Genomic DNA, 72,089 nt, shown 5'->3' on the forward strand with positions numbered 1-72,089 from the left:
TGTCCATTTGACCAATACATGGTTCGTAAGAGATTCAATGCAACCAAGAAAACCATCTTGATTTTCCACATTGTTGTCCCTTTGCAACAACCGCTTTTGTGTGACTGGCTTATATCCACATAGTGTGTAAACTCTATTTATAACTCACTGGAGTATTTTAAACGAGTTACCACGACTAAGAGGTGTCTAAAAGAATACATGTTCTCAACTTTCCATGAAAGTGACATGCTGACCTAACTCATCAACAAAGATTGAGTCCTTGACTTGCTATCATTTCTCATCAGTAAACAACTCCACCATAACTAGTTATCGAGATTGAGAACTTGACTTAAACATGAAGGGACTAAAGCTAGTCACAACATGCTTTGCCTCATGGTAAGTAACCTCCAACTAGAGAGATAACCTTTCCAATTGGATTGCTTTGTGCTAACATACATGCTTAATATATCCTTTAGCACAAGAGTAGCACTTGTAAACTACTTATCCGTCTCTAGATGACTAACAGAACTGAGTTGTGTTTTTCAATCTTTACAAACAGTCTTCCAAAGTGACAAGTAAACTTGGGGCACAATTACTTGCAACATTGTTGCATGCATTTAGCAAAAAATGATACGAACCTGCATTTTCATGACTATAATTGCCAATGCAGGTGGAAAATTTTATGCGCATAGCATACATGGAAAGAACTAAATACTTTTCACTACAATCACGTGAAAGTTGTGCTAGCATATTTGGACCATAATAGAATATGAAAATCAGTCACATCTACGTACCAAATGAAATATGTTCATTGATAGAACATAGCTTTGCTACATGTATAAACAACTATCCATTAAAATTCTTTAACAATACTTGTAACCCTAACAAGTTTTACTAGGTATCCAACAATTTTTGGCCACTAAAATTGGTCCTGACATGACGTGCTCAAAATGGTCTAACATATGGATCTGACCAACACCTAAGGACTCTATCGTAATACATAATTGGAATAACAGGCACCATTGTCAATCCCAAAGACTCATATTCTCCACGTGTGGAATATGTCTCATAATGATGTCAAACTAAATGACACCCATCAAGTATGGGATGTACTTGTGTGTGGAGATAATTGTAAATACTTCGCAACATGAGTGAGAAGGACCCTCATAAACCTTGCTCCACACTGGCTAAACCGAATTCCATGAGTTCCTAGACCATGTTGTACCCTTGTGACTAACAACATGTTCCAAACAAATCCCTACCATGCAGGTCTATAACTGCATGGTGCAAAAATGTATCAACACTATTGTCCCAAAATTCTTTGCTCCTACATGACCTTGTCATGTGTCTGAAGAGAAAAATGGCTAAAAGCATTCTAGCTTATACATCCTACTTGGAAAACTCGATCAAAGCATATTCATAAATGAAATGAAACCAAATCATATGCTTAGTTGGAGGTTAAAAGTAGTATCCACTTACCCAGGGTCAAGTGTGCTATCCAAACCTACAAAGGTACAACCTAAAAGGTACATTACCAAAAATTTCAGCCTAAAAAGACCTAGTACATCTTTAACCTTGTAAACACTAAATGAAAGATAAGTGAAAATAAATGAATATTTAACTGGTAACCTTGGGTGTTGCCTTAGCAATCCAAACCCCTTGGTTAACTTCTGCATGGAAATTGCTTAAACTAGCAGTTAGTAGTGACCAACATTATCGTATTATTCAATAGTAATTCTAAGCAACTTGTGAAGTTGAACTTATCCACTACCCCTTGAAAGATTGAGTACTTGAAAGTGCAACTGTGAAGAGATCTATCTATGACCATTAACACTTGTGCGATAACTTTGTATTAGCTAGGTCATACCCCTAAAAATACCACTCCTTCTTTTCTTGAAAGTACAACTGTGAAGAGATCTATCAATGACCATTAACACTTGTGCAATGACTTTGTATTAGCTAGGTCATACCCCTAAAAATACCACTCCTATAGGCACAATCAATGCTCTAACTTCAATAGAAAATCCTCTCAATTGAAATTTTATTCACAATTGGATCTTGAAATAATCATATCTCTCCATAAACAGAAGACAAAGACTTCCCACCCCAAAGAAGGGAGTCATACTAGATTTTCTTTGATGTTTGACATAAGGTATTACCTGCTCAGAGGCTCTCTTAGTCTATTCCCGTCGTTCCATGAATTAAGTGCTTGATAGCGAGGCCATGCCTACTTGCTACCCACAGAAAGCATCATCTATATTGGTTGCACCTTGTGCATAGAGCCCAAAGTTTCCACCGATGTAGTCATATACAATGATTGCAGGCAAATATACCAGTCTCAAAACTGGATAACCCTTGCAAAAACATCAACAAAGAGAAGTTTTGAGAAAATCATCGAAACAAATAAGATCTTACCTTGTCTTAAAAATTCACAAGTCTCGTACATGTGGACATCATAGTCAATGGAATCCACCGTGATTATGAGGCGGATAAGGATGTCCTTGATAGAGTAGCTGGCGTCATAACGAAAGCGTAAACATCCCACCGTACTGCACGCTATGCATGTATCAAAAAAATACAGTGATAAGCCCTTGGATTCAATGACGGTCTCAACAATGTGAGCCTATGCCATATGTGTCTTGCACAATTTTTATCGGCATGGATACATCACAGTTCGACACTGCCAAACGTAAAATGTGAGCTTATATTCCCATTTTGCCAATTTGCCAGACTTGTGTGTCATTATCCTTCATCCTGAGTCAATGGATAGTAATTTGGCAGGGAGTAGAAGCCTTGCATCTCCTTAAGTCTGTCAAAGCACTTTGCATTGCACAACAGGGAAATCTTTTCCAATTGAAAGATTAAAACACAAAAAAACAAGCATAATTTGAAATTGTCTAACCTTGTCATCCCTCTGTGGCCAGGTGTCCTAAAATTCAAAATAAAATTGTCACTTGAGAAGGAAGTGCATTTTAGTTATGTCATCTAGGCTTGTATCTAGCTCATAGCCATGTACACTGAAAAATACAAAGCTGTTGTACGAACCATGCATGCCCTCTTGGCTTGGTTCATTTTAACCTCTAGTGAAAAGCATTAGATATGTTGCCAAGTTTCCTTGTGTTTGGAAAACTCTGTAAAACTTAAAGAGGACAGAAGTTAAACAAAATTCCACCTTTACCTTTCTTAGCGGCTTTGCATCGAAGTCGAAGCCGTGGCCTCAGCTTGTAGCCAATCCCGCTCGTAGAACTTGTGACTTTTTATTGGGCCTCTCTTTGCCAGAACATGCCTTGATGGGTTGCTATAAAGAGCTCTGCCTTACCAGCAACAGGCCTTGTCTGTTGGTAGCCTATGAGATTGAGGTTCCATGATTCGCAAACCGATAGGCCTTGCCTTATTAAGTTCCTATATTGAATTACCTTGTCAAGGGCAAATCCACAAGGGAAAATCTGATGCCGAACTACCTTGTCGAGGTCAATACGATACTGAACCACCTTGCCGGCTGCGTAGGTGAAGCCTCAAGAACTTTGATGCAGTGAATGTGCTTTGAGAGATGGCCAAAGTACAATCTTGACAGGTTGCCAAAATTTACACTTTGATAGCAAAAAAATTCTGCGCTTCAAAAAATTTATGTATCTCCCAACGAGCGTTGCAGACCATTTTGATCCTTCCCTCGATTGTTGGCACCTGCGTGTTTGTTTTCTTTTGCCCCCGTTGCCCAAAAAAGCTTAATAAAAATCTCAAGCTTCCATGGCGCTCAGGCTGTAACGAATAGTGAACCAGGCAAAGGTAGAAGGAGACTATAGCCTTTCGGCCCCACACTCCAGTAACGTTTTCTTCCCCACATGCCCTCGCAAACCCCTCTGTTTTTGCGTTTTGCACTGCTCCACCATGCCCATGGCCCTCCTTAGGGACGGTTCTCAAGGTTCTTGCCTCACATCCAAGGTTCAATTCTCGCACTTGCTTTCGAAGACTCCATGGTAGCTTGAAAACGAGAGAGAGAGAGAGAGAGAGAGAGAGAGAGAGATCATGCCTCCACGATTCTTCAAGAAGGAGAGAGATATAAAGAGAGAGGCTTCTTCCTCTTCCTCCATGGCTCACTCTGATACCATTATGAGAGCTTGGGGATTAGCACATGCGCATCTCCACCCAACCATACCTAATATAGGTCCTTGGATTGCTAAATATAGCCCCCTTGTACAACATGTGTGTGTCTTGGCCTAGACTGTCTTACCTTGGGCCTAACACGAGGTGTATACAATGGAGTGTACAATTATTGGGGTGTCCATGGTAGCTTCATCATCAACTTGGTCTTCCTACATATATACACTACGAGTTGTAGAGAGGGTGTTAAAGCTATAGCATCTCAAGTGAATAGCCCAACGTGATCCCAATATTTATTTTGGTTTTAGGTATTTATTTTACTTATTTGTCAATTTTTTGGGTAGAAAATTTGCTAAAGGTTACTATATAAACACCACTCAACCCCCATTGTATAATCATCAATTCATTGCCCAATTGTTTGGTTCAACAAAGTCCCTCTCTCTTTATCTCTATATTCTTTCCCTCATTATACGCTTTTTCCACATCGTCGACTTTGACACTTAGGACATTGCTTTATCGAGTGATCATAAGCCTTGCAATAATGACAACGCATCTTCTTCATGCCTTTTTCTCTAGAATTCTCAGACAAGATGTTTCCAACAAAAACATTAGACATAGGTGATTTACTACTCTTAGAAGAACGAGGAGTGGTTTCATACCACCTCCTCTTTGAGCAACAACATAAGCTTGTTCAATTCTCACTCAATTGCATGTTGTTTAGTTTTGTAATTTCTTAAAAGTGATTCCTATAATAGCAATGTGCTTAATGCATCAAACTTGATAGCTTGAGGGTTCCTTGGGTCATAAGTCTCCAAGTCCTAGCAAAATTTTGGTAAGAGTCTGGAAATGCATCTAGGACAGTTTGTACATGTCATAATAACTAATATCTAATTCTCCTAAATGATTTTCTCATGTTAAACTGATCATTTAATATGGGGAAGCACCAGGGGAGAAAAAGCTAGATTATTAGTAAAGCTAGCAGACTGGTCACAGTAGGGGACCCACAGTAGGGATCCAAAGGGGTACCATCTGCACAAGAGCAATGTGCAATGTGCAATGAATGGGCTCCAAAGACCTTAGGGTTCAACCCATTAAGACTTCCAAAAGGTTAAGTTTCAAAATTTCAAAGTGTAAAGTCTAATGGTCAATTGTAAATGGGATTGGATGCTTTGTGTGTGTGCAAAAGGCCAATAAGCTAGAGGACAAAAGCAAAAATATTTTGGGAAGATGACAAAGCTTAATAAGGACTAGACACACACACACACACACACACACACACACACACACACACACACACACAAACACACACACACTATACACCTAAGCTTACCCTTTCCACAAAGTAAAGAGGACACATGTCAGGCATGCAAAGAAACCCCCAATTCTTGCCTGAATCCTATTGGATGGGCACAGAGGTGGACCAATGAGAAGTTAGCTAGTGTAAACTAAAATTTTATTTTTATAAATGCTCAAAAAATAACCAATAAGAAATAGTCTCCCTAAAAGACTATTGGATAGTCAAAAGGTCCAATGATAATTAAGCAGTTCCTAAAATTGCTTAATTCCTATTGGCCAAAGGACTAAAAGGTCCAATAGCAAAGCAGATAATTAAATCAATTATTTGGTATTTACAAAATGAAAAAAAGGATGGACACTTGTCACAAGGCTCTTGACTGGGCCTCTCAAAGGCTATTGGTCAAATTATTTACGGGCCAATAGGAAGCCAGCAAGAGTAAAACTCATACTCAAGTACTATTGGCTAGGCTTTTCAAGGGCCAATAGGAATGCAGCATGAGTAATTGGCAAGGGGGGTCAACCAAGAGGAGAGAGGGGGCTGTTTTGGAAGGGCATTATTCTACACACACTCACACAACTCATGTGTAGAGCAAAAGATCGTCTCCTTCTGTAAGATTTAATGGAAAGCTCATCTTCTTCTCCAAGTTTGAGAATGGAGGCCTACACCAACAACTCTTGGATATGGAATGCAAATCCAACCAAGAGCTAAGCTTCAATGCCATGCTTCTCTCCTCTATTATCTAATTACTAAGCTAAGCAAAGCTACAAGAGTAATTAAGTGAGGAAATACTTCTTTCTCGTAAAAATACTCCTTCTTCCTCTAGATCTACTCTCATACCCCGCTAGCTCTCACCATCTTCGAAGGTATGTGAGGTCTTGGGTTTGAGACCAATGAGTAATTGATGTTATGTGTTATCACATGTAAGTTTGGTGCATGAAGCTTCCATCTTCATAGCACCGACGAGTTTTTACCAAGGAACACAAAGAATTGTATTGTACAAAGTCTCTCTTAATGGGAGAAGTTATAATACAAATGCCTAATGGAGGGGGGACCGGTCCATGTAAATCCGGTCCTCAATAGTTGTCAATTGTTCTATTTCCCTCTCTCTTTCAAGTATTGTTATGCCAAACTAATTAGGTGTTATGCTAATGTTGTTATCTCCAACCAAGCACTCTTGTATGCTCATTAGGAATTTGCTCTTAATGAAATGCTCACTATGTTAAGTTATTTTCCGCTATTTACAAGCTTTATAGACCAGTAATTGTTACAGTACAAGTGAACTATCAGAAATGACTTCACCTATAGAAATGAGTTGCTCATTGATATCCTTGATACCAGTAAGGAAAATGTCCATATACTCTTCCTCTTGTATAATCTTAAACTCCAACTCTTCATAAAGCAATGCAATTTTGGCCTCATTGCGACTTGCATAAAGACTTGCAGAGAATCTCAAGCCCGTTATGTTGATTTTGCTAAGCCAATGTGAGGAGTAATAGTGTGCTTCATAGATAATGCAATCAATGTATGAGCATGTGCATCTATAACATCCCAACGACACTGCTCAATTGTAGGCACAACAACTCTAGCATCAACAAACCTACTAGAACCTCCAACATCCTCAACCGTGAGCCTAAACCCATAGAAGGCAAACGTACATAAATGCCCTGCACAACATTCTAAACGCCCTTTGAAATACGAACATGCATAATCACGTATCATGTAAGCCCACATTAGGTAATTATCCCCATCCAATTTATCCTTAGCAACATACACTTTGAAAATATGCGTGTTGTTCTCAACCACGGCGAATGACTACAATTGATGTAAAAATTGCTTCAAAAGAGGAAAAACAAAGTACGATTAACACATGCTATATAGCACAACCCATCGAAGACTGTTCTGCACAAAATTTCATCGATAAAAATCTTGCACAAAAGGACAAAATTGTTTGCACAGTACTGCCTGTAGTGAAAACAAAGGCCAAAATGAGTCTGAATGAAAAATCTGAGCACATCAAGCTCCATGAGCTCACCTGAAGTATTAGTCGACTTTTTGGCGCTCACCAAAGCTCGTTGAAATTTGAGAGCATGAGGGAAAGGGTGTTGGCAATAGTACCAAGAGGATGTGACCTACTTTGATTCCACTTGTTGGAATTAAGGTTGCAGGGACTCACACACAACTTGGAGAAGATGAAACAACTCAAGGTACACAACATAGAGTATTTTTCTAAGTGCACAAATAGAAAGATAAGATAGCCCAAGAGTGATGGACGTATCTACAATGCACTAGAGAAAAGACCTCCGAGTGAGGGAAAAAGTGCTTTGGCAATCCTAAGTGTGTTCACACATATCACTACCACATATATGGAAACAATATGGTTGTTAATTTTTTTTAATCATGTTTTACTAATAAGTAGAGCTAATACACCCCAAAATACCCTTCAAAATTTCCAAAATTCCCAAAATACCCCTAGTTGTGAGAAGAAATTTATCCAGAGATAAAAAAACATTTATAGCTTTTCATAAGAAGACCGATTGTCTATCAATACAAGATACTAAAACTAGAATTTGAGTTGGTTATGTACGCTTTGGAGATAAATTGCTTCATTAATTTCAGACGTAATTGTCTTTTTTGGGGAGGTAATTTGTGACAAATTACATGCTAAGCACTAAAAAATGGATCTCCATTGTCAGAAAAGAATAAAGATTAGGAAATCGTAAACATTCCAGCTAAAATAGATACAAGGGTATTTTGGGAATTTTTGAAATTTGAGGGGTATTTTGGGAATTCCCACAAATTAGAGGGGTATTTTGGTAATTTTCCCTTATTTCTTTGTGAAGTACCTCTTCACCTCCTGGGTGAATTCACCCTTCACAAGAATTTGAGCACCTTCTTTGACTTTGCTTCGAAATCTTTGAGTGCCCGTATAGTAGCCTAAAGCTTTAATGAAGAGGACCTTTAGCACTTGATGGGTTGGTTGCCTTTTGAAAACTTTGAAGGTCGATGGCTTGATTTGCTTGGAGCTCGGAGCCTTGGGGATTTGTCGTGGGAAGGTGGGTCTACTAAGGACCCTTCATTAGTGCAATGGAAGAGAAGGGGCTTAGGAAATTTAATGGGGAGGGCTTTCATACTTGGCAAATCAAGTTGAAAGGCTACTTAATGAAAAAGCAGTTGTGGGGAGTAGTCAAGCCAGTGATCACTGATCCGTCATCCATTGATGGAGCACACATATAGACACGAGTTATGAGCGCACAAAATCAAGCCAAGGATGAGCAAGCATTAGGACTCATAATCACTGCAATACATGACAATTATGTACACTTTATTGATGACTGTGAAACCTCATCAGCTGCATGGGAAGCACCAAAAATAAACTTTGGAGCTAGAAAAAAGAAGAGCAAAGTGAGCTTAAAGAAGGATCTATACAAATTAAAAATGGAACATAACGAAGATATTGCAAGCTTACCACACGACTAGCTTATGTAAAAAGTGTAATACTAGAGGAGGACAAAATTGCAGTTCTTCTATCAGCCTTACCACCTAGCTTTGACCAGATCATGACCATCATTGAGGAGAAGGATCCAACACCTAATTTTCAAGATGTAACCAACTCTTTAATGTCAGAGGAGACGAAGAAAGGGAGGAATGCTACTTCGGGGGGAGGAGCTTTTGCAGTTAGCTCTAGTAACAGAACTTGTTTCAAGTGTGGCAAAGAAGGGCACATAGCAAAGGACTGTCTAGCATCGAAGACTTGCAGCATTTGCGGGAAGAAGGATCACCTTCCTTCCAAGTGTTTCAAAAAGGACAGAGACAGCACCATCAGAAATCCAAGGCCCAATGTCTCTTTGGCATAAGAAGACAAAGATGAAGATGAAGAAGAAGGCGGCAGTAGCCTTCTAGTCTACGACGACATTCTCTAGCTTTTGTTTTGCCTTTCTCCTTTTAGTTGTATTTGTTGGGAGATAGCTTGGACTAGCTTGGTCTCAGTTTTATACATTTGTTTGAGGGGAGGTGTTGAGTGTCTCTTGGATTAGAGATAGTTTGTCTCCTGGATTGGGGATGGTCTCCTGGATTGGGGATGTTCTTTTTGCTCCTGGATTGGAGTGTGCGAGAGATGTCAGTTTCTTCAGTTTCTTCTTAATCCAAACCTCGAGGAGAAGATTGTAAGGTGTGAGCTTTGTACTAGAGTACTAGAGTATGAGTCAAGGAGGAAAAAGGTGGAATTATCCCACATGTATTGGTGTAAGCCTATGGAGCTACTTAAAGCTCATTTCATGAATAAACAAATCCATTTCATTTTGCATTATATCTCTCTCTTGTTTATGGTGAGCTTGTGATGTCTTAGCAACTACCCAAGATCGTGTTTATGAGTCCAAGTTAATTGATCTTGGAACCTAATTCGCGTGAGTGATAATCTAGCCAACACACACTTGTGTGCACGATGTTTATCTTTCGTCCACCATAGCTAGCATGATCCCATTCCCATCATGAAATATGTACTCCATCATTCATGAATTTTGTGTTATATCTGATATACCCTCATTCTTGTTCTTACTGTGCAAAAGAGGGCAACGAGAGCCAAGTGTTGTTGCTCAAATAAGACAATCCAACCAATAAGAAACAGCAGGTATTGGATATACTTCTACTCCGCCACATGCCCACAGAACGGACACAAGTATGTAGTTGTCATGAACAACTACAAAAGAAGAAAGGCAGAACACATTCGACATCTGCCTTCTAAGATGCGTGGCAATGTTCTACACTAGCACCCATTTGATGAAAACTTTTTCAAAAGAAAAACTCTTAAATTGTAGAAATTTGATATAGCACGTACACTAGAAAACATATTCATCAGTAGATGCAATGACACAAGCTCCGTTGGATACGACGTTTTGCGAACTCACCAGATCTACGTTTTGTTTACCAATGCTATGTATGCCTCATTTAAAGTTAGCATCTACCCAATACAACATATTTTGTTTCTTTCAATCATACTTCTACATGTAGTATTATTTCAATAAAATATCCTCTTGTACATTGTTGGTGTCATGGTTTGCTTCTAAATTCCATATCACTTTAACTCCACAGCATGCATCTTTTATCTACTATACCTATTATACTACTTCCCATTCGTCCTAACTCTATACCAGATCAAAACTACGCTCTCTTGTATCTATTACTTGTAAATTGTTAATGTCCTTTCATATATGTGATTGTCTATTTCCAAATTGTATATAGTTTTCAAATTGCTCATTGGTTGCTACAATGTCCTCAAATTTCATCTCCATTCAATCCTTCATCATTATAATGTCCTTTTATCTCCTTCTCTAGCTACACCTACCAAGCAAGACTAGTTAGCATTGGTAGATCTTTGCTTGATTTTCATCATAATTAGCATTTTCTAATGAATAGGTGACAGTTGCCATTGTCTACAATAGTGTAATTCTTATGCAATTGGTGTGCACTACATAAAGAGCCATCAATTTTTTCTATAATCACTAAGTACCAAAGAGCAAGATGATGGATTTGAGAAACTAATTTGACCTATCAATGACACATCCAAAATAAGTAAAGAGCACATGCGTATGCATGTGAGTAATATCCATTCCAGCTTCATAACTGGAATTGCTTTTAGTATAGATCGATGGCAATAGAATAGACAGCTCTCTTATTTGCAAGCCGAAAATTGAAGAATCAGCTCCATCCATACAACTACCCTTTTTCTCGAGAGGAAATATGTAATCTGACCAAAAGACGTACTTTTAAATATAACACACCATGGCCACCTGATTGAAGTACTCGGAACAACGGAGAGAACTTGTAGCTACAAGCTAGGAACCTCCTCCTCAGGTGACCCACCCCAGGAGGAGGATGCACTCAGGGTAAGAGCCCTAGCAACCTGAACACCCAGTGAGCACAAGGTGTCCCTCTAAAGGGGACCCAACAGGGATTTTGAACCCCCGACCTGTAGGTTGAGAAGTCAAAGCCTTGAACTTGTAGCTACAAGCTAGGAACCTCCTCCTCAGGTGACCCACCCCAGGAGGAGGATGCACTCGGGGTAAGAGCCCTAGCAACCTGAACACCAGGTGAGCACAAGGTGTCCCTCTAGAGGGGACCCAACAGGGGTTTTAAACCCCCGACCTGTAGGTTGAGAAGCCAAAGCCTTACCGTTAGACAAACTCTTTGGGGACGACCAAAAGACGTATTGCTCAACCTCAAATCAGCTAAAAAACATGCCATCCGAGAAATCGAATCTCAGTCTTTAGCCATTCTAACCAAGTTTCCATACTAAGCATGCTTAATATGGAAATCTAGAAAGTTTGGTAAACAGATCTCACAGCCTCACAGACCTTGAGTTCGTCAGAGATTGTCTAGCTCATCTTGATTTAGAGCACAAGCCATTGTGTTGAAGACCAGCCAGATGGCTGAAATTAGTGTCGTGGAAATTTTTCTACGACATGAAAAGATTCCTTTTTCTCTTCAGTCTCTTGTAAAAAACTCCAAAAAGGAAAAAAAAAGTTCACGAGCAAATAGATTGCATTTATTTAAGCCATACAGGTAACATACACAGACACTTCCGCTGATGAACATCGCAAAGCTTTTAGATTTTTATCCACAATAATTGCCTCAAAAGCTCATAAAAAATTCATCCCTTGAAAGCAAAACTCATGTAGAAATACATTGGTTTCTGACCGTATGTAATTTGTTTTAGATTACAAATATTTCTATGCAAAAAATAAATCTATGCACTTAGTAAATTAATTTGGGAACCAGGTGATGGATGCCTTCAAACAGAGCTAGGCTGCTACCAGCTCTCGTTCTGCGGAATCAAGATGAGCAAATGTTATAAAGCATCAAGACAACTAGCACCTCTATTCTCCGGAAAGCAATGGACTTCACATTACCTGGTTCAGGTTTTGATGCAGCCTCCTCTTGCTCTTCAGTACCATCAGGAACTTTCACGGTAGCTTTAGGAGCTGCTGGGAGATTCAAAATTTCCTCAACTTCAGCTTCTGATTTGTCTGAGTGTCTGGCTATGGCACATTTGCTGGGGACGTCTTCTAGCTCTGCAATGGGTTGCCTTCCTTCCAGCTGATGCTCAGCTTTTTGAACCTCTGGTTCTTCAGAGACAGGAACTGGCTTGGGTGCTTCCAGCATCCCTTCAAGCTCCATCTGAATACAATGTATCAGCATGCATATTAGATCGGAACAGCGTAGACTTGGTTAAGTAAATCAGCCATTGATTCAGATTAATAACCTTGGTTTCAAGCTCCTCAAACTCTGCGAAAACTGCTTCTTCATCCTCAGCTGAAAGTCGATCTCCAAGAGCAGCGTTAATTTCCTGCACCCAGAAGAATTTAGGGTCCCCATATACATGATTAGAAAAAGCGCCGGAGTACAAGCTTTTTGAAAACACTCCTAAGATTGAAATGACAACGATAACCTTGGAAATAAGCGATAGCATTTCTACTTCAAAGAAAAATATATAAAAAAACAGTACACACATTCGTGAACAAATGAATCACAAGACTTTTGTTTGTGGAGAGAATATTATACAAACAGCATTGCTCCCCATGAGAATTTTAAGAAGACCCTGTCATGGATTGAATCTCGAGACCTTCAACAATTTGATCATTGCGTCTTCACACCACCATAAGGCAGGCGGAAGAAAAACTTGTAACTTCTCTAAACAAAGACCACTTCAAGCTGTGTGTGCCTACAGTGCCCCTCTAGGAAATTGACACAAAAGGATGGCACTGTTAAAGTCATACATCTCATGTGAACTTTATTTATTTTATTTATTTGACACAATTTATTTTGGGGCAACTTTCTATGGGAAGTATATAAGGGCCCCTCCAGCAATCACTTTGCACCCATATGGTAAGAGTTAATTGGAACAATCTCAAGCTCTCTCTCTCTCTCTCTCTCTCTCTCTCTCTCTCTCTCTCTCTCACATACGCGTACCTATCTGCTGCCGCTAGGGTCTTGTTAGAGTTATGGCATCTCTCTAGATTCATTCAGTCAGCCCCGGTATCATGTAGTAGGGAGTGTAGGCTGTTGTGTGGCTGTGCCTGGCCAAAGTGAGGTAGTTTTCTCATGTCAGGATTTTCCAGCCATGTTTAGCTTGGGGTTTTGGTTCATTCCATGGGCATATAGCTTCCTGCATGTCAAAATAGGCAGCAAAAGATGCAATGAAGATGAGAACTGGCCTCTGATCTGGTGGACACCTCGAATCCGATTTGGCACAAGAGAACACCTGCAATGCCACATGTATGAACAAGGCCATTGTGGAGAAGAGAGATCTGCAGTAGAAAGAGACAAAACATGAGAGAGAGAGAGAGAGAGAGAGAGAGAGAGAGAGAGAGAGAGAGAGTGTCACGTGACACATCCAACCCTATGTGTCCGTGGACAAGCTTCAGCATGACCAGGGTTCAGTTCAATCAAGTCAGTCTAGGATAGGAAGTGTTCTGGCACTTTTGTGAGTCTGTTCGCATACCGTGCACGACCAGACACTTAGATTAGATGCATATCCTCCGGTTGCACACAGCATGATCATCAGCATTCCTATCAGAATCCATCAGAATCCACCAAGGAAATTTTCTAGTGCATTAAACCTATTTTCCCTATTTTTGACATTTTTCACTTATTTATTAAGTGACTTTTGTTGGGAACTAGGTAGGGCAATTTTGCTAAGATAATATATAAGCAAACCAAAGTTAGCACTTTCTCGCAAAAGAGGCAGCGGGAGCACTCGTTCAACAGGCAACTTCTCAACAAAACCTAAGAGGCCTAGCGTTTTTGCTCCACAGCATAAACCTAGCGTTTTTGGACCAGATCAGCCTGCGTTTTTGGATCAAGACAAGCAGCCTAGCTTTTTGCACAGCAGATCAGCCCCGGCAGCAGCAAGACAGCAGAACCCCTAGCGTTTTTGGTTTGCAGATCAGCCCCGGCGTTTTGCAGATTCACCGCGACGGAACACCAAGAAGCATCAGCGTTTTCAGTTTTCAGCCTTTAGACATTGCAGAACAAGTCCCGAACCTCGCAGATCTCACCTTCCCGCAGCAGATCCTCGCCGCACGGTCAGATCAAGCGTAGTTTGCAGATTCAGCCCGGAAAATGCAAATTTCAGCATCTGCGTTTTCAGCGCGTCGTCGTCGCATCGTCATCATCGACGCTACTTATAAATTGTTACTAGGAAGATTGTACCAAAAGAATGAAGATGGAATTCAACTTTTGTGCATCAAGCTCATACAACAATAGTGGAGACCCAAGCGTTTTCAGATTTCAGCCGTCTCGTCGTCGTCCCCATCGTCGTCGACATCGTCGGCAAGTCCAAGCATTGTAGAGATTGTGCAATCAATAATAGACCACTCTCGCCATCGAGAGTGGGGCCCTTGGAGGAGGGTTTTACAACGTCTCTGGTGTCGTATTCTCTTCTCTATCTCTCAGTCTCATGCACTTCCATTCATTGTGTCCATTCACTTTGTTTGTGTCCATTGCACTCTCTCACTAAAGGAACCGAAGGCTCTCCCTTCCGTGAGTAAAAGGAACCCTTGAGCACAGTTCGGAGCACTCATCTTGAGTAAAGTTCAACATTCACTTCCGCTGCACCTTACATTGGTATCAGAGCTTTGGCAGTGTTCTGTATCACTCAAGGAAAAAACCACAAGAACCACATAATTTTTTTTGCTTGTTGAGGTCGCACGAACCCAAGTTCGCTTGGGCGTGTCGATTCCTAATCATGTTTTTGAAGAGTGACAGGAATCCCACGAAAGAAGGGCTTGTCCAGCCTCCCCTCGTGCCTCTTTTCACTCATTGAGAGCGGACCGTGCACTTAGCGGACGGCCAATCGACGTGAGGTGGGAAAAAGCAACCTTGGTGTGAGCGCAAGGCCGCCAAGGGGTGCGCCCGCGAAAAAGAGCAGAGCTCGGGTAAAGAGAAGATCCTTCTCTAACACAGATTGCAAGCGAAAGAAGAACCTCAAGACCCGCAAGAACCTCAAGAACTCAAGACCCCCAAGAACCCAAGAACCCAAGACCACAAGAACCCACAACTTCAATGTATGGTCATCACTCGAAGCGGAATGGATACTTCGTTTGGAGGTGATGAGCATGAGAGAGGCGAAGAAGAATTTTCCCCACCAGGAGGTTTTTCCGACCCTCCCCCTTCCCCATCTACGCCAAGGATTGCACTAACTCCTATGGAGGAGTTGAAGCAGTTGTTTATGGAAAGAAAGTTAGAACGCGAAGAAAGAAAAGCAGAAAGAGAAGCAGAAAGAAAGGCCTACGAAGAAAGCATGGCAGCCATAGATCGTGACTACAAAGAAAGCGTGGCAGCCATAGAGCGTAAGTACGACTTGGAAGCCAAATAAAGTCAAGCCAAATTGGATCGCGAGAACAACGAAAGACAAGCAACATTTGATCGCGAGAACAAAGCAAGACAAGAACAGAGCGACCAACACATGAAAGAGTTCTTGCGACAATTTTTTATTGTGCAGGCGCAGTTTGCACAGAATCAGGAAAAGGAGACTCTCTCAGTCTCTTCTTCTCCAAAGCATGACACACATGATTTGCATGATGATGATTTGAATGACAATGATAAGCATGATGATTTGGATGATAATGATGAGCATGATGATTTCTATGATCAAGATGTGATTTCTCACAAGCATGATGATTTGCATGGAGAAGATGTGATTGTTCACAAGAAGGATGAGTTAGTCGATACTTTCTCTAATGAAGCTAACCTCATTGCAGATTCGATCTGTCACGAAGAACCGATCTTGGCTCTCGAGCCTAGGTCCAAAGAACCATTACAGGAAATATTATGTGTTCGCATAATTAGTCAGCACGCATTGTACGAGTTATTTTCGTCAGCGTCTTTATGTGATCCCTTGTCCTAGGCATGACATATTGTACGTTGCGCACATTTCACTTATGAATGAGCACGAATGCATGCGGATTGTTCATGAAAAGCTGAACAGTATGTATGTAAGGAAGTCACATTCCATGTCTCTTCCTTGGCATGACACATTTGTAGAAAGAGCACATGAAAGTATGAGCACCAAGCATGGGCATTTCCATTGTGTTTTGCCACAGTTGATTGATTTAGATCAGAACGACAAGATTCGATCTCATTGTTTGCGTGTATGTGGTGAACGGTTTGGCACTCCGTCTCTTTGTTCATCTACATTGCATGCACAACCTTTAGAAAAGACAAGATTTTTTCCAATCACTTTACATGGAATAGGTATGTTCATGGTTTTGTGTGGAAGTGGTTTCAGGAATTTTCAGCCATGGAGATTCTTGAAGGAGAAAGAAGTGTGACTCTCGACGAAGTTGAAGCATTGAAGGAGCCACAGAAGACTTTGTGTCGCTTTCGGCGCGGCCCAAAGAAGCAAGCGTTGCAGACCTTTATGAAGTTCAAGTACCGCACGACAGTTCAGTACCAGTGCCTCACTTTGAAAAGGAGGGGATGTCACCTGACACATCCAACCCTATGTGTCAGTGGACAAGCTACAACATGACCAGGGTTCAGTTCAGTCAAGTCAGTCTAGGATAGGGATGCATATCCTCCGATTGCACACAGCATGATCATCAGCATTCCCATCAGAATCCATCAAAATCCACCAGGGGAATTTTCTAGTGCATTAAACCTATTTTCCCTATTTTTGACATTTTTCACTTATTTATTAAGTGACTTTTGTTGGGAACTAGGTAGGGCAATTTTGCTAAGATATTATATAAGCAAACCAAAGTTAGCACTTTCTGGCAAAAGAGGCAGCAGGAGCACTCGCTCAACAGGCAACTTCTCAACAGAACCCAAGAGGCCTAGCGTTTTTGCTCCACAGCATAAACCTAGCGTTTTTGGACCAGATCAGCCAGCGTTTTTGGATCAAGACAAGTAGCATGGTGTTTTTGCACAGCAGATCAGCCCCAGCAACAGCAAGACAGCAAAACCCCTAGCGTTTTTAGTTTGCAGATCAGCCCCGGCGTTTTGCAAATTCACCGCGAACGGAGCACCAAGAAGCATCAGCGTTTTCAGTTTTCAGCGTTTAGACATTGCAGAACAAGTCTCGAACCTCGCAGATCTCACCTTCCCGCAGCAGATCCTTGCCGCACGGTTAGATCAAGCGTAGTTTGCAGATTTAGCCCGGAAAATGCAGATTTCAGCATTTGTGTTTTCAGCGCGTCGTCGTTGCATCGTCGTCATCGACATTGTCATCGACATAGAGTCAGAATTCAGTAGATAAAGATTTGCAGATTTCAGCCCTTAGCGTTTTCAGATTTCAGCCGTCTTGTCGTCGTCCTCATCGTCATCGACATCGTCGGCAAGTCCAAGCATTGTAGAGATTGTGCAATCAATGGTAGACCACTCTCGCCATCGAGAGTGGGGCCCTTGGAGGAGGGTTTTACAACTTCTCTGGTGTCGTATTCTCTTCTCTATCTCTCAAACTCATGCACTTCCATTCACTGTGTCCATTCACTTTGTTTGTGTCCATTGCACTCTCTCACTAAAGGAACGGAAGGCTCTCCCTTCTGTAAGTAAAAGGAACCCTTGAGCACAGTTCGGAGCACTCATCTTGAGCAAAGTTCAACATTCACTTCCGCTGCACCTTACACACACATAGAGAGAGAGAGAGAGAGAGAGAGAGAGAGAGAGACCTGTGCGAACCCTAAAACCCTCTTCTGTGCGAGGCCTCCACTTGCACGCGACCCCAAAGGCCTGCGCGAACTACTCCTAGCTTCCTGTGGCCTGCTTTAGCTTCGCGCAAGACGGCTCGACCCTGCCACGTCACTGCTCCGCAAAACCCTAAGTCGCGCCTACCCGACTGCACACTCCCTTCGGCCTGTACCGCCTCAGCAGGCTTGCCCACCCCCTCCCACCTATCCGCCTCCTGCCCGACTCCTTGGCCCTTCCGCCCCTACCCGTCTCCCACCCTCTGCTCACCCCACTTGCCCACCATTCTGCCCGCCTGCGCTGCCTGCCCACGCGACTGCCCCTTTTCCACTATCTGCCCGCGTTGCCGCCCTGCTTGCCGCCTGCCGTGTTGCTGCCTCTGTGAGTTCAGCTCGCCTAACAGTATCTTTCACATTCACACACTCAGTCCAACCTCGCATTTTCACAGCTTTCGGGCTTGCAAGTTGTGGAAGGGAAGGTCAAGGTTTCGGCTTGGTATTTTAACTTCTTCGAGGCTCTCTCTCAAGTACTAGGGCACCTTCTATGGTTATTTCAGAAGATCTATAGCGCAAGATTGGTGATCATATTGATGTTCTCTCTCAAAGAGGGGTAAATCAGATTCATCTTGGGGAATTTTCATTTCAAAGTTCTTTATTCATTGAACATGTAGTTCACAAATCACACACTTAGTTCATACTTAAACACAAATTTTCAATCATCTAGTCATCTCATCCGTCCAGAAGTCTTGATGCACCTAGATCCCCGTGTAGTCATCTCATCCCTCCGGAACGTTTGATACACTCACCACAGTATCCAGTCATCTCATTCATATGGGAATCTTGATGCACTAGAATCATTCATCATCATTCAACATTCCTCATGCGTCATCATCCATTCATTCAAATTTCAAAACAAAATTCATCATTCTTATCTTGAATCGACGTATTCTGTCACAAAATGATGATGTGGCAACACTGCCTAGACACACACGCACACAGTGATCCTGCGACAGAAGTACCACATGGCAGCAGTACGGACTCCCGCAAAATGCACTAGCAGGCTAACGTGGTAGAATGTACGGAAACTCGGATTTTGCGCTGGCTGATGATGTGGCAGCCTATACAGATTTCCGCAATTTGCGCTAGTGCTTTTTGGCAGCTTTTGAGGACCAATTGCTTTTGGGATCCATTGCTTCTAAGTTTAACTACTTTTGGGGCTCTGCTTTTGGCATCCCTTTGTAAGAATAAAAGGAACCCAAGGGCCTCACTCTTCAGAGGATCTAGACACAGAGTCTAAGAGCAGAAGACTCCTTGCGTGTTGTACTTTGCTCAAGCGTTAATATAAAAGAAATACCGAAAGGGGCGGTAGTCTTTGGGGCCAATCTCTTTGGGCACGGAACTACGTTTGAGAGTAGAGGACCCCTCGCGTGTTGTACTTTGCTCAAGCATTAATATAAACGAAATACCGAAAGGGGCGCTAGTCTTTGGGGCCAATCTCTTTGGGCATGGAACTAGTCGGGCCGTGTCGACCAAACTAAACCGTGATTTTAAAGTTGTGAAGTATTTTAAGTGATTCTCTCGTGTGTCGTGTTGGGATCTCGACTTGGGGTGCACAAGTCTATGATAGTGGTATCAGAGCATCAGGCTTGTGCCTTTCTCAAAGCATACCAGTCGTATCAAAGAGCAGACAGGGCACCTGGGCACAATTTTGGAAATTGTTATTGAAGAATCTTCGTGTTCTAACCCCGGAGTTATTAGCAACTCCCCGCTCTATCTTACAGGCCAGAAGCCAAAAAGAATCCCAGATTACACATGGGTTCTCGCGGAGAATCTGACAAGATAACACCTCTCAACGGAGAGGCAAAGAAGAGTTGAAAGCCGACACGAGAACTGAAGAAAAGAATGAAGATTTGGGCAAATTTTTCGATGGAGAAGTTTGCCAGAGCAAAGTAGAAGCGTTAACTGCAAGTTGACACGTGTGTGAAAAATTTGATCAAGTACTCCACAAACCCGAGATTTGCGAAACACCTGAAGGATTACCTGATTGATGAGATTCACTGGAGATGGCGTGAGGCCATTGAGTCTCCTCTCAGGACGGGGTGGAAAGCTGAAAGAACAGACGAGTGCAGAAAAGCAGGGAGAGCGGAAGAGAACTATTGACCAGAAGATGAACCAGATACTAGAAAGGACACTAAAAGGGATACTGATGTACTGACAATCTAGTTGTTTGTGACTGAAAACCGGAAATAGGAGCGAGGAACTTGCATCTGTGAAATCGAGGATGAGATGGTGAGATCGGGAATTTTCATCCTCGGAGATTCTTGAAGAAGGTAGATGCATGACTATCGACGAAGATGAAGCATTGAAGGAGCCACAGAGGACTTTTTGTCGCTTTCGGCGCGGCCCAAAGAAGCACGCGTTGCAGACCTGTATGAAGTTCACGTATAGCACGACCCATGCATCAGAGTGGGCCGGCGAAGAGTACTGTCCAGGATTCCAGACGCTGTTGGCGATCTCCCTCGACGCCATACAGTTCGGTACCAGTACCTCACTTTGAAAAGGAGGGGATGTCACGTGACACATCTAACCCTATGTGTACGTGGACAAGCTACTTCATGACATGGGTTCAGTTCAATTCAGTCAGCCTAGATTAGGAAGTGATCTGGCACCTTTGTGAGTCTGTTCGCAGACCGTGCATGTCCAGACACTTAGATTAGATGCATATCCTCTGGTTGCACACAGCATGATCATCAAATTACCATCAGAACCCATCAGGAGCATTTTTACAATGCATAGACCTATTTTTCCTATTTTAGCCATTTTTCACTTATTATGTTTAAGTGACTTTTGTTGGGAACTAGGTAGGGCAAATTAGCAAGTCAAGTACATAAGAAACCTAGCGCTAGCACTTTTTGGCAGAAGAGGCAGCAGGAACAAGAGTTCAACAGGCACCTTCTCAGCAAGACTCCCCCATCAGCAAACCTAGAGTTTTTGCAACAAGCAGGCCTAACGTTTTCATGTACAGCAAAAGCCTTGGCGTTTTGCATTGCAGATCAGCCCCGGCGACAGCAGGACCAGCAGAAGCCTAGCGTTTTTGCAACAGAACCCCCATTTCAGCTTGGCGTTTTGGAGCAGCATAGCAGACCAGAGTTTTGCAATTCCATTGCAACAGAACCAAGAATAGCACCAGCCTTATAAGTTTTAAGCAGTCAGACATTGTAGTAGAAGTCTCGAACCTCGCAGATCTCACCTTCCCGCAGCGATCCTCGCCGCACGGTCAGATCCATCGAAGTTTGCAGTTTTAGCCCGAAAAATGCAGATTTCAGCATCTGCGTTTTCAGTGCGTCGTTGTTGCATCGTCGTCATCGCCATCGTCACCGACATAGAGTCAGAATTCAGCAAATACAAGATTTGCAGATTTCAGCCATTAGCATTTTCAGATTTCATCCCATCTCGTCGTCGTCCTCATCGTCGTCGACATCATCGGCAAGTCCAAGCATTGTAGAGATTTGTGCAATCAATAGTAGACCGCTCTCGCCATAGAGACAGGGGCCTTCGGAGGAGGGTTTGATAACATTCTGGTGTCGTATTCTTCTCTATCTATCTCTCAGTCTCAGTAATTTCATGCACAGTGTTTACCCACTTGTTTGTGATCATTGCACTCTCTCACTAAAGGAACGGAAGGCTCTCCCTTCAGTAAGTAAAAGGAACCTTGAGCACACTTCAGAGCACTCATCTTGAGCAAAGTTCAACATTCACATCCGCCACACCTTACATTGGTATCAGAGCTTTGGTAGTGTTTTGTATCACTCAAGGAAAGAACCATTTTTTTTTTTTTGCTTGTTGCGGTCGCACGTAACCCAAGACCTCTTGGGCTTGTCGGTCGTGTTTTTGAAGAGTAACAGGAAACCCAAGAAAGAAGGGCTTGTCCTGCCTCCCCTTGTTTCTCTTTTCACTCATTGAGAGCGGACCGTGCACTTAGCGGCCGGCCAAAAAAAGCAACCTTGGTGTGAGCGCAAGGCCGCCAAGGGGTGTGCCTGCGGGAAAGAGAAGAGCTCGGGTAAGAGAAGATCCTTCTCTAACACAGATTGCAAGCGAAAGAAGAACCTCAAGAACCTCAAGACTCAAGATCCTCAAGAACCTGAAGAACCCAAGAACCACAGAACCCAAGTTCCTCGTGAACTTAAGAACCCAAGACTTCAGTGTATGGTCATTACCCAAAGCGGAATGGATACTTTGCATGGAGGTGATGAGCATGGAGGTGGCGAAGAAGAATTTTCCCCACCACGAGGTTTTTCCGACCCTCCCCCTTCCCCATCTACGCCAAGGATTGCACCAACTCCTATGGAGGCTTTTGACAAGATGATGATGGACAGCAAGTTAGAACATGAAGCAAGAAAAGGCGGAATTAGATCGTGCACACAACGAAAGAATGGCAACCATAAAGCGTGAGCACCAAGAAAGAAAAGCAGAAATGGATCGCGAGCACCAAGAAAGAAAAGCAGAATTGGCTCACGAGCGCGAAGAAAGTTGGTTAGCCTTTGAGCGTGAGCGTGAGCAAGCGTGCTTGGCGGCCGAACAGAGAGCCCAACACATGCAAGAGTTGTTCCGGCGCTTTTCTAGTATGCAAGCGCAGATTGACAAGAATCAGGAGAAGGAGACTCTCAGTTTCTTCTCTTTCAAAGCACGATACACATGATTTTCATGATAATGATAAGCATGATGATTTGTATGATCAAGATGTGATTATTCACGAGCATGATGATTTGCAGGATAAAGATGTGACTCACAAGCATGATGATTTGCAGGATAATGATGTGATTGTTCACAAGGATGATGGTTTAGTTTATGCTTTTTCTAGTGAAGCTAACCTCATTGTAGATTCAATCAATCACGAAGAGCCGATCTTGGCTCTCGAGTCGAGGTCCATAGAACCCCCACAAAAAGATTCAATCGATCACGAAGAACTGATCTTGGCTCTCGAGTCGAGGTCCAAAGAACCCCCACAGGAAGTATTATGTGTTTGAATGATTAGTCAGCACGCATTGTTCGAGTGTTTCATTCGTGATGCTTTCCTGTATTTTAGTCACCGTCCTTATGTGATCCCTTTTCATAGGCATGACATTTTGTACGATGAACACGATTCACTCATGAATGAGCACGGATGTATGTGAATAACTCATTAAAAGATGAAATGTTTGCACCCAAGGAATTCACTTCCTTGGCATGACACAGTATCAAAAAGAGCACAAGAAAGATTGAGCATCAAGCATCGGCATTTCCATTGTGATTTGCCACAGTTGATTGATTTAGATCAGAAAGTCAAGATTCGATTCCATTGTTTGCATGTGTTGCATGAACGGTTTGGCACTCCGTCACTTTGTTCATCTGCATTGCATGCACAGTTTTTTCGAAGAAATAGAATTTTTCGAGTCACTTTCCATGGAATGGGTATGTTCATGTTTTTGTGTTGGAAGTGGTTTCTGTAACAAACTTGGACACTCCAAGTCGAGAATCTACAACGACACCACAAATAATCACTTCAAACAGTTCACAGTTCACAATTGATTCGACACTAGCCCGACGGAGTTCCGTGCCTAGAGATATTGGCCCCAAAGACTGGCGTCCCTTTCGGTATATCTTTTTGTATTAATCTATGTTCAAAGTACAAGAGTGCAGGCAAGCGCTCACACTCAGACTCTGCGTCCAGATGCTCTGAGTTATGAGGCCAACCCGCGTATATAAAGGTTACAGAGGGATGCTAAAAGTAGAGCCCCCAAAAGCTTCAAAAGCTATCCCAAAAGCTGAAAATTGAAAGCTTGAAAATAAAGCAAAGGAGGCTTTTCCTCTCCCTCTGAACCCTCGCCTAAAATAAAGCAAAAAGGGTTCTCTCTCTCTCTCTCTCTCTCTCTCTCTCTCTCTCTCTCTCTCTCTCTCTCTCTCTCTCTCTCTCTCTCTCTCTCTCTCTCTCTCTCTCTCTCTCTCAGCAATTGCGTAGAAAAAGCAACGTCCAAAAGCTGAGCTCTGGCTGCCGTAAAAAACGCCGCGATTTGCGGGCTGCCACATCATCAGCTATACGGAATTGCCACATCAACATTTCGGCTTTGTGCAGCCAGCCACGTCGCCATTTCTTCTCAGAGGGTGTGTGTGTGGGCAACCAAGTCACCAGTTTGTGACAGTTTCAGGAATTTTCATCCTCGGAGATTCTTGAAGAAGGTAGACGCATGACTATCAACAAAGATGAAGCATTGAAGGAGCCACAGATGACTTTGTGTCGCTTTCGGCGCGGCCCAAAGAAGCAAGCGTTGCAAACCTTTATGAAGTTCAAGTATCGCACGACCCACGCATCAGAGTGAGCCGGCGAAGAGTCCTGTCCAGGATTCCAGACGCTGTTGGCGATCTCCCTCAACGCCATACAATTCGGTACCAGTACCTCACTTTGAAAAGGAGGGGATGTCACGTGACACATCTAACCCTATGTGTACGTGGACAAGCTACTTCATGACATGGGTTCAGTTCAATTCAGTCAGCCTAGATTAGGAAGTGATATGACACCTTTGTGAGTCTGTTCGCAGACCATGCATGTCCAGACACTTAGATTACATGCATATCCTCTGGTTGCACACAGCATGATCATCAGATTACCATCAGAACCCATCAGGAGCATTTTTACAGTGCATAGATCTATTTTCCTATTTTAGCCATTTTTCACTTTTTGTTTTTTAGTGACTTCTGTTGAGAACTAGGTAGGGCAAATTAGCAAGTCAAGAACATAAGAAACCTAGCGCTAGCACTTTCTGGTAGAAGAGGCAGCAAGAACAAGAGTTCAACAGGCATCTTCTTCTCAGCAAGACTCCCCCAATCGGCAAACCTAGCGTTTTTGCCGCAAGCAGGCCTAGCGTTTTCATCTACAGCAGAAGCCTTGACGTTTTGCATTACAGATCAGCCCCGGCGACAGTAGGACCAGCAGAAGCCTAGCATTTTTGCAACAGAACCCCATTTCAGCCTGGCATTTTTGGAGCAACATAGCAGACCAGCGTTTTGCAGTTCCATCACGACACAACCAAGAATAGCACCAACGTTTTCAGTTTTCAGCGATCAGACATCACAATAGAAGTCCCGCACCTCGCAGATCACACCTTCCCGCAGCGGATCCTCGCCACACGATCAGATCCATCGAAGTTTGCAGTTTCAGCCCGGAAAACGCGAATTTCAGCATTTGCATTTTCAGCGCGTCATCGTTGCATCGTCGTCATCGCCGTCGTCACCGACATAGAGTCAGAATTCAGCAGATACCAGATTTGCAGATTTCAGCCATTAGCGTTTTCAGATTTCAGCCCGTCTCGTCGTCGTCCTCATCGTCCTCGACATCGTCGGCAAGTCCAAGCATTGTAGAGATTTGTGCAATCAATAGTAGTAGACCACTCTCGCCATAGAGAGTGGGGCCTTCGGAGGAGGGTTTGACAACATTCTGGTGTCGTATTCTTCTCTCTCTCTCTCTCTCTCTCTCTCTCTCTCTCTCTCTCTCTCTCTCTCTCTCTCGATACTTTCATGCACAGTGTTTACCCACTTGTTTGTGATCATTGCGCTCTCTCACTAAAGGAACGGAAGGCTCTCCCTTCCGTAAGTAAAAGGAACCTTGAGCACAGTTCGGAGCACTCATCTTGAGCAAAGTTCAGCATTCACATCCGCTGCACCTTACACTTGAGGTTCTTCCTTTTGCTTGCAATCTGTGTTGGAGAAGGATCTTCTCTTACCCAAGCTCTTCTCTTTCCCGCGGGCGCACCCCTTGGCAGCCTTGCGCTCACACCAAGGTTGCTTTTTCCCACCTCACATTGATTGGCCGGCCTTAGCGCTAAGTGCACAGTCCGCTCTCAATGAGTGAAAAGAGGAACAAGGGGAGGTTGGACAAGTCCTTCTTTCTTGGGTTTCCTATCACTCTTCAAAAACACGATTAGGAATCAACACACCCAAGTGGACTTGGGTTACGTGCGACCGCAACAAGCAAAAAAAATATATATATTGTGGTTCTTTCCTTGAGTGATACAAAACACTGCCAAAGCTCTGATACCATTGTAAGGTGCAATGGAAGTGAATGTTGAACTTTGCTCAAGATGACTGCTTCGAACTGTGCTCAAGGGTTCCTTTTACTTACAGAAGGGAGAGCCTTCCGTTCCTTTAGTGAGAGAGTGCAATTGATCACAAACAAAGTGGATAAACACTGTGAATGAAGGTACTGAGACTGAGAGATAGAGAGAGAAGAATACGACGCCAAAAAAGTTGTCAAACCCTCCTCCAAGGGCCCCTCTCTCGACGGCGAGAAAAGTCTGCTATTGATTGCACAAATCTGATACAAGATGCTGATGCAAGTTCTTGACGCTACGATCCAATGAGGTTCTAAGTCGGACGCGACGGCAAAGACGAGGGCGGCGATGACGAGGACGACAGCTGGCTGAAAATGCGAACTTCCTCCGGCTGGAAAATGCTGCCATTGTCTGCTGAAAACGCTGGACAGCAGAGCAGGGGCTGAAATCACTGGTTTTGACCTGCTGAAAAATGCTGGACTGTCTGCTACAAAACGTTTATAAGCAAGCAGAAAACGCTGATGCTTGCTTGCTGAAAACGCTGTCTACTGCAGGCTGAAAATGCTGGTTGTAGCTGTTGAAAAACGTTGGTGTGTAGCTGTTGAAAAACACCAAGTTGTGGAGGTTCTTGCTTGAGAAGGGAGGTTGGAGAGCCTGATGAGTGTTTGCTTTCTTCTTCTGCTTCCACTAAGTGACTGCCAGTTTCCTTATATATTAACTTAGCAAATTTGCCCTACCCAGTTTCCCAACAGAGTCACTTATTAATAATAAGTGAAAAATGGCTTAAATAGCAAAAATAGGTTTTGTGCACTATAAAAAGCTCCTGATGGATTCTCATGGTAATGCTGATGATCATGCTATGTGCAACCAGAGGATATGCAACTACTCTAAGTGCCTGGACATGCACGGTCTACGAACAGACTCACAAAGGTGCCAGAACACTTCCTAAGACGACATGAACCCTGGACTTTAAAGTAGCTTGTCCACATGCACATAGGGTTAGATGTGCACGTGACATTTTGGCACTAAGTTAAACTTTTCATCTGCATTTCATCCACAATCTCATGGACAAACTAAAATTTACAACCAGTTGGCATTTGATGTTTTCAAATCGTATGTTTATGACCAACAATCTAAGAGGGAACAATATTTGCCGTTAGTCACGTTGTCCTCAATGATTCATTCTCTAGTGCAATTGGTTGTGCTCTTATGAGGCGGCGTTTAGACGACCTTTTTAATCGTTGTTGACTAGGTCCATTTCCAAATTTGATGATGCTAATTATGTTAGTCAAACCTATGTGGAGATACTCAAGAGTGTTAAGCTTCGGCTTAGCAAAGCTCAAGAGTACTATTCTAGGCATGCTAATAAGCATCGGCAAGATGTCTCATTCAAGGAGGGTAACTAGGTGTTTTTAAGGATCATGAAGCAATGTCTCAAGCAAGTCAGTAAGAGGTGTCCTAAACTCTCATTTCATGGTCCATTTCCGAATTTCAAAGAGGTAAATGATGTTTCCATGCAATTACGTTTGCGGCTTGCCACCTTCTTGGACAATGCATAATGTTTTCCATGTTTCTGCTTAAATTGTTTTAGGGTGAACCTCCAAAGAGCATCCCGGACAAGGAGCAACCGGAGATAATTGATAAAGCAGAAGTTATGAAGCCGAAACGGATCCTTTTGCATCGATTCAAACGTGGAACAAAGAAGCAAGCAAGGCAATACTTTCTGAAGTTCAAGGATCGAGAGACACATGAAGCGGCTTGGGTGTACGAGGAATTTTTCACCGACTACCCAGGTTTGCTAGCCTCATACAAGGAGGCCATGCAAATCGGTACCTGTACCTCACCTTGAGCAGAAGGGGATTTCACGTGCATGTGGCTGTAACAGACTTGGACACTCCAAGTCAAGAATCAATCACGACAGCACCAAATAACCACTTCAAAACAATTCACAGATCAAAATAGATTTGCACTGGCCTGGCGGAGTTCCGTGCCTAGAGATATTGGCCCCAAAGACTAGCGCCCCTTTCGGTGTATTAATCAATGTCAAAGTACAAGAGAGCGATTAGGATTTCACTCTCAGACTCTGCGTCCAAATGCTCTGCAGAGTGAGAACCCTCTCCGCTTATTTAAGGTTTACAAGGGATGCCAAAAGCAGAGCCCCAAAAGCTTCCAGTTAAAAGCAAAAGTGTTTCTCTCACAAACCCCCTTGAGGGCTTTCCATTAAAAATAAAGCAATGCATCTCTCTCTCTCTCTCTCTCTCTCTCTCTCTCTTTCATGCCAAAAGTGTGTCCCAAAAAGCTGGCTGTTTCAGTGCCGTGAATCCCGCCGCAATTCCCGGAAAAATTCGTACTACTGCCACGTGGCATTTGCCGCCAGATTTTAGGGTTTCAACCACCTTTAAGGTTTCAGCACATTAGGGTTTTTGGCATAAATTAGGGTTTGCAGGTTTTAGGGTTTCTGGCAAAAATTAGGGTTTCTGCTCTCAGTAGCCACGTCATCACTTTGTGACATACCCCCCTCTTGAAAGCATTGTAATCGCCCTAGATTACGCCTGCAAAACAGACAGAAGCCAGAAACCGTCTTAGCAAACACTGACTGTTAGTACCTACGTACTAGGAAAACACATCTAGCACATGTACCAATCGACAATCACATCACACGACATCACAGGACATCACATGAGATTCAACATTTATTCGGATCTTAGACCATGATTTATCGGCAATGTAGCTAGCAATTGCATCTAGATCCAATCGGGACCTCATCTATGTCCGATTGACTAACCCCTATTGCAACCATGTCTATTCAAGATCAATCAGACCAAAATGCTACAGTCATTTCGTCTATGAGTTCCTGCACTTAAGAGAAGTCAAGAACAAATCAGTATCAAAATCAAGAATTCCATTTCATAAAGTCATACAACAGAATACTGTCAGCTTTCAGTATCCCTGAAGCTCAAAGAGACATCAATGACTCTAGTATCTAAATCAAGGCATCTATTGACAAAGGAGCGGAGTGACTCCCCTCTTGTGCATCCCACTGCACCAGATCTCCGACCAAGCTGAATTCCGGGTTCCATTTGGAGTAGACTATGCTAAACCAAAAGCATCGAGGTAAAGTTTCACAATCTGAGGAGTATCTGCTAGGTCCTCCTCCTCCATCCACTTTGCATCCAATGCAGGATAGTTCTTGAACTTAACCAAGAACCGCCTTCGGACTTTACCTTTATTCTTCAAATCCTTATGTGCCAAAATCTATTCAGAAACAAGGATCTCCTCGTTTTCTTCCACTTCGGGTTGCTCATCAGACTCCCCATCATCAGGCACATCACTCTTAAAAGGTTTCAAGAGACTCACATGAAATGCATTGTGAATCCTCCAAGTATCAGGCGGTTTTAGTCGAAAGGAGACATCATTTATCTTTTCAGTGATCTGGAAAGGTCCGTAGTATCGCATACTGAGCTTTGGAAAAAGCCTCTCCTTTTCCTTTTTCTTTCTTAGGCGTGCCTTCTCAAAACATAAGAGCACCCAATCATCCTTCTTCAATTTCAAGTCGCGACGATGGCGATCCACTGCCTTTTTCTGTCTTTCTTAAGACTTCTGCAAAGTCTCACAAACCTTGGCAAAAGCCGTATCTAAGTCTCGCGTATATTCATCCGCTTCAAAAATCTTATCTTTCGTGCTTAGGAAGGGTGGAACCTTCGCAGCACCTTCAACAATCTCAAATGGCGCCTTCCCCGTAGAAGAGTGTATCGTGTTATTGTAGGCAAATTCCACCAAAGGTAGTCTTCTGATCCGAGATATAAGACTTCAATAAATCTAGAACCACTGAATTTGCAATCTCAGATTGCCCATCAGTCTACGGGTGGACCGATGACGAGAACTGCAACCGTGTGCCAATGTTCTCCCAAATTGCCTTCCAAAACAAACTCGTAAATCTGGGGTCTCTGTCGGAGACAATCGTCTCAGGCATGCCACGTAATCTGAAGATCTGGGCCACAAACAGTCTCGCTAAATGAGGCCCAAACAGTCTCGCTAAATGATCCGGCTTGACTGTTTTCTTCACTGGAATGAAATAAGCCTGTTTGCTAAATCTGTCAATAACAGTCCAGATACCATCATGACCACTCTGTGTTCTCGGGAGATCAAGAATGAAATCCATTGCAATACTTTCCAGGGGCGGGTGGGTATGGGTAAAGGCTGTAACAATCCCTGTGCCTTATGCCTGTCAAACTTGACCTTCTGGAATACTAAGCAACTGCGCACAAACTCTTCCACATCCTTTTTGAGTGTCGGCCAAAAGAAGTATCTCTCTACCCCTTTCATGGTGGTAGCAATGCCGCGGTGACCCGTAAAAGGTGGACAGTGGCATTCAATCATAACCTTTTCCCTCAACGGCTGTGTAACGCACAACATGGTTTTTCTCATCAAGTAGCCTCCCCGAATAGAGTATCCTGCTACTGTCTCCCCATCCCGTATCCGTGTGAAAACGTCTGCAAAATCTGTATCTGTGGCATACTGGTCAACGGTATCCTCGAAGCTCCTATGATGTATCGCGGAAATAGCCAGAACCAACCGTTTCCGAGACAGAACCAACCGTTTCCGAGACAAAGCATTTGCCACCACATTCTTCTGTCCCTGCACATGGACAATCTGGAAGTGAAACTGTGACAAGATGTTCGCCCACCGCATCTTCTTTTCCGAAAGCTGCTTCTGTGACAAGTAGTAGCGCAAACTCTGATGGTCTGTAAAGACAGTAAAATCCGCTCCGAGTAGGTAATGCCGCCACTGAGTAAGAGCATGGATAACCGCCAAAAGCTCTTTCTCATAAATCTGTGTTGTCATCTACGGCCTAGAGAACAATCCACTCTCGTAAGCAATGACATGGCCTTCTTGCATTAAGACCGCACCCAAACTACGACCGCAAGCATCACAATATACTTCAAATGACTTCTGCAAGTCCGGCAAAGCAAAACTGGTCTTGTAGTCAATTTCTCTTTCAATGTCTGAAAGGCACTCACCTCTGTGGATCCCCACAAGAAAGGGACTCCTTTCTGTGTCAAGATATGCAAAGGGGAAGCAACCTCTGCAAACTTTGGAATGCACCGCCTGTAGTACGAACACACTCCCAAGAAGCTTCTAACTTCATGGACATTCTTCAAATCGGGCCAATCACGGATAGTCTCTATCTTGGCCGGATCCATTTGCACTCCTGCTGCTGAGACAGTGTGTCCCAAAAAGTGTATCTATGGTAGGAAAAATTCACTTTTCTTTGCATTAATCACTAACTTGTGATCTCGTAATGCCTGAAAGACCTGAAGCAGATGATCTCTGTGTTCTGCCTCATTCTTGGAGAAACAATGATGTCGTCAAAGAAAGTGCCAACAAATAGCCTGTACTCTCGAAAAATCATGTCCATCATCCGGTTAAATGTCGCAGGAGCATTGGTTAAGCCAAAAGGCATCACCAAAAACTCAAATAACCCAAAAGTCGTCCGAAAAGCTGTCTTGTAGACGTCTCCTGGTGCGATCTTGATCTGATGATATCCACTCTTCAGATCAATCCTGCTAAAGCACGAGGATCCCTGTAACCTGTCGAGTATATCATCGATCCTAGGAATCAGAAATCTGTTCTTGATGGTGATTTTGTTGAGAGCTCTATAATCGATGCACATTCTCCAAGATCCGTCTTTCTTCAAAACCAACAACACTGGAGAGCAATATGGTGAAGTACTAGGCTGTGTAAAACCTAGATCTTCACCATTTCAATTCCACTGCACCTAACAATTTGCAATACCAATTGTCTCTGCTTTGGAAATGTTTAAGGATATAGTCTTCGGATGTCTACTTTTATCACTGTATACCATCTGCATGATTTGATTCCGTCATTGAATTTTGTAAAACTCTTTCATGTTCTTCTGTTGAACTTCGGGATTCTGACAAGATCCAAGAAATCGTGACTAATTTCAAGGATGTTTTCTTGACAATCTACCTCTTGGCTTGCCGCCTTCCAGGGGAGTAGATCATGCCATTGAAGTGGCGGCTGGTAGTCAATCTTTCTTGAAGCAACCCTATTGGTTTAGTAAAACCGATGCCAAAGAGGACGAGTTTCAGTGAAGCTAAAGGATTATCTCGAAACGGGTTTCTTTCGACCAAGTAAATCCACGTGGGGAGCGCCTATGTTACTTTCTTGAAAGAAGGATGACATTGTGCATTTTTGCGTGGATTACAAGGGGTTGAATAAACTTACTATCAAGAATAAGTATCCGCTCCCAAGTATGGATGATTTGATAGATTGACTCCATGGAGCGTTATACTTTACGAAGATAAGACCTGCGATCAGACTATTATCACATATACGAATCAAACTGGAAGATGTTCCTAAAACGAGTTTCGTCACTATAAATTTTTGGTCTTGCCTTTTGGTTTGACCAACGCTCCTGCTACGTTTCAGCAGATGATGAATAATTTGTCGAGACTGTTTCTCAAAAACTTCATTGTTGTATTTCTCGATGACATCTTGATTTACAGCCAGAGTTTGCCCGGACATCTTGCGCATATACGCGTTGTTCTCGAGGTACTAAGAGCTTATACCAAACCCTCTAAATGCGAATTCTTCAAGAAAAAGAGCTTCTTTATCTGGGTCATAGTATTACTCGCGATGGAATTCACGTTGATCCCAATAAGTTGGATAAAGTGTGAAATTGGCCCATTCTAAAGAATGTACGCCAAGTAAAGTCCTTTCTAAGCTTTACGAGATTTTTACGCAAATTTATCAAGAATTACTCCAAACTTGCTGCTCCGCTTACGCAACTTGAAAGGAGGGGTGAAAGGACTGAAGACTTCGGGACCTCACCGTAAAGGTAATCCCCCTGTTGTCTGGAATGAGCGTCTCGATGAGAGCTTTAAGACACTAAACTGCACCAATATTGCATATTGTGGATCCTAGCAAGCCATTTGTAGTTGAAACGGATGCTAGTGATTATGCAATTGGTGCGGCGCTATATCAGGATGGACGTCTTGTTGCGTTTGAAAGTAAGAAACTTTTAGACGCTAAAATGCGTTATCTAACGTATGAAAAAGAGCTTTACGCCATGGTCCACGCCTTGAGAAAGTGTAAGGTGCAACGGAATGAATGTTTGCGCTTTGCTCAAGATGAGTGCTCCGAACTGTGCTCAAAGTTCCTTTTGTTCTTATGGAAGGGAGAGCCTTCCGTTCTTAATGAGAGAATGCTATGATCACAACAAAGTGAATGGACACTGTGCGTGCAAGTGTATGAGACTGAGAGATAGAGAGAGAAGAGAGATACGACACCAGAGACGTTGTAAAACCCTCCTCCGAAGGCCCCACTCTCGTCGGCGAGAGTGGTCTACTTATGATTGCACAATCTGGTACAAATGGTATGCATGAGACTGATGCAAGTCTAGGCTATGTTGACGACGACGACGGGGATGACGAGGCCGACACTAGGGCTGAAATCTGCAATCTTCCCACTGCTGTCCAAAACCGCTATGGGCTGAAATCTGCGACTACGCCCAAAACGCTGATTTTGGGGCTGTTTCCTATGGGTCTTTGTCGCTGAAAATCTGCAGGTTTATGGCTGAAAACTGAGGGTCTTAAAGGCTGAAAACTGATGGTCTTTACAGCTTGAATCTGCTACTCTTTTCGGGGCTGATCTTGCCGGTTCTTCATGGCTGAAAAACGCTGCATGCTGAGGTCTGTCAAGGCTGAAATTCTGCTAACGCTATAGGTTGCAAAAACGCTAGGGATGCAAAAACGCTAGTTGCAGGGGTTCCTTGGCGATGGTGCCCTGATGCAAAAACGCCAGGCTGTGGAAGGTGATGGAAGGTGTTGCAGATGCTGAAAACGCTAGTGAATGCTGTTGAAGAAAACGCTAGGGGAAGGTCCTTGCTTGGAGGGGAGACCACCAAGTTCTTGTTGAGAAGTTGCCTGCTGAGCTTAGCTCCTGTTGCCTCTTCTGCCATTTAGAGCTAGCTCTAGTTTGCTTATATACAAACTTAGCAAAATTGCCCTACCTACTTTCCAACAAAAGTCACTTAAAAATAATAAGTGAAAAATGTCAAAAATAGGTAAAATAGGCTAAATGCACTGAAAAATTCCCCTGAAGGATTATGATGGATTCTGATAGGAATGCTTATGATCATGCTGTGTGGAACCAGAGGATATGCATCTACACTAAGTGACTGGGCATGCACAGTCTACGAATAGACTCACAAAAGTGCTAGATCACTTCTAAATCTAGACTGATTAAACCCTGATCATGCTGTAGTTTGTCCACGGACACATAGGGTTGGATGTGTCACGTGACAGAAAGTGGCAGCATTATTTATATGGCTCTACCTTTGTTGCATAGACAGATCGTCGCTCTTTGCGTTGTCTATGGTCATGGTGATCTCAGAGGCCGGAAGGCTAGATGGATTGAACGTATGTAAAAGTTTGACTTTGCGATTCGCTACAAAAGAATCCAGGAATCGAATTACTGACGCACTCAGCCGGATCTCTGAGGTGAATGCTTTGTCTAAGTAGGGCATGACTCGCATACAAGCTTGGGTGATCCGGAGACGCAGGTGAGTTGTGCCAGAGAGATGAGACAAAGGCAATATTCCATTAGAGGTGGACTATTGTTTAGAAATGGAAAAGTCTGCGTGCCGGAAATCGATGAGGTTCGACATTGCATCAATGTCCACAAGGACGCTTCTTGGTTGTTCAAGTGCACTTGCAAAGCAACACGCTTCATTGAGGATACCACTTGTAGATAAAACACTTAATGGCCCTAATCTTCTTGGCATTTGTCATAACCTTCACAAATGCTAGCACTTCTAGCGTACAAATCAATATAATTAAGAAGCACACTCACGAATTGGCATGCTTGCATAGAGCCCCTCTCTTCCTTCAAATACGACTCCATCTCCTTCGTAACAAAATTCCAAGAACATAGAAGGCAAACATTTGCCACCATCATCATTCACTTGTGCCATAATCAATATCATCCAATCGGCAATCCATTGGAATGTGAAGAGTAATTGTCTTGTAAAACCCTCAAGTGACATACCTACTCCATGGAGCGGATATGTCAAAGTCAACAGTGCGAAGCGTAGAGACCATAGGGAGAGAGCACAAGAGAAAGAGAACGAGAGTCTCCTGAACCAATCAACCTTGGCAACGAATAACTGATACAATGTACAATGGGGGGCCGGGGCAAGGGGTCACATATATACCCACCTCAGTAAATTGCCCTACCCAGACTTTTGACAAATAAGTAAAATAAATACCTGAAAGCCAAAATAAATAATGGGATCACTTTGGACAGTTCACTTGAGATGCCAAAACTCTTAACACCCTCTCTGCAGCTCATAGTGAACATAAATAGTGAGACTATCACAAAATTATGATGTGGCATCCTACAAGTTATAAGTTGTCCCAACATATCGGCGCCTGCTGACAGGGCCCAAGGGACACAAGAAATAAAAAAGACGCAAGGACTGCCCAGCTTTACGGACCTTGTAAAACGCGTTGACTGCAAATGCCAAGCTGTACGGAATCTCCGCAAAACACGTTGACAGTGCTGACATGGCACCATACGGATTTCCACATTTTTTTGCTGACAGCTTTTGGGATTGGAACTTTACCTTGAGGCTTTCAGTCTAGCTGCGTCTATTCCGAGAGATCCGCATGTTAGCAAGGTTGAATCTGGTGCATACGGGCCTGCACAAGAGGGGAGTTACTCTGCTCCTTTGTCATAGATTACTCAGATAGAATAAAGTCACTGATTTTCCTTTGGATTTCACGGATACAGATGTGCTGACAATATTCTGTTGTATGACTTTACGAATAAAGAACTTGGAAATGGGAATTCCCGAAATAAAAATGATTTATGTGTACTCTCTCATGTGATGTTGTTAGAGTGCAGGATTGCAAAACGAAATAAATGTAGAATTTCAACCTTGAGATTCTATAGATATGATCGCAATAAGAATTAGTTAATCCAACATCAGTGAGGTCCGGTGTGGATCTAGATGCAATTTCTAAATATGTTGCCAAGAATCATGGTCTTAGAACTGGAAGGATTTTATGTGATTTGATTTGAATGTGATGTGAATGTGCACTGACTGTCGTCTTCGTGCAAGTGCTAGATTTGTGTCGTCTAGTGCGTCGGTACTTAGAGTCGGTGTCTATTGAATTGTTTTATGGCTTCTGTCTGTTTTAGCAGGTGTAATCGAGGGCGATTACAATTCTTTCAAGAGGGGTATGTCACAAAATTATGACATGGCATCCTACAAGTTATAAGTTGGGACAACTTATGGTCCCAACTTATGGGCGGGACAACTTATGGGCACCTGCCCAACTATATGGATGCCGTAAAATACACTAACTGCTGACGTGGCCAAGCTGTACGAAATCTCTGCAAAACGCGCGGACAATGCTGACATGGCAACGTACAGATTTTCGCGTTTTCCGCCGACAGCTTTTGGGCCTAGAGCTTTTGAGTTTGAAGCTTTTCATGTACTGCTTTTTGAGAAGCCCCAAAGGACCTTTAAATATGAACCGAGGGTCACTCTCTGGCTCAGTCTTGCGGACGAGCAAGAGAGTAGAGAGGACCCTCGGGCCTTGTAACTTTGCTCAAGCATTAATCAAGGAGCACGAGGCTTTGATACCATGTCAAAGTCGACGATGCGGAAGCGTAGAGACCATGGGAGAGAGAGAGAGAGAGAGAGAGAGAGAGAGAGAGAGAGAGAGAGAGAGAGAGAACAAGTCTCCTGAACCAATCAACCTTGGCAATGAATAACTGATACAATGTACAATGGAGGCAAGGGGTCACATATATACCCACCTCAGTAAATTGCCCTGCCTAGAATTTGAAAAATAAGTAAACTAAATACCTAAAAGCCAAAATAAATAAAGGGATCACTTTGGACAGTTCACTTGAGATGCCAAAACTCTAACAGGATAATCGAACATTTTGAACTCCTTTCTCCAAAAGAATCAAATGGGATCAGTTACAAAAATGGCCAAATTTGAGAGGGATGAAAACAATTCAACTCCTCGAGATATAGCCTCAACTAGACGCATAGAGGCCACCGTTAGGCAGGAAATCGTGACATCCACATGAGAGAAATTATCCTACATAAGGCTGGGCCTCGCTCCCTTATGACCTATTCCTAGGAGATGCTGGGCGGTTAGAGCTACAATTCCATCCAGAAGGTGATAAACTCTTACACTAAACAAATCCAATATCTTCTCTCCTTAAATACAAAAAACTTGTTGATATCTTTTAGCTTGAGCATTTTGTTGCAGAAATGCAAGAGCACACAGCGACACATATATGATCTGACAATGTCACCTCCCCTGAAACTTTAGGTTTGATTGACCCTATCTTCACATGACAGAAATTGCATTATAATACATGGTCCAAAGGTATGGCTTTTTCTCAAACTTGGAAATCTCATGAGCATATTTGTGCAAATTTAGATGTGCTTTGCTGATAAGACATGATATGTGATCAACGGGTTATATCTTTTCAGAAATTATTGACTACTGATCAAAAGGATGAGCATGAAAAGGGTACTTACCTCTTGATAAGCCTTTGCTTCTTCTGTCTCATCCATAAGCTTCTGCACGTCCTCGAGGTTCACCTCACTTTGCAAATCTTTTATTGCTTTGTTTCCAGTCTTGAGGCTTTCAAAAACAGCCTTCTGCTTGCTTGCTAACTCTATGTCTGACAGCTGTTCAAGAATGAAAAATGAAGACAACATAAACAGTAGGACGCAGTAAACCAGACAATTAACAGTCTATTCTGCCCCGTGGTAGCTCGTTAAATAATTCACCTGTTGCTCCACATTAAGCAGCCATGCATCAACATTCCGCAGCAGATCCTCTTGGACCTTTTTCTTCTTCAAAGTAAGAAGTGCCCGGTCCCGTTTCTTCTCCTTAACCAGTTCTCTTGCCACTTCTTTCTCTCTTTCAATAACTTTCTCAAGCTGGAGAATGGATATAAACGGTTATGATAACAATTGAAAAAAAATGCTTGAACACTGATAGAGCAAAAAGTTCAATAGTCGACAATGCCAAAAATGCACAGATGGGAGACGTTAAGGGCACTTTCTTCGGAAATTTTTTCGCAGTAGCATAGGATCCCAACTTTGCTAGCATGCATTGTACACACTTTTATATTTATGTGATGATCATCAGGAAATACACAAAAAAAACTTTTCAGGCATGAAATATACACATAGAAAAGGGTAAGTGCAAATAATCGGAATGAATAGCAATCCATGAATGCAAGCACCTAGTACATGTGATTGTCCAAAGGGGACTGAGGACTTGCAATTGGAAAGAAAAGGGCTCACCTGTTGCTGGTACTGTGAAAGCTTGCGCCGCTGAGTCTTGAGGGAGAGGATGGCACGGTCGACATCCGTTACTTTGGGCTTTTTGCTGAAAAGGTTGCCCATGCGAAGCGGGATCCAAAGCACTACTGCTAATTGCAGGCTACCTGCTGCTCGATGCTCACAAAGCCAATCGCAACAATCAAATCTTTGAAGACGTTAAATTACGACATGGCTCCCTGTCCCGTCCTGATACGCAGCTCCGCTAGCCAGGCACCGAGAGAGAGAGAGAGAGAGAGAGAGAGACCCGGGTTTTCGAACTTAAGCTTGCAAATTGCACCTTTGATTTTGGCAGTTTTTTTTCTCCCGACCAGGTTTCGAACTTTGCCTTGATTGCGTTTGGAGAAAGGAGCAAAGTTAGCTATGCCATGTGGCAAGAAGAGATTGGGCTCTTAAATAGAAGAGAATTTGAAAAAATGCACCGGGGGAGAGAGAGAGAGAGAGAGAGAGAGAGAGAGAGAGAGAGAGAGAGAGAGAGAAAAGAAAGCAATGACTAACAATAGAAGAGATGAAAGCAATGCAACACCACAACATATAATCGATGGCCGTGAGCATTAGGGCTTGCCAAACGAAATAGAGCAAAGGTGGTCGGCCGAAAGGGGGTGATCGGCAAGAGGACACCAGGTGGCCATGCTAGAGTAGGCAATTGGGGCTGTAGGTTGCCGGTAAATAGGTCGCTACTGCAAAGAACTTGGAGGGATGGGAACTGAAGGGCGAGGTGTCGTTGAAAGGGGGACAAGTAGGGACTATAGAAGGTGTTGAAGACTCTCTCCAGTCCGTGATGCAGTGGCATCTCTGCTTCCAATGCGTTGGCTGACATGTTTGCTAAATGTGGTGCCCTTAAGAGAGCACAAAAAGTGCTCGAGGAGCTTCTTGTCCAGAGTGTGGACTCTTCGAATCCACTAATTGCAGGATTTGCCACGCACTGGTAGGGCCAAAAAACTCCATTCTATTTTTAGCAAATGCGAAGCGAGGGCCTCTCTCCACATGCAATCACCTACAAATGCACCTTGAAGGCATGTGGTTACGCAAGATGCTGATGTGAGCACAAAATTTCACGATTGTATTGTTAGTCATAGGCTATTGAAAAAAGATGTCACACTTCACATCGCCTATATGACACGTTTGGTTGATGTGTATGCCAAGCACTGACTGCGGGATACACACAACAAGAGCAAGGCCAGAAAGCTCTAGGCTATTTTCAATGGGTGCAAAGTGAGGGCCTCTGTCCAGACGAAATCGCCTATGCGTGCATCTTGGAGGCATGTGGCTCTATGCAAGATGCCGATATGGGCTTTAAAATTCACTCCGATATTTTTAGTCTCCTACGCATGCAACAATAGGTGCAAAGTGAGGTCCTCTGTCGAGTTGAAATCACCTACGTGTGCAAATTGAAGGCATGTGGCTCTAAGCAGGATGTTGATATGGGCTTTAAAATTCACTCTGATATCATTAGTCTCCTACGCATGCAATCACATACTCATGCATCTTGAAGCATGTGACTCTATGCAAGATGTTGATATGGGCTTAAAAATATAGTTAGTGAGGGGATGTTGCATAAAATTATCGTGCTTGTCAATGCCTTGGTCGATATGTATGCCAAATGTGGTGCACTTTGTAAAGCACAAAAAGTGCTCGAGGACCTTCCTGTCCATAATGTCATCTCTTGGAGTGCATTGATTGCAGGATATGCACAACAGAAGCAGGACCACAGAGATCTAGACTAATTTTAGCGACGGATGCAAAGCGAGGACTTCTCTCCAGGTGCAATCATATACGCGTGCATCTTGGCATGTGGCTCTATGCAAGATACTGATATGGGCATAAAAATTCTTGCTGATATTGTAAGTCAAAGGCTATTGAAAAAGGGTATCGTGCTTGAAAATGCCTTGGTTGACATGTTTGCTAAATGTGGTGCCCTTAAGAGAGCACAAAAAGTGCTTGAGGAGCTTCTTGTCCAGAGTGTGGACTCTTTGAATGCACTGATTGCAGGATTTTCCACACGGGGGAAGGGCCATAAAGCTCCATTCTGTTTTCAGCTAATGCGAAGTGAAGGCCTCTCTAAAGATGCAATCACCTACATATGCATCTTGAAGGCATGTGGCTCTACACAAGATGCTGACGTGGGCACAAAAATTCACAATTGTATTGTTAGTCAGAGTCTATTGAAAAAAGATGCCACATTTGGTCGATATGTATGCCAAGCACTGATTGCGAGATACGCACAATAAGAGTAGGGCCAGAAAGCTCTAGGTTGTTTTCAGCGAATGCAAAGTGAGGGGCTTTGTGAGGCCTCTGTCCAGATGAAATCACCTACGCGTGCATCTTGAACACATGTGGCTCGAGGAAGGATGCCGATATGGGCTTTAAAATTCACTATGAATTGATATCGTTAGTCTCGGGTTGTTGCAAATAAATGTCGTGCTTCGCAATGCCATGGTCAATATGTATGCCAAATGTGGTGTACTTCAGAGAGCACGGAAAGTGCATGAGGACATTCCTGTCTGGAGTGTCATCTCCTGGAGTGCATTGATCACGGGATATACACAACAAGAGCAGGACCAGAAATGCCTAGGTTGTTTTTAGAGGATGCAAAGTGATAGTCTCTCTCATGATGCATTCACATACGCGTGCATCTTGAAGGCGGGTGGCTCTACGCAAGATGTTGATATTCGCATAAAAAAGTCACATTGATATTGTTAGTCAAAGGCTATTGGAAAAGATGTCGTGCTTGGCAATGCCTTGGTTAACATGTTTGCTAATGTGGTACACTTTAAAAATTCACTTTTGATATTGTTAGTTTAGGGGTTGTTGTCATGCTTGGCAATGCCTTGGTTGATATGTATGCCAAATGTGGTGCACTTTAGAAAGCACAAAAATTGCTCGAGGAGCTTCTTGTCGAGAACGTCGTGTCTTGGAATGTATTGATTGCGAGTTATGCACAACAGGAGCAGGGCCTCTCTCCTAATGCACGTGTGCATCTTGAAAGCATGTGGCTCTACGCAAGATGTTGATATGGGCATAAAATTAATGTTGATATTGTTAGTCAGGAGCTGTTGAAAAAGATGTCGTGCTTGGCAATGCCTTGGTTGACATTTTTGCTAATGTGGTGCAATTTAGAGAGCACGAGAACTTCTCGAAATGCTTCCTGTCCGGAGCGTGGACTCTTGGAATGCACTGATTGCCCCACACAGGGCAAGAAATCTGTGTTTTTGGCAGATGTGAAGCAATGGTCTCTCTCCTGATTGTAGGATATGCTCCCCAAGGGCAACGCTAAAAAGCTCTACATTGTTTTCAGCAAATGTGAAGCGAGGGCTCTTGTAGAGAGATATCGTGCTTAGGCGCTCTTGGAGAAAGCTATCGTGCTTGGCTGTGCTTTGATCGATATGTATTCCAGATGGGGTGCCCCAAAGATTGCAGGTTTGTCTATGTGTATGTGTGCGTGTGTGAGCTTACAGACGGACAATCTAGTAGATTCAACCTACCCACGAACATCAAAAGTAATACAGGTAATGCTAGGCATGATAGAAAAAGTGAATGTGACAGTCGACATGTTGATAGAAGTTGCAGAAGGGATGACGATGGCACAACACATACTAGTGGGAAGGTGATGGAACAATGCAAGGAAGGTCGAGTAGCATATCCATCCAAGATTGTGCTTCGATGTAGACGATCAATCTCAAAGGTAAAGTTATATTCCATGTTTTGATTTCCTTATGTGATCTCAAAAGTTCTTAGATTACATAATGTATACATCAAATCAATGAATTTATATCATTTTAAGCAAAAAGATTTTAGATGAAGGTGACAAGGATTTGTAATGCCTAACAAAGGGACATGCGAACAATACACCATGACATGGCAACATGGAATGATACATGTCTTTATAAAACATCGGTAATGATTTCTTTCTTGTACAACTACAATATTTTTACAATAAAAAGTCCCTCTCAACACTTGAGGAGAATCATAAGTCCCCTTCAACACTGGAGGGGATAAAAGTGGTGAGGGAAGGACACGTTCCCTACGGTATTATTATAAATGTGGAGAACGGTGCCAACTCCACACCATACATACGAATGGTTTTTTTTTGGGCACAAGCATCGCAATGCACGAAATGCATCTCTCCATCTTTATTATAATGTGGAAATTTTCACCTCCATACATCTTTTAATGCAAAATTTTCTTTGTGATGCAAGGTTATAGAGTCTTTGGCAAAAGAGTCGAGGAGAGATGCTATGGAGCCATCATCAAAAGCTACACCGTGCGGTAAAATCCACACCACTATCACTTCTTTACTTCTTACCATATACATAGTGAAGCAATCAAGGCAAACTAGTTTTCCTTTTCTTTACTTGGTTGGCCTAAAGTGTTTTCCAAAAATGAAGCCAAAGGCTGCTCCACATAGCCAGTATCCCTGTCGTCTGATACAATCACTTGGTTGACTGATCATATGGTGTGGAACCTGCCACCAATGATCTAGAGCCATTTCTTTCAATTAGTTAAGTTGCTGCTTTTGAGCGACTCTAAGCTAGAGCCGCTTCTTTTTGCATACACCATATAAGTTCCAATAATGTTGCCAAAATGCTAGCACCTGCAATCAATCGAACATCATCCTATATGAGGATCTACTACAGTCATATGTGACCGCCTTCTAGGATTTGCGACAATCATCTACAACCTGCGATCTATGAGACAGGTCATCTATGACTAGCAAGTACACGTACAACAGATAGTGCTCATTGACCTGTGTACTCAATGCAAACACTTGCTATCTACGACGATAGACATACAACCAACAAGTACATGCATGTGGTCTTGCGATCTACAACATCTCGTATGCAACAATTAGTTATCATTCACTTGCATACTCAATGCTATAGTACTAGTAGGAACAACATAGATGCAATAGTGATGGTAGAGATGATACCAAAAGTGAGCACGACAATCAACTCGAGGGCAAAAATTGCAAAAGAGATGATGTTCAAGATCATAGTAGACATGAGTGACACAATGATGGAGATCATGGTAGATAGGATTGGCATGAGAGAAGTTATGGTACAAAGGATGGATACTAAGGACCATAGCCACATGGATGCGATGGTCGAAGAACTCGCACAGAGCATGAAAACAATGCAGCACATGCTTTTCTATCCCGTAGCAATGCTTTTTTACTACCTCTTTTCAGTCCCCAACGATAGAGGGAGAATCAAAGATTTGCAAACAGAGCTTGAGCGTTTTCCAGCTGCTTTTCTTTCCCAAATGACAGAAGGAGAATCAAACAAAGTTTGACCATGGGGCTAAATTGAAGGAAGAGGAACAACACAAAAACAATAGTGGTGGTAGACATTGTTGGGTATGCAAGCCCAATTGTGGTTCAGTTAGCCTGTGGGAACACTCTCATAATGCATGCAGACCAACCCGAGCTCCCTTTTTAGTGTGCATGGCAAGTTTGGCTATGTATATGAGGCTCCTTTGAATCAATACAAGCAAAAATATAGCGTGTTATTTTTGTATCTTTGCTGTGTCTAATTCATTCTCTCTCTCTCTCTCTCTCTCTCTCTCTCTCTCTCTCTCTCTCTCTCTCGTTTTCTCTGCAAGCCTGCTCGCCATGAGTCCTGCACCTCATCCAGCTACACCCCCCCTAGCCTCGCTCCCATCAAATGGTATCAGAGCCCAGGCAGGCCACCAAAGCAAGGAGGAGAGGAACTATTGCGCTGGAAAGGCACGGTGATCCGACATCTGCTTCAGGAGGCACACAACGGGCAGGAAGGTGCAGCTACAAGAGCTCGCTAGAAGATGAAGTATAAGACTCGTTAGGAGATGAAGTCGAAGATGAAGTCCGTTACTGCCTAAAACCCTGCTCATGGTGCCATCCTCGTTGCGCGCAGTGCTTCAAAGAGCCAGCCGTCTGCCTGCAGAACGGTTTTTCTTTTTTACAAACACAAAACAAAGTTCTGATTAAAAATATCCTATGGAAGCTAGGGTTCACACATAGTGTGATGATTCACTAAGGCCAGTCACACCCTCGACAAGGTGTAAGACACCCGTCCGTGCTCAGATCAATAGCATATTGACTCGCAAAGTTGAAGGCGTGTTAGCTCAAGAATAGTAAATTGTGGCCGAATCTTGTCAACCCTTCCGCTTCTAAGCGTGTTTCTGCAATAGCTTAATATGTGCATACAAAGACAGTTGAAGACGAAGACCTATTTGGTACTGAAGATCAAGAAGGTGATAGCTTGCGGTTGCAATACATGCGGTGCATAGGCATGTTCCAAGTGCCAAGCAAGGTTTACGACATGCTCAAACACATCGACAACCGCAAGAAAGAAGAATATTTTCTTTCAAGAACTTGGTCCATCTACAATCTGCAGAGTTCAAAATTGGTTTTCCATGTTCAATGTCATAGGTTTGCTATGATTTATTTGACAACATTATCATCTATTTTATGTCAAAGGTTTGTTTTACTTTGTCATGCTTGTCAGTTGTCATCATGAAGTCAAAATTGTACGGGTTATAGACATTGCCACGAAAATAAAGTGGTAAGACCACCCTTTGTTGTTTGGTCGAGTTTTGGTATGTCTCACACTGATGGTTGTTTTGAGGGAAGTGCACACACACTTATGTTATTGTCAAGGGGGGGACTTCTACTCATGGTTTCAGATGATTGGACTTTGCCATGGTCTGTATCAAGTCCATAGTCAGTGGTTTGGGCTTGAGGGGGGGTTGTTGGGTTTGCAAGCCCAATTGTGGTTTGGTTAGCCTGTGGGAACACTCTCATAATGCATGCATATCAACTCGAGCTCCCTTTTTTGTGTGCATGGCAAGTTTGGCTATATATATATGTAAAGTCTCCTTTTGAATCAATACAAGCAAAAGTATAGCGTGTTATTTTTTGTATCTTTGCTATGTCGAATTCTCTCTCTCTCTCTCGCTATCTTTCTCGTTTTCTCTGCAAGCCTGCTCGCCATGAGTCCTACACCTCACCGGCTACACCCTCCCTAGCCTCGCTCCCATCGGACATGATAGCATAAGTGAGCACGACACTCGACACAAGGATAGAAGTCGCATAAGAGATGTTGATTGAGATCGTGGTAGACATGATTGACACAATAATGGAGATCAGGGTAGACATGATCGGCATGAGAGAAGCTATGAAAGACGAAGAGACCATGACAAAGAGGATGAACATAGAAGGGATCATAGCCATAGGGATCCACTAATCAAAGAACATACACAGAGCATGATGATTGTAGATATAGATATAATGGATATGTTGGTAATGATGGTGATGTAAGATCTCCGATTTTGGGTCTCTTTAAAAATAAGGAAAAGAGATTCCAATGTCCACTTCTTGATTTCTTGGTCCAAAATGCTTGTTGGTCAGTGTTGTAAGGTTTTAAAATAAAAAGCAAGGTTGTTTTCATGTTCTAGTAGGTCAGCAAGATGGACGTTCAAGTTTACTTTTGAAAAAAAAAACTTTTTCTTGCTTTTTGTGCTTTTTGGTGCTTTAGCAAGGTTGGATCCTTAATCTATGAGTTTCGAGGAAGCTATGGTTCAAAAGCGAGTCTGTTTTCTTGTTCAGGTGGACAAGAGAAACCCGTAATTTAATTTAGAATTTTTTTCCTTTTTAACACTATTTTTAGCTTTTCGTGCTTTTTGACATTTTTTAAAAGCAAGGTGCTTTTTAGGATGACCTGAACCTAAAAACAATATTTTTAGTGTCGTCGGGAATAAAAACGGCTATATGATGAAGAAACGGAATTAAACAAAATTTTATGAGAATTATTTTTATAAAAAGAGGCACCTAAATACATCGAAATAGTATGGGAACCGTGGCATCGTGGTGCAACACAATTCAGTTGCGATTTTATTAGTTACCGAGATATTGTTTCAATTAACCAATTTACTGTAAAAATTGAAGGGAAAGGGATGAGAGTTGACCACCAAAAACTGTGACATGTCATTAGAAAATATTGGAGTCTTTTCCCAAAAACAGGATCTATTTTTAGCTAAAGAGGGGGCGTCCTATTTGCCTTGGGAAACACTCTAGACTGGCAGGAAACCTATAAAAGCCTACCTAGTACTTAGTTTTCATTGCCGATAGTTGCGTCTACTATTGCAAAGCTATACATACATATTATACGGAGTGGTGCAAGCTCTCCATCACCATTTCCATAAAAGCTTAGCGGGAAGAAGAAGAAAAAGAACATTCTCTCTCTACTTGCGTACTATTTCTCTCTTGGTGTACGTGCTCTTCAACAACTTCATGGAAAAAACCTCCACGTAGCTCTCATCACCGCTCTCTTACGACAAAGCAAGAAGCCTTCCGATAGCCGATAATCACTTCTCAAGCACGGTAAGAAGCTCTAAACTCCATAGTCGTCATCTCTTTCTCTCTTTACTTCGTCTCTGAGTAACTACCCTCTCGATGGTTGCTTTTTCGTATACGTAGGCATATATGGGCTTGCTAGATGTGTATGAGGATACTCCATGCTTGTTTCACCATGTTCAACACACTGATTTATACTCACGATGTGTTTATGGCCACATAGGTGCATAATAAGTGCTTTTTTGTTTCACGTCATGTAGGCGATAGGGACATTGTTTTGATTGTATCTCCCAAACCGCTTTGAATAAGGTCAAACCCTTTGAACAAGAGATTAAGCACATCATTTAGAACATTTTCTCTTTGTGTGTGTCACATGAAAATTCCGCACAAGCAAAGAGTTATGGTCAAAATACAACTTGTCGTCCACTACACTATCCATTTTTTGGACCCCAAGCTCCTTGGAGGACCACTATATACATTCATCGGATGAAGGAAGCCACTGAACCAAATTAAACCTTGATTAAACTTATTGGAAAATGTATTTAGATCGCCGGTATCACTTTGTGAGTGCGAGTTAGTATCACTTTGTGACTGGTTCATATATCTTTTATGGTTTGTTTTTATGAGTTGATTTCAAGTGTTTGATGTTCATAAATTTATACGGGGTATACGATTAGTCAATCCGAATCGTATGAACAAATATGGATAAGGTGGCTTCCTTTTCGTATTACAATTGTTCGCATAAGTCTTATATGGGCAAAGTGATGTGATAATGTGTTAGTCTATGTCATGGGACTAAGCTTGATGCGTTGCTTTGAGGTTAACTACTTTCGTTTGCATGTCATGCACACATCAAAAAATAGCAAAAAGTTGTTTTCGCATATATCTGATGCTATGGTATATGCTTGATCAAAGTGGTGAGACTGTTTTGCATCATGGTTGGGTTGATGGGATGATTTCATATGATACATGGAACCTCATGGATACATGTAATGGAATTGGCCTATTTAACTTGAGAGTAGCGGAAATTAATGAGAGTACTTTTGAGAAATGACTTTGTGAGCATACCGGGTGAACATAATTGAAGATAGCAACATAATCATAGCAATTAGTTAACTTGGCATGAATAATACTTTTGCAAGAGAGATAATTTAGAGAACATGACAACAATTGAGGACCGGATTTATGTGGAGCCGGCCCCCCTCCAATAGGCATTTGTATTATGATTTCTCCCATTAGGAGAGACTTGTTACAATACAATCTTTGTGTTCCTTGTAACCTAGGTGATGCAATGAAGATGGAAAGCTTCATGCATCACAAGCATAACATAAACTTGAAGAAAGCTTTAACTATCCCAAGACCTCAAACACCTTCGAAGGTGGAGAGAGCTAGCAGGGAATGAGGGTAGGGAAGAGGAAGAAGAAACATTTCATAAGAGAAAGAATTAGTTCCTCACTTATCATAAATCTTCTTGCTAGCATACATAATAGCATAGTAATGAAGAAGAAGGAGATGGCAAGCTTAAGCATTGAAGCATGGCTCTTGGTTGGATTTTCACTCCATAGCCAAGAGTGTTGGTGTAGGCTCTCAACCTCTACTTGCTTGGAGAAGGAGAGGGAGCTCTTGCACTTTGCATAGCACACAATGAGAGTGTTTTTGAGTGTGTGTGGGTGAGTATATCTTCTAAGCAACCCCCTAGCTTCCTTGGGTCGAACCCCCCTTGTAGCTCATGCTTGAAGCTCATTGGACCCCTCCAGGCCTAGCCAATCACAAGCAGGAGGCATTACAAGCAACAAGGGTAGCCTTGAGACAAGTGTCCCCCTTTCCCTTTGAGAGAGAGGACTTGATAAATGCAAAATCAATTAATTAAATATCCTAAGTTATCATTGGACCCCTTGGGTGGCAAACCAATAGGCTTCAGGCACACCATGTGAGCAACATGAGGAGGAACTTGACAAGTGCCCCTTCTGCTTTCTTTGTACCATGCATGCCTTGTGTGAGTGTGTGGGTGTTCTCTCTCATCCCCCCTCATGTAGGGCTTGCCCCCTCCTTGTAGGGATTGAATATTTGACTTTTTGACACCTCAAGACCCTCATGCATAGGCCCAGTTCCCACCACAAGCTTGTACTTTGAGTAGCAAGGGACTTTTAGGTCTTCCCTCAATGATCTCAAAAGGTGCTTTTCCCGTAGAAGTATGTACGATATTATTGTAGGCATACTCTACAAGAGGTAAGTACTTTTCCCATTGTGATCGTTGATTTACTTTGGTAACATAAGTCTTTAGTAGATCAAGTATCGTAAGATTGACTATCTCACTTTGGCCATCCGTTTGTGGGTGATAGGCTGAAGAGAAATTCAATCTTGTTCCTAGATTTTCAAAGAGACCTTTCCAGAAATTACTGGTCATTCTAGGATCTCTATCCGACACGATGGATGTGGGTAATCCATAGTGCTTGAAAATCTGAGATATGAAGAGAGTTGCCATTTGATGTGCCTTAATAGTCTTTTTGATAGGAATAAAATGTGTTTGTTTGCTAAACCTGTCTAGTAATATTGTCCATATTCTCGTATTCCCATGGATAGACTTGGGTAATCCAAAGTTGAAATCCATGGATATACTCTCCCATGGTGAATTTGGGATAGGCAATGACTGGAGTAATCCAGGTTGCTTCCCTCTATCATACTTGGTCTTTTGGCATACTACACATTTTGAAACATACCCTTGTATGTCCGCTTTCATGGTAGGCCAATAGAAGTATGTCTCTACTCCTCGGAGAGTAGGTTGAATACCTCTATGCCCTGCATATGGAGGAGCATGGGATTCATACATAACTTTATCACAAAGGGAATGTGTAACACATAGCCTTTGTAACAAACTTGGACACTCCAAGTCAAGAATCAACCGTGACAGCACCAAATAACCACTTCAAAACAATTCACAGATCACAATAGATTTGCACTGGCCCGGTGGAGTTCCGTGCCTAGAGATATTGGCCCCAAAGACTGGAGCCCCTTCCGGTATTTCTTTTTATATTAATCAGTTCAAAGTACAAGAGAGTGGGTCGGGATTCACTCTCAAACTTTGCGTCCAGATGCTTTGAGAAGTGAGGCCCTCACCACTAATTTAAAGGTTACCAGGGATGCCCAAAAGCAGAGCCCCAAAAGCTTCAAATCAAAAGCAATCGCTCTCTCTCTCACAGAGAGTCAAAACTTGAAAGCAAAAGCATCCTCTCTCTCTTTCTCATTGTGTAGAGAAAAAGCAAAATTTGTATCGCTCATCATTAAAAAAAAAAAATTCAGCCTCCGCGATTTCCAAAAATTAGGGTTTTTGGCAGAAATTAGGGTTTCTGATGTCCACCATGTCATCACTTTGTGACAGCCTATTGCCGTGGAGAAGATAACCATCCTGCAAGGTGAATGGTTCCTCTTTCTTCCCCAAAGCGAGGGCTGACATTATGTCTCTATAGTCAGGGTCAGTAGCATACTCATCTATCATAGAAGATAGATCATTGTGAGTAGCTATAGATACCGCATTAACTTTTGGTCGTTGTGAAAGTGCATCGGCCACTTGATTGTGCTTACCAGCTATGTGAGCAATATGAAAATTAAATTGCAAAAGAAAATTTACCCACCTCATTTGTTTGTCGGAAAGCTTGGTTTGTGTCATGAAATACTTGAGACTTTGGTGATCGGTTCGTAGAATGCATGGAGTCCCCAATAAGTAGTGCTTCCATGTGTCTAGGGCATGTAGAACAGCTAAAAGCTCTTTCTCATAAATGCCCAAGACTCGTTCATCAGTACTGAGCCTTCGGCTCTCATATGGTATGGCATGCCCTTCTTGAAGCAAAACTGCTCCAAGGCAATCACCACAAGCATCACATTGGACCTCAAATGGTTTTGAGAGATCCGGAAGTACGAGGACTCATTGGGAAGTGAGCTTCTCTTTGAGCTTATCAAAAGCATTTTGCTCCTTAGCAGTCCATACATACTTAACGTTCTTCTTAGTTAAGTCGTGTAGTGGTCCTACTACTTGAAAAGAATTTTGCTATGAAGCGTCTATAATATGCACACATACCAATAAAGCTTCTAGCTCATGTAGATTCCTTGGGTTAGGCCATTCTTTTATTACCTCTAACTTCGATGGATCCATACGGATACCATCTTAAGAGATAATATGAACTAAGTATTGAATCTCTTGAAGGAAAAATTCACTTGTCTTTTGGTTGAGAAAAAGCTTATTCTCCCTCTATGCTTTAGAAAAATCACTTGGAGATGTTGCTTATGTTCCTCCAAAGACTTGGAGTAGATGATGATATCATCAAAGAACACTCCAGTGGTCTAAAAATTTTCCCCATTAGACGATTGAATGTAGCTGATGCATTAGTCAAACCAAAAGGCATGACTAGATATTCATAAAGACCAAACGTTGTGCAAAACGTGGTCTTTAAGATATCTTCATCCACTATCCTTATTTGACGATAGCCACTCTTAAGGTCAATCCTACTGAAGTAGGTAGAGCCTTGTAGCTTATCAAACAGATCTTCTACCCGAGGCACGAGAAATCTGTTTTTGATAGTGATATGGTTCAATGCTTGATAGTCCACACACATGCAGTATGTACCATATTTCTTTTGCACTAAAAGGACTGGAGAACAAAAGGGAGAGGAACTAGGACTCACCATCCCTTTGTCTACCAGCTCTTGTACTTGCCTCATGATCTCCTCTTGTTGAGCTTGTGAGACTTGATAAGGAGGCTTGTTAGGTGGTAAGCTTCCAGGAAGGAGCTCAATGTGATGGTCATCATCCCCTTGTTTTGGAGGTAAGTCCATAGGGATATCATCGATGAACACATCTTGGAATCCTTTTAGAAAATTAGAGAAGTATAACTCTTCTTGATTCCTACCAGTTACTTTTGATGAAAGACTAGGATCTTTTGGAGACTCTTTGACAAAAATCATATACGCAGAAATTGAGCTCTTCATTGATTTATCAAAACCAGGAGAATTTACAAGTGGAATAGTGCGACCACGCTCACTAGCATCTATATACATATTCTTTCCCCTGTAAGTGAAGTAAATTCTCCTTTCAGGGAACTTCATATTGGTAGCCATGCGATCAACCCATGGTGCCCCTAAGATAACATCCTCATGTTGGAGAGGAGAGATGGAAAAGTCTTCTTCGTCGACATAGCTTTGGACGTGAGGCCTCAACTTCCCAATCAAGGGAGTAACAGAGGCTTTTTGTCCCTTGAAAGCTGCGTCAGCGGTTACCATATCTCCCATCTCAAAAGCTTGAATGCCCAACTTGGTGGCCAACTCCATTGATATGAAGGTTGTGAGTAGAGCGAGGGTCAAACAAGATGAATGCATCATGCTCTCTTACCTTTCTCCAAGCATAGGAGAGTGATGAGCCTTTGCAATGAGCATCCTCTTTTGGAGCTTCGATGGTGGAAGCCCTAGGAGTCTCATTGCGAGTATTCTTCTTGGGGCAAGAATGATAGCCAGGTCCTTGCTCCCCACACTTGAAACACTTATGGTCCTTGCGAAAAGCTTCAAGCTCTTCAAGAGAGAGTTTATTTTTACCTTTGTAAACTCCCTTCTCCTTGGACCGATTGTTGTTGTTGTTGTTGGAAGTGCCTTGGGAAGAATTTTGAACATTGGTTTTCCCCTTTGCATCATTTTTGTCTTTGTTCTCCATGGGCTTGATATTACGTCTAGCCCCTTGATGGAAATTGATGCATGAAGAACCCATGGTGTGATGAATTACTTTGCTAATAGTACTAGGCCATTGAGAGTTAATGTATTCGGCCATCTCTTCAGGTAATTCTGCACAGAATTGCTGCCTTTGCTCGACAAAGTCTATCTTTTGAAAGACATTAGCCTTGAGATGTAAATCCCAAAACTTGTCTACATATTTATGGATAGACTCATGGGAGAGAAGCTTCAAGCTGTGCCATTCGGTAAGCACTTTGTCCTTTGCATTGCTTGCAAGGAATTGCTTCATGATGGAAACTCGTAGAGTTTTCCATGTCTTTGGAGCTTCACCATTGCCACGAAGGCTAGCCCACCATTGATGAGCTGATTTTTGGAAGTGCATAGCTACATGACGTAGCTTGGAGGACTTTGTGAAGCGCTCGTCTCCAAAGGCCGCATCAAATTGCTGGATCAAGGCCAACACTTTGTCGGTAGGACCAAAGGTGCCATCATAGGTGAGAAAAGAGATACTCTTTCCTCCCTCCTTGAACTTCTTTAGCTTTTTTGACTTTCGCCATGCAGGAAATGATTTGCGATGTCCTCTCCTGTATTCTCTAGGAGAATAGCCATAACTTTCATCGAAAGAGGAGGAAGGTGAAGAAGAAGGAGAAGAGAGTGACCTCTTCCTAGCTCTTTTCTTCCTTTGTTTCCTCTCTTGCCTTTTAGAGTGATGAGGAGAAGGACTATGTGTTGATCTTTTCCTCTTGGGAGGAGTGGGCGATCGTCTAGACTGCCATCTTCGTGGAGCCACATCTTCAGAGGAACTTAAACTTTCATATAGTAGAGTTGCCAAGGGCTAGCTCCTTTTGGACTTCTTATGGCTCAATAATGGTAAAGTTGTAGGCAAGTCTAAAAAGACTCCATTATTAAGTCCAAAGCTCCCGAGGTGAGCACCATCCCCCACATAGTGGGCTCAACAAAACCGATAATAGGTCCGAGTTCCACTTACCCTAATATAATTAACAACATCAACCATTTATAGGCTACTTAAGGACCTCTCTTCTTAAGCAAGAAAAGAGAAACCAAATGCTCTAATACCAATGTAATGGAATTGGCCTATTTAACTTGAGAGTAGCGAAAATTAATGAGAGTACTTTTGAGAAATGACTTTGTGAGCATAGCGGGTGAACATAATTGAAGATAGCAACATAATCATAGCAATTAGTTAACTTGGCATGAACAATACTTTTGCAAGAGAGAGAATTTAGAGAACATGACAATAGTTGAGGACCGGATTTATGTGGAGCCGGTCCCCCTTCCAATAGGCATTTGTATTATGATTTCTCCCATTAAGAGAGACTTGTTACAATACAATCTTTGTGTTCCTTGTAACCTAGGTGATGCAATGAAGATGGAAAGCTTCATGCATCACAAGCATAACATAAACTTGAAGAAAGCTTTAACTATCCCAAGACCTCAAACACCTTCGAAGGTGGAGAGAGCTAGCAGGGAATGAGGATAGGGAAGAGGAAGAAGAAACATTTCATAAGAGAAAGAATTAGTTCCTCACTTATCATAACTCTTCTTGCTAGCATAAACAATAGCATAGTAATGAAGAAGAAGGAGATGGCAAGCTTAAGCATTGAAGCATGGCTCTTGGTTGGATTTTCACTCCATAGCCAAGAGTGTTGGTGTAGGCTCTCAACCTCTACTTGCTTGGAGAAGGAGAGGGAGCTCTTGCACTTTGCATAGCACACAATGAGAGTGTTTTTGAGTGTGTGTGGGTGAGTATACCTCCTAAGCAACCCCCTAGCTTGCTTGGATCAAACCCCCCTTGTAGCTCATGCTTGAAGCTCATTGGACCCCTCTAGGCCTAGCCAATCACAAGCATGAGGCATTACAAGCAACAAGGGTAGCCTTGAGACAAGTGTCCCCCTTTCCCTTTTGAGAGAGAGGACTTGATAAATTCAAAATCAATTAATTGAATATCCTAAGTTATCATTGGACCCCTTGGGTGAAAAACCAATAGGCTTAAGGCACACCATGAGGGCAACATGAGGAGGAACTTGACAAGTGTCCCTTCTGCTTTCTTTGTACCATGCATGCCTTGTGTGAGTGTGTGGGTGTTCTCTCTCATCCCCCCTCATGTAGGGCTTGCCCCCTCCTTGTAGGGATTGAATATTTGACTTTTTGACACCTCAAGCCCCTCATGCATAGGCCCAGTTCCCACCACAAGCTTGGCCCTTAAGCACTTTAAGCTTGGGCTGGGTTCTCACCTCAAGTGCAACCCTAGCATCTCAAGCATGTCAAGCACCTCAAGCATATCAATCACCTCATTCATCAAGCATGACAAACAGGACTAGCACGTCGAGCTGGGTCGGGTTCCCGCCTCAAGCTCAGCCCTAGCTTACCTAAGGCAAAGGACTTTTATACACATTATTGGAGGTCTTCAATGAAGCTAACCCTAAGGTATTATGCTCCATTGTTTAGCCTTGCTCTTTGATAGACCATCTCTCATTTGGGCCCCTTTACCATTGGCCCCATGTTGACATAGATCTATAAGCACATGTCTATATCTTAACACTTGTTCTCGTTTATTCTCCCACATTAAGTGATCAGTTTAATATGAGAAAATTATTTGGGTTGGTTAGATATTAGATATTAGATTTTATGACAGATGGATGTGGATGTCTCATGTGCATGTGTATATTGCTTTCCAACCTTCTAGGTCAAAGCTAGCTCTATGTGCTAGGGAGTGAGGTGCGGTCATAGTGCGTCACTTATGCATGGTTAAACATTATCAAAATGGGATTTTGAAGTTATATTTAGTCATTGTTCAAACTCCTTTACTGATAAAGGGTTCAGTCTTTAAGGACCTTGTGTGTGCTGGCTCGGTTTGATTGCAGTGTGTATGGTAAAAGTCCAAGTGTGGGACCTGGTTCAGTAAGAATTATGATTTATGGTAAAGGGCCGAGATCCCTCATGGATTATGGTTGTGATTTTTTTTAATGCTCAAAGACGGTGTGGCTCTTGGATCCTTTTTTTTAAATTATGGTTGTGTTGTTGAAATGTTGCCAAAAATTTTGCAGCCATGGTATGTGCTAAAGTGGTTTTGCAGGATGGATGTGCATCACCCTAAGATGGGTGGAGTACTCACCCATGGTATGTGCTAAAGTGGTTTTGCAACATGGATGTGCATCACCCTGAGATGGGTGGAGTACTCACCCATGTGATGGGATTAGATTATGGTTTATTGTTTTATGATTTATGGTGGATGTATAAGGGTACATAACCTAACTACTTGGAAAAGATTGCTTGTGCATATGCAAAGTGCCATTTTGATTGGACTCATGTGTTATGTTTCTTATGACAACATTGCCTAAATCTCCTTCTATTTGTTAGCTCATCTACACGGTTAGTGTGTCTGGGGTTGAACGACCTACATGGCTAACTCATCGAGGATCTTGCCTTGGCTTTGCCTAAATACCCGCATTATGGAAACTTTGAAATCTCAAAGGGGCCCTATAAGGAGGTTTGACTTTGCCTCTCTTGTCCATTTGGGCAACCCAGTGAAGTACATAAACACTTTGTCAAAACCCTATCAACCAACATATCATTGGAAAGATCTTAGAAAGTAGGTTCTAAATTCCCCAAACTTCGACAAATTTGGAGTTGATATGTAGAAGTTATGGCCTCCCTAATGAAGTTGAAATGTGGGGAGAGATTCCATTTATAAGACAAAGTTGTCACATCAAAAAATGGAACCTTTTAGAATATAAGAATTTGATGGCATGCTATATATCAATGGATAGATCTCAATGAGTACATTCTAAATCCAAAAGGTTCGACAAGTTTTGATTTCATTTGTAAAATTTTTACCGTATGCCCGTTTTGGACAAGAGAGAGAAAGTCAAAGTCCTTATAGAGCCCATTTGAGAATCCAAAATTTCCCTAACGATGTTGGGCATCGAAGAGACGTGGCGCTTAAACTGGTACAGTTGGTGTTGTGTTCCGGGGACGGATACGGAGAGAGATTTTGAAGGAAGCTTTTGTGGGAGCTTCTTCATGTTCTTTTACTTGGGTAATATATTCTAGCAAAAAGCTCCCTCCTTTGTCGTTGGAGAGAGCTTTCTTTGTCATTTATCAATCCCTCAAAATTTTCAAACTATGGTTGTCTTTGATAAATCTTATGCTACAACCATATTCGAAGGACAATATGGTACAATCCACACTTTCAAGACATGTGAGTCACGACATAGACCACAACTTTAGTTTAGTACACATCATCTATTAGCAAAGAAATATGTTAGGGACGAAGCAGACGAACTGCAAAACGCCTTCAACCCAACACATAGCATATATAAACAAAGTAATATGGTAAGCTCCAAGTAGAAAAACTGCAAGACCTTTAGTGCCAACCAACAAAGAGACATGTTATGCACAAAGTCGGCGATTTTCCAAAAATTGAGATGACATCATCTTGAAGATGGAATTCTCATTAAAAGAGTTTCAATACAAAATCAATTCGCAATTACATACAAAGTACACATCATCAACTAGCAAAGAAATATGTTAGGGATGAAGCAGACGAACTGCAAAACGCCTTCAACCCAGCACATAGCATATATAAACAAAGTAATATGGTAAGCTCCAAGTAGACAAACTGCAAGACCTTTAGTGCCAACCAACAAAGAGACATGTTATGCACAAAGTCGGCGATTTTCCAAAAATTGAGATGACATCATCTTGAAGATGGAATTCTCATTAAAAGAGTTTCAATACAAAATCAATCCGCAATTACATACAAAGTCACAAGCGCTCAATGGCAATTATATTGCACGTCTACAACTGAACACATGGAGCAAATCTTTAGTTGTAAGCTTGCTCTGATGGACAAACATATTGTGGTTCAAATCCAAGCCAAAATAGCATAGGAAAATGTATTATATGTGCTTATAGGCCATATATGGTGTACTTTGTGCCACTCGGTCTGCGGAGTCTCCATATGTACACATCGAACTACTAGCAACATGCACTTCGTATCTCTCTCCTCGAACTTGAGAAGAAGATGTCTCAACCATGAATTTTTCATGCATGCCTGCCTTTACAACAATGTGTTGAATAACATGTGCTTCCATGGTTATGGTTGATTCAATTCTCTTAGAGGCCTGAATTGATATGCTTGGCCGATAGCGCACATTGCTGGTTGTCCTTGTTGCGATCTTATTTACTGTGAAGCCCCCTGTCTCCAAATTCAACAGCTCCAACGCATTTATGTTTGTTTCCTTCTCCACAGGCCAAGTTGTAGGTACTCTTGCAGGGCTTTGAGTGATTGTGTTGCAGATTTTCCACGTATGATCCACACTATCATTGCAAAACCACATGAATTGTGCCTTTGAAGCGCTTCCTTGACCAACGGAATCATCTCTTTCCCATGTACGAATCCCCCAAAAGGATGGTGCAAGGATAGTTGCACCAGTGTTCTTTATGTTTTTCTTTCATTTACCAAATCTAGAACCCAACCACCCTTGACATTGAGCTCTACTACCCTTTGGTATACGACGCAGTGCCCACATTGTCTTATGTATATCTGTCTCTTCTACTACCAAACCACTGTCGTTATCTTCGACCTCTTGAGCTGCCATTGTAAAAGTTGTTTGTGTTCCTCGACGATTGCGAGGAACGTTCTGTGTAATATATTCAGGTCGGTGCGACGTGTTCTCCTCCTCACAATGTATTGTACTAGCCATTTTGCGCCTTCTGACTACTATAATATTATCTCCATCCATTGATGGTCTTTGATATAGGGATGTACCTCCCAGACCATCTTCAATGTCTTTAGCAATGGCTGCTGGACCTGGTGCTTCTCCTTGTTGTGCACACCGACCAAATTTTTCTGCTGATGGACCTGCACCATGATATCTACCTTCGACAAAAGCAAGCATCTTCACACTTTGCAACAATGAGTTTGATAGATCAGAAATGCATGCATTATACAAGCTCAATAATTCTTTGTTTCCCTCGCCGGCTAGCCAACTGGCATGCTTTGCTTCTGCAAGGTTTGTAGTTAGAATGTATGGCAAATCATCTACTTCGTGCAACATTAAAAATATCTAGTTAATGCATTGAAGTAAGTAATTTTACTTGCCACTAATACATATTCTACATAGTTTTACCCCAACAAAGTGCTTTCTCCAACGAGGGTAACGCACGTGCCACCAACTGAGCCAACAATCCATCTTGGACAAGTTACTATCGGATACTTTACCAGTTTCCCACCAGTCTCGAATAGTCCTATACAAGCTTGTTTCCTCATCCTCGCTCCGTGTACATCGCCAAAGTTCACACAGGCACTTGTGTTTGTCCTGGAAACTTTTATGCACGTATTGCATGGTGTGAATTTGCTCCCAATGAAATAAGCAAGAACGTTCTCTTCCTTCCATAATATTGTCAGGCCCTCCGTTGAATATAGATCGAACAACTCCCAATTTTCCCTAGCCTCATCTGCCATGAATCCTCAAAAATCTGTTGGAAGGTGCCCACTTTCCAAAAGCACTGAATTCATCACTTCCCAAAACATGGTTTGCGCCTGTGTGTCTTCTTCTTTCATCTTGCAAATGACTACTGTTTGTATTTCTTGGATCCTATAGAGTGCATTGATTAATATTTGTAACAAACAAAAGAAAAATAATAGGGTCAGTATGTCAATAGGTCTTATGCAGGGTCGTAGACATGCGCTGCCATTGTTGTCCATCCTGCTACTCTACGGATGTGATCAAAGAAAACCCAACTTTTTCGAAGGTCTCCACTACCATCTTGCCACATTCTATTTACAAACTCAACACCAGATCTTGGGCCATTGACTAACATTTTGAACACATGACATCTTTTGCTTTGATCTGTGGATTGTCTTGGAAAAAGAAAACCGTGAAAAAACTTGTAGCCACAACTGTTTTTGAGCCCAATCAATTGGGACTGCACCAACACCAATACGTGTCGTTGTATCTTCTTGCATCCAATGTTTGAATCTGAGTTACAAACCACGAAGATGCAGGTAAGAACTTATAGAGGGAGCACACATGATACATATATTAGACAGGAGAGAGCTTCACCTTTGTGTATGAATTAGTGGCCACATCTTCTCTAGCACAGAGAGAAGCTCATTACTATTTAGTTGCTCCCCATTTTCAAGCACCACTGCTCCCATAACCATGTGCTTTGCAAGATTTAATTGCAAGTGCCTAGGTCCTGTCACTAGGCTTTCAGACAACACATGTACAGAAGCTCTCTAGTTTGTCTGATTGATGATCGCAAAACGCCCTTGGCCACAAGATGATTATGCCTTCCAAGATGTATAAATAAACGGGTCCACTTGTAAGCAGCTAGTAAGTAATAGAGAATGCATTGACACTCTCGAAGAAGAATTGGATAATTGCCACAATGAAAGCAACTAAGTGTTCCATTTTCAAGGCTAAACATACCAACATAAGCAATTGATGTTAGTAATTTTCCATTCCAAGAAGTCTTGTTTGACAACCCGTTTACTGCATTTATCGAACATGAGCTATTCTTACAAATGAGGTGCCCACCACATTTACTTCTCTTGATCAATGCTGGATACCTCATTCTAGACTGAACATGCTTAACATACTTCTGATCCATTCCCATCATTTTTGGAATGCCATCGGGCACCGTGTCTAGCTCATAAACGCAGTCCCCATTGTATATTTGAGGAACTTCAACACGCTTCTTGATTGAACATCTAGAGATCATTCGGCTTAATTTGGGGTACTTATGGCTATTCAATGCAATATACTCTAATGAACTTTGTGTTTTTTCCAATCGCTCAAATTTTACTCTTTTTCTGTCTTTTTGTTATGTTCCTCACCTAAGTTGCGTGCCTTTTCTTCATCACATGCATGAAAGGAACCATTAATCTTACTAGATGAAATTTTGGCAGACCTTTCTCCTTGTTCTTCAATGGAATTGTCAGAAAATTCTACAATTTCCACCTTCGGTGTTGAGGCTAATTTCACACTGTCGTAAGTGACCAATAAAAACCATGAAAACAAGGTTGAATCCAGCACATAGTGAAACCGTTGATTTACTTGCACACCATCTGCCACCTGCGTTTGAATGTCCCCATCCAGAGTTGAAATGATGGCAAACATCTTACTATCACCACAATCTCCATAGTCCACATGATTCACCATCGAATATCTTGCCGGGCAATCAATCAACAAGGGGACATTGCCGATAGTATTTAAAAATAAACTCACCTTGCTCAATGATGACAAAGCCATTGCCCAACAAATCAAGCAAAAGCAATTGCGTATATGTGAATTTCCAAGCTAACCCAATATCATATATTTATAGGCATTGAACCAAATCTATTTTTTTTTTGCAAAATATACTTGGAAAATGACAAAATATGGAGGTATTTTTAAAAATTTCAAAATTAGAGGGGTACTCTTGGAATTTTCACAAATTAAAGGGTTTTTTTTGTTACTTTTCCTAATGTTTATCCATACTTGACAATTGAGATCTTTGTTTTGAGAGCTTAGCATGTTACTTGACACAAATAACCTCCCAAAAAAGGCAATTATTGATAAAAATAATGAAGCGATAATTTGCAAAGCCTACATAAACAGCTCATATTCTAGTTTTAGTATCTTGTGTTGATATACAATCAGTCTTCTTATGAAAATCAACAATTTGTTTTATCATTTTAAAAAATTATTATCACAACCAGGGTTTTTTTTAATTTTATGGAAAATTTGAGGGGCATTTTGGGAATAAATGACAAAATATGGGGGTATTTTGTAAATTTTCAAAATTAGAGGGGTACTCTTGGAATTTCCACAAATTAGAGGTGTTTTTTGGTTATTTTTCCTCATCTTTATCAAGCAATTATAGATAAAAATCATGAAGCATTACATCTCCAAAGCCTACATAAACAACTTATATTCTACTTTTAGTATCTTGTATTGATAATGATATACAATCAATCTTTTGGTATCTTGTATTGATATTGATATACAATCAGTCTAGATCTCGGGGGATTCACCATGGAGAACTTATTGCACCACGTAAGTGCAGGGGAGGGGTTTTTTTTTACAAGTTACATAAGCGTATAAGTTAAAGGCAGGCCCCCAACAATTTATCTTCTAAGCTTAAAAATAAGGGAGGGGTTATCATATTTATGCGGAGGGGGGGAAGGGAAAAATGAAAGGAAGTTTTGTGTTTCAAAATTATGGCTTCCCAAAAGAGGCTATCCTCAAACTTGTGAGTCAATAGCTACAAAGATACATGCAACAACTAACACTGCTTTGTAACAATTGCTTGTTTTGTGATTATAGTTCATTTTGTTGAGGGATGAAAACTATAAAGAGTTTGTAAATTGGAACCTAACACAACCCTATAACCATGTTTTTTGAGTAGTGTAGATGGGTCAAAATTGGATGAGTAGCTAGAGTGCAGGCTAAACGAGCACATAGTTTGAAAGTCAAACTAAGACACATTGAGGGTACATCTACTTATCAACAGAAGTGGTTCATTGGTGTGTTTCCAGTCACTATGCTACACGCACTTTGACTAGTTGTACTCAGTTAGATCATGGGAGACCTAAATTTTATATGTAAGATAGGGGTATGATAGTTTTTTACATTGATTATCGTATAAGCGTAGAAAGGGCGGTCATATTCCCTAATATGAGTCGTATATAGGGGTTTTATCAAAGTTGTCCGCTCTCGCAGGTGGCGTCCCATTTTTTGTATAGAGTGAATCCCCCGGGGTCTAGATATGGTCTTGTTCGCTCTAGTATATTCATGTGGATAAATAGAGTATATTATACATGTCTAGAGAGTATACTAGAGTAAACATAAGCTTCAATCATGGTAATGTCATGAGAGGCGACAATCTCGAACTAGAGCGAGAATCATGTGGATAAATGAGATGTGTACATGGTCTTTATACCTGGTCGAGAGTAGATCGCACGTTGTGGATGGTCTTTATATAACCATGTGGATAAATGAGAGGTGTACATTGTCTTTATATGACCATGTACATCTCTGTGTTGTACTATAGCGGATTTTCCATCTGGAGGAGTATTGAAATCAACGCGTTGGCGCGTTTGTAGCATAAAGTAGGGAGGGCGGCCAACCAGGTGGCGGCCTCGCATTTGTAGCAGAAAGCAGGGAGGGCGCTAGTGCTCAGGCTTCATGTTTGGTTTGGGGCGCTAGCGCTCAGGAAAACCATGCATGGGTGAGGCGGCCTTATGTGGTCCCGTCATACCAGAACGAGCCGAGCTTGGCCATTTAATGTAGTCGCTCTTGACTCGTCTAGTGGCAAAGACTTGTGTTTTGTCTTGCATGGGCACCACGATGCAGTCCACTTCAGTGGTACGTGTGGAAAAGGGGTCAAAAGAACATAGTTGCAGCACAGGAGAGCAGCTCAGCAGCCTTTAGCAGAGCGTAGGTAGGCTCCATGTGATTTGCTTTGGATGGCGACGGTGGGAGTGGGCCGGCGGGCTGGTGTGAGCGGTGCCCAAGCTCAGCCTAAATATTGATGTGTTATGGATTTTGGTACTGTTTCCATGATGGGAGAGCAGTCGTAGTGCACACTACAACCCACTGTCAGCTGGCCCTAGGTGAGGCGGCCTTATCTGATCGCTGACCACCAGCCGCTACTAGTGCAGTGTGGCAGTCACATGGCTTGTTGATATGAGGTGCTAGCGCTCAGGAGAGCACATCAGGCATCCGCTCCCCTAGCCTTCTGCCAAGTGGATCCTGCTCCTTGCCATGTCAGCTCGATTGAGCCAATCTCCTCTGTCATTGTGTCAAACCAAGCTGGCAAGCTCACTGCACCCCTGCTGCCCATGGCGGTGCTCACATACACACTCCAGGTCGTTAAACAATTGCTCCCTTTTTTGCTCACACACGTGTTTAAATTGAGGTGCTAGCGCTCTGGCCTTGTACTCTCTCGACAACTCTTCCTCTCTCGGAAATCCTTCCTTGCAGAAGTATCCTAGGCGCTAGCGCTCAGGCCTAGGATTTTTCAGCTTGCGACTGTCCCAACAACCCTTGCATGGGCGCTGTCGTAACGATAGCAATGACAGAGACCTGAAGTTGGATTGTTGGGCCCACTCCATTGAGCTTGATCTACAAACCTTCTCCATCTGCCCACTTGATCTCCTCTCCTATACATGGTGTTCCTCTGCTGCATTCCTATCCGATGGACCTCTCCTTCATACTGGTGGATTTAATGACGGTGTTTGTGTAGTCTGTCAATTCTTTCCACGCTTGCTGCAACAAAGAGACGTAGAGGCCAAGGTCGGGATAGATCAGTGGCAACAACAGCACTCCGTCAATGTCGCTAGCCAATTAGTTGATGAAGCACCTGCACCAAAGCTGGAAGAATAGAGTGTGAAGCTTGATATTGAAGTGGCGGGTTAGTACTTCCATGATAAGGTCATCCTGCAACAATCAATTTTGTAAAAGTTTGTTTTTGAGATGATTGATTGAATCGCCATGTTTTGTGTTTTCCTAAAAGATGCTCTTGATCATACTATATAGCTTATTAGAATTGGTGTTGATGTGCCCATAATTCGGCCTATTGGTAGCAGCCATCGTTGTTTAACCATGCTTGGTAGTGATGGCATCAAAATTTCCTATAAATAGGGGATGCCATTAAGATTTTCAAGAGTTGCAAGAGAAAGACACAACAGTTGCATATTAAGTGCTGATATCAATCCAAGGTAAGTTTTTAGACAACCCTTTGACTTCACCCCGACTACCTCCTTCTTTCACCTGGCTTATCCCTTCACTCCCTCTCTCCCTCCCTTTCCCTCTATCTCACCATACATGTCCTGCATGAGTTAGATAGAGGGAAAGCAGGAGAGAGAGAGAGAGAGAGAGAGAGAGAGAGAGAGAGAGAGAGAGAGAGAGAGAGAGAGAGAGAAGGGAGTATGTGTGGATTTGATCTTTGGTTAGCAGAATTTCCTATAAATAGGAGATGACCATAAGGTTCTTAAGAGTTGAAAGAGAAGGTAAAACAAGATTGTTGCATAATAAGGTAATGATCTATTGCTAGCTTTTGAAAGTTTCCCTCCCTCCCTGTCTCACCAGGTTCTCTACCTTCTCTCTCTCTCTCTCTCTCTCTCTCTCTCTCTCTCTCTCTCTCTCTCTCTCTCTCTCTCTTATTTTCAGTCTATCACCATCAAGCTTGTCATGTATGGTGAGCGTTATACATAATGATCTTGAGTGCGATAGTCTAAAAGTAAAAGAGAGAGAGATCACCATCAAGCTTGTCATGTATGCTGAACGTTATACATAATGATCTTGAATGCGATAGTCTAAAAGTGAGTGAGTGTGTGTGTGTGTGTGTGAGAGAGAGAGAGAGAGAGAGAGAGAGAGAGAGAGAGAGAGAGAGAGAGAGAGAGAGAGAGAGAGAGAGAGAGAGAGAGAGAGAGAACCGGGTAAAAGAGGGAGGGATAGATAGTGAATGAGGGAATCACTGATAGCAATTTAGTTTAACAATAGCTATGTTAGGAGGGCCCTAATTGTAGAGAATGGCTATGGCTTGAAAACAAGCATTGGAAATACGCTTATTGACATGCATGCCAATTGTGGTAGCCTTTAAGAGGTAAATATTATCTTTCACAGATTACTGGGACAAGACCTTATAACTTGGAGTACAATGATCTGAGACCCTCTTCCTTCCTAAAGCTCTCTTCCTTTCTAAAGCTCTACATTAAGGCTGAGCCTGAAGAAGGAAGAGAATGAGAGAGCCCAGCATATACTAGAGACAATCAAGTTCTTTTCTTTTGGTTGAAATTGCAGAGTTGTCTATCATTGCATTACTATCTAAGGCAGAAGATGGCCAAGAAAAGTGATGTCGGTGCTATTGTCAAATTTATTTAAAATGGAAAATCTATTGGAATTGGAAAAATAGACAAGACTGCAAATTTGGCCAAGCTTCATGGCAGCAGAATGCTAGCTGGATGCTTTTCCATTGTTGCTGTGCTTGAGGTGTATGAAGGGAAGGACGCTCCTTTGCCTCATGTCCCTTCTGGGAATGAAGAAATGACTACTTTGAAAAGGACAATGAACAATTTTATTGCATGGCCTAGAAGTGAATTGATAATTTTCTATTTTATTTTTCTAAGGGCTTGTCATCAATATCCTCTAAGTGGAGAGTGTTGTGTGTACATTTAAAATGAGTTAACTTGTTGAATGATCTTGGCTTTGTATTTTATTATATAGCGGGTCACCAAGACTACAAGGACAGAACCATCACAAATTTCACCATCAACTACTGTCAGTCACTTCAGTAGCCAACCGGTTAGTGTTGTCCCATCTCCACCTATTTCAACGGTGGAAAAAGCTAAGAAGGTTGCGAAGGGCAAGACAAAAGTGGAGGAAGGTACATCCTCTCGGTTTGTGAAAGATGTTAGCTTGGATGAGGATATCAATGACAAGGAGATGGAGGCTTACATGACAGCAGGGGCCAGTGCTGGTGGGGAATTTCCCATTAATGAGGATGTCACTGTACGACAGGATATGTTGTCCAAGCATCTTGGAATTTTGAAGGTGTGGAATTGATCTTTGTTAGCAGCAAGCTAGCTCGGATAAAATTTTTCGGAGCTTTTATTGTAAAAAACACTTATTATTTTAATGGATCGGGAATGTTGTAACTCCTACTTTCTAGATAAACATTATAATTGATGAGCCGGGACTACAAGCTTCCAGATTGTATCAACTTGTCTTTAGTTAGAGCTCCTAGATTATTAGTTTTGACCACAAAAAACTTGGTAAGATATAAAAGCCAATTTTTGTAAGTTTTTGATAAGTTAGGATAATAGAAACACAGCGTGAGCTAACAATGCTCACTTCTCTCCTTCTCGCACTTCCTACTCCCTTCCCGGTTGTCACATTGCAGTGCCGTCTATTGCATTGCAACCGCAAGTAAGAGCTCTACGCATTGAAGTATGCATTTCATGGTAATCCGTAGCTTTTGACGTCGTCGACCCGTGGTCTAATTTCATCATAAGTAGGAATTTAAGCTTTAAAATCATAAACTAAGTATAGGCGGCGTATTGGGGCATCATTGCTAAGCGTTTAGATGCATTTTCGGTTGAAAATGGCTAGGTCGAAAACGGCTAGGTCAAAAACTCACTGCTGTTAATAATCGCGATTTTTGCACTTGACCTAAAGTGAGATTTGAGACCATAAGTATGTGTGCTTAGGTCTTATAAACATGTCCTAAAAGTTTCGTAATGTTTGGATGTTGTTTGATGCTGTAACGGACGTGATTTGTTTGCCGATGAACCATTAGCTTTTGGTGATTTCTGTCATTTGAGTGTAGCTTGAGTTAGATGCGAGTTGTTTGTTGTTTTCCAAGAGATTGACAACCGTTTGTAGCCTCTATATTGCACTAGTCGAGTCAGCTTCATCCCATGGATTGACAATTATATTCGTGGTTCTCGCTACGTCTGCAATAAGATATGAGTGAGGTTAGACACCCATCCCACATTTGACGCTGTTGCCAGGGAATGAAGAGACCTAAACTAGGGAAAAACACAAGCGTTTTGTGAAGTTATCCTTTAACTTCCTCTAGGATCACCTGGAGTCAAAACTTTCTTTTTAAAACCCCATAGCTTAAGATTGTCATCTTTTCCTGTGTAGAGGTAGCGTGGAAGTAGGTTGTACTTGCTAAGTACCTTCTAGGATTGTAGAACTATAGAATTAGATTAGGATTTTGAGAATGATTGATGGATGAGACAAATCTTAAGATCAAGGCTCAAAAAACCATAAAAAATAAGAAAACGAGTGTTTGTGGACACTTTTCACAACCCCATTGCAGTAGAACCTAGGAGTAGGGTAAGTAGAGTCCGAGGTGGAATCTTAGAACATTGCTCTATTCAAAAGAATCAATTGTGAGTTGTTTATGTGAAGTTACAAAATTTCAAGTCTACGGCTAGAAATAGCACCAGAAGACTGTCCACCATTGAATCCGATTGGAGATTATGCTTTAAAAGTTGTATGAACCCAGTGGGTAAGCTTAAGGACGCAGTTGAGGTAAAATTTCAAGAGTTTGCAAAAATTGAGATTATTTACTTTTTCTTGATATTTTAGGCCAAATTAAGTTTTGACTTGAGTCATAAAAATACTGTCCAGTGAAAAAGTTGAAAAAAGTGCTCATTTTAGGCCTAAAGTAAATAATCACGATTATTTACTTTCAGCTCAAAAGTGGCCAAGGTTGATACCAGAGACTCTATGCATGTGTACAAACATCTTTTGTAAAGACCCATAGAATTTGGATCACCAAACTGACCAAAAACTTGCAAAGACAAGGGTTCAACAGATCTACAAACCTACCTATTTAGGGATTGTTATAACAATAACTTTGTTATGATGGGTCCTAAGGAGGTGGAGCAAACCAAATACCAAGGATACTCTATAAGAGATTTGGATATTGGGCCAAGGACCAGAAACTATTCCAAGAGAGGAACTCCGCGAGAGATCTTTTGGGAGCAATGTTAAAAAACTAGAAACTATCTCATCACGAAGAAAACCGTGTGACACTAAAGCCAGTCCAAGGCTACATGAGTCACTATTTCCAACAGACTGGTTTGAAGGACTGGGGACATAACCAACTACCCAGGAGACCAGGGGTTGAACCAAATAGACGTGTCAGACCAATTGATTTTCAAAAATGGGTCAGAAAATACAGTGAATCTTGGGATCCATATGACCACTTAGCAAGCTTTAAGCAAGTGCTAAGAGCACAACACATATTTGATTTCCCTACTCAACTTGAGGGATTTGGAATGACATTAGAAGGAAAAGCACTAACTTGGTTCCAAAACATTCCACCAAGGTCAATCATGGACTTAAACACATTAGCTCAAGGATTTGTAGCTGCATGTTCTAAAACGGGGATCAAACATAATACTGTAGCTCAAATCTATAGCTTCAAACTGAAACAAGGTGAGTCTGTTAGGGATTGTGCAACTAGAATGAAACAATACATTGCAAGATGCCCAGAACTAGAAATACCTGCATAAGAAAGATTAGTATCATTGTTTCTAGAGGGACTTCTAAACAAAGAACTTCATGCTATATAGCAAGAAACATATGATCCTAGAAGAGTGTGTGTCAGATGCTATCGACTTAGGAGACAATTGTGATTGTGATATTTTCAGTGAAGAAGATGTCCCTAAGGATAATCTAAGTGAGAAAACAACATCCACCAAACCAGCACAAGTGGAAACAGCTGTAGCAGCACTCCTTACAGCATATAAGACATGCTCAAAAGGATGAATGAAATGATGAATAACATGCAAAAAACACCTATGAGGGGACTAGGACAAGGGATACCTCAACAAGGACAACCAATTAGGCCACAGAAATGGTGTGCAATCGAGGGGTAAATGGATCAACCATGAGACCAATGAGTGCTATTACCGACCAAAGTATGATGGAAATGTTCAATATGTGCCTAGGAGGCCACAAGGACAACCCATGTACATATATCAACCTTATATGGCCCCACCTCAAAGACCACCGATGGGCATGGAAAGACCTCAACCTGTATTGGGTCAACAACCTCCATATCCTGGACATAATGCAGTACCTGTAAAGTACATGCATTCATAGGGAGTCATAGATGAACAAGCACTAGTGCTTGTTACATCCTATGTTGAGCCTAGTCCATCTACAGTAATGGTAGAAGGAGATTGGTATAATTCACATCCACCACCAATGGAAGAACCTGTGACTTATACTACACTAGAACTTGCACCGATGTACTATCCAATCAAGGTGTTAGACCTCCAATGGTAAGACCCATGATTAAGCCAAGAACTGGAAACTGTCATAACTGTGGTGCGAAGGATCATTGGAAAAATGAATGCCCAGAGCTTGACAAGAACATTAAGCCAGTTGAAGCTTTTTGTATGCAATGTTGCAAAAAGGGAGGACACTTCCCTGAAGATTGTCCAAAAAAGAAAAAATCCTTTAAACAAGGGTAAAATAGTAGTGAACGTAGTCCAAGTGAAACCTAGTAGCTCATCAAAGAGTGAACCTATTGTTCCAATCAAGGTAATCACCAGAGCTAGGCTAAGAAAAATAAACATAACTCCTCTAATGATTCGGATAATACTAAAATTTCCTCTCAAAAGACCAGGGGAAGCAGAAGCAAAAGGTATGAGATGAGAAAACAAAAACAAAGGGCTGAAATTGAGGAGAAAGCAAAGAAACTATTCCAGGAAAAAGTGAAAGAAACTGGAAGTGAAATCAAGGAAACCACCGTGAAATCTAGAGGATCAATTTTGGTAGACAAAATTTTTGAGCCAATCATTGTAGCCTTGGAAGCTTACCAGATATGGAAGCAGCTAAGCTTAAAGCTTATCAAAATTTGGAAAGAATTACTCAAGAGATGATGGAAAAACAAAAACCCAAGCTCGAGCGTATGGCAAAACCTGAGGAGCTTGTGGTAGGAACCAGTAAAGAGAAATCCGACGTGGTGGTAGAACCCCACTTTGAAATTAAAGAGCCAAAACTCATAGTGTCTGACAGTGAAGATGCCTTAGATGGAATTCCATTCGTAGAAGAAGACTGGCCAAGACACTTATGGAAAAAGGTTAGAGAGATTAATGATGGGAGCCTAACTCTGAAGTCAACTCCTATAGAGGAAGTTTGGGTAGACAATCTACCTCCTGATATGGACATGGCAGTACAATCCTTGTATGGGGATTGCGGATGTGAAGCTTCAGGAATGTCTAAACCAATGACTTTGAAAACATTACCCTCGTACTTGGGAGATAACGAAGATGAATCCATAGTGTGTAAAACCACTCAGATAAAAAGAGCGAAACAGACCCTAGAGGTAGACAACATCCATTCAATCATGTCTACACCCATTCAATGCACTCTTACTTTAGGAGAACTGTGAAAAATCAGACCATATTTATGGAATGATCTATAAAAAACTCTAGAGAAGGTGGGGATAACAGGGCTAATCATGAAAAATTTAGAAAAACTGAAACACAAATTGAATAACAAAGAGATTAGATCCGTTCCAATGAACAAAGTCAGAGAATACTACAAAGGGGAAGAAGGAAACACAACCCTTCTACTGAGGTATAATGATATACAAACCATGGCAATACTAGATAGTGGGGCAGGCATAGCCATAGCCACAAAAGCAGTATGGGAATCATGGGGACAACCAACCATTAGACAAACTTGAATGAAATTGCAATTGGCTGATGAACACATCGAAAGACCCTTAGGACTCCTTGAAAAAGTGACAGTTAATTCCTGTGGGATTGATTATCAACACACTTTTACGATAGTGGATTTTGGAAATAAATTCAATTATGAAAATCATCTTGGAAAGACCTTTCGTGCGACAAGTACAACTCATCCATAACTGGGGAAACAATTAACTGTACTTGAAGCAAGTGGGATCAATAACAAAGATTAATCTAAAAAATCATACTTATAGAGATGTTGTCAAAATGCCCATACAAGAATTTGACTCAGTCTCTTTGGTTGAAACTAAGCTTCCATCTTGGTTGAACAAAGACACACCTATTTGGATATGCGGAGCCTCAGAAAACTAGAGCTTAAAACGAGAAGAATGTATCTTAGAAAGGGATTGCACAGACGAAGCCTATGTACCTGAACCCTTTTCGGAGCATTTGTTTGAGCCATTTGAGTGGACTCAAATTTTAGCAACAATGGATGTATATGTAACACTCAATTTTGCAACGAGGACGGCTATGGCATAATTCCCATACAAATGATCTCAATCCTTCACATTGAAGACGAAATTCAGGGATCCAAGGACTTGATGAAACTCAACAAGTCTTTTCAGACCTCTACTATGATGCAACTCAGATGATTCAGGGTCGGAAAAAGAACATGTGAGAGCTAAACTACTCATAAAAGGAGGGGAGGAAAAGTTTTTTGACTTTACAAACCAAAAATCGAGAAGATAGAAATGGTATAGAAGAGAAGGAGATACGAGAAACTTGAAAGCTTTACCTATGCCATCCGTCTCCAGTAGAACACAGTTTTTGATGCAGATAGATGTACATGATTGTGCCAAAGGCAAAATCATTGGTAGATATCCTTTAAATGAAAAACAGAAAATATAAAAAACATTGAGAAAAACGAGAAAAGAAACACAAGCAAAACCTAAATACCACGACAAGGATTCAACCATGACACAAGTTGAACAAAGAAAGAAGTATCAAGAGTTGAAAAAAGCTCTAAAGGAGATATATTAACTGAAATGGAAACCATTGAGGAGGAAGGTAAAGATGTAATGAGTGTTCCATCCCATTACAAGAAATATACTCTTTAGGATCAAAAAATCATAGTCAAACAACCTGTCAAGGAACTACGTAAACAAGGCGAATCCACTCATTGAGTATCTGCTTAATGAATTTATGGTCGTCCATAAAAAATCGGCTCCCTTTCACCCACAAGCAAATGGACAAGCTGAGCATA

The 72,089-nt window shown here is 42.0% G+C and overlaps 1 protein-coding gene across 1 annotated transcript; it reads right to left on the minus strand.

Moving 5' to 3' along the window:
* Positions 1–11,958: 11,958 nt before the first annotated feature.
* Positions 11,959–38,765, minus strand: VPS20.2 (vacuolar protein sorting-associated protein 20.2). The gene is made up of 6 exons (XM_086526628.1): positions 38,509–38,765; positions 37,987–38,139; positions 37,732–37,884; positions 12,636–12,719; positions 12,283–12,550; positions 11,959–12,197 (listed from the first exon to the last, which is right to left on the minus strand). The coding sequence occupies exons 1-6, from the start codon at positions 38,608–38,610 to the stop codon at positions 12,175–12,177; spliced, it is 783 nt and encodes a 260-aa protein (XP_086382754.1). The 5' UTR covers positions 38,611–38,765; the 3' UTR covers positions 11,959–12,174.
* Positions 38,766–72,089: the final 33,324 nt, after the last annotated feature.

Source organism: Adiantum capillus-veneris, chromosome 13, assembly GCF_014529385.1.
Source record: "Adiantum capillus-veneris isolate H3 chromosome 13, ASM1452938v2, whole genome shotgun sequence".
Classification (NCBI taxonomy): Eukaryota; Viridiplantae; Streptophyta; class Polypodiopsida; order Polypodiales; family Pteridaceae; genus Adiantum; species Adiantum capillus-veneris.

Excerpts from the sequence above, each read along its gene's own strand:
- VPS20.2 (XM_086526628.1), bottom strand. The coding sequence starts at position 38,610 with ATGGGCAACCTTTTCAGCAAAAAGCCCAAAGTAACGGATGTCGACCGT. Across the intron at positions 38,140-38,508 it reads TTTCACAGTACCAGCAACAG|CTTGAGAAAGTTATTGAAAG; the intron begins GTGAGCCCTTTT and ends TCCATTCTCCAG. Across the intron at positions 12,720-37,731 it reads AAGCAAAGGCTTATCAAGAG|GAAATTAACGCTGCTCTTGG; the intron begins GTAAGTACCCTT and ends TTCTGGGTGCAG.